Below are 60,948 nucleotides of genomic sequence, written 5' to 3'. Positions count from 1 at the left end.
TATCCCCATAAAATAAAAAATTACATCCATATCAATACCCATAAATGTTATCATTGGCAACCCCACACTGGTGCAGGCGTTACACGATCAGACAATAATCTCTTGCCTAAGAAATAAATAAAGAGGGACTGTTTTTATTGGTATCTTACATGTCAAACCAATAGTGGGTAACCAAATTTAGTGTGGAAAGATTCACATTATTAACGGCAGAGAGAGAGAGAGATACCCCGATTACATGATAATGAGACAGAGAGGTGGAGGCCGAAGCCAGAGCTACTGTTGCTTTTCCCCCATTGCTTGAACCTGTAGTCACACATAAAAAATGTGCTCCCTAGATACAGTACATCACGTTTATAAATTTGCCCACCGAACAGAATGAGCACGAAAAGCATGTAGTGACACACACACTGTGTGTGTGTGTGTGTGTGTGTGTGTGTGTGAGAGAGAGAGACAGAGATTTTACTTTTAAAAAGAATTGGCAGACACTACAAGCAAGCAAATACCCAATGGATTGTAAAAGAACTAGGGATATTGTAATCAAAGCTCCGCCCAACACTTACATCTACAAAACTCTTCCATTGACCCAACTTACTGGGAAAAACCCCAAGGGGGTTGCTTAGTTGGCAAGGACCAACGCCTCACAATTAAGAGGTCATGAGTTACTTTGGGGCTTACCGATGCCTAAACCAAAAAAAAAAAAAAGAAAAAAAAAAAACAACTTACTGGGGCAGCAGGAGGATCTTGTTCAAATCCCATGCCACTCTCATCACCCCACCATTCTTGGCTTCAGCCTCGTCAAATGTTGTTCCTGCAGCTTCTGACGGGTGTTGGAGCCTTGTCCACCTCTCAACCTTAAGGTCGAGAACATCCACAACACAGGTTCCTGCTTCCTCCAAACTCTTTCCATGCCACTTACCTTCCACCTGATATACCTTGCCTCTACCGACTTCCTCACCTTCATCCATCAGCGATACATACTGGCCTGGATCACGTCTAATATATCTCAAAGATGGATTCATTAGCATGTTTTGTTGGGCAGCAAAATCAACAAAATCTGTTGAGGCGATCTCAGATGTCTCACTGCCGCATGTTCTCAAAATGCCGCCACCAGATTTGGGTGTGCTTGTGCTACTTCCGCCTCTACCGGTTGATGGGGCATACAAGTCTTCACTAGGGCTCTCAGATGAATCATAAAAGTGAACCACTCCCATTCCTCCTGATTTTTCTGGGAAAGCAGTTTCCCCTTCTGATGGTGTGCGAGCTTCCCTAGCTGCACGAGCCAGCTTGGCTTTTCGGTTGTTCAGCCTGTTGATAATGCAACCCACAGGATTATCTATGTTTTATCGAAAGGCAACCCTGTTGAAATATATGTGAGAAAATGCCAGAGTGAGCTAATGTGCTATCGTGGTAATAAAGATATTTCTATTTCCTGAAAGTGAGAAAATGCCAGTGAGCTAATATGCTATCGTGGTAATAAAGATATTTCTATTTCCTGAAACCTGCGATGCTTCAGAGGCATAAAATAAAAACCAAAGCATTAAAACTAACAGCTAATATCATGCATCCAAACACCTATATATGAACTACAGTTCAATAGGTTAGAAAAACTAAAATGATTACTTATCACTTGGTCTAACAACATAAGGAAGATGAATGGAGACATCCTTAGCAGCCCAGCATATCTAATGTACTAGGTCATCCCCTACAAATTCAGGGTTATAATACCCCCCTGGCATGCAGAATGATGATATTTGTGTACAAGCTACACATACTGTTCTCTTTATGAGATGTCACTTCTAACTATCAGGTTGGTGTCACAAGGGAACACTTCCAATAGAAGTTGGGGTTGGAGTGTTAAAAGCAATTCCAATCTCACTCTGATCTGAGCATAAAAAGTACCAGATTTTTTAGTTACTACTAGAAAGGGGATAAATCGTCAATGAAAATATCTGATTAGAACCAGAGGGAAAATAAGGGACCATTTACCAGAATGTCAAAGAGCTTAAAAGTAGTTACTAAGAAAGGGGATGAAAATTGTCGATGAAAATGTCTGATCTGAACCACAGAGAAAATGAGGGATCCTCCCATCTGGTTTGCCACATGTAATGCTCTAGAAAAGCCAATTGAGCCATCCAGTGAAATGAGTAACAATCCATACAGAGTTAAGAATGAAGGTGAAATAAATGGTATGGTGATGTTCTCTTCAGAAGAATAAATCAAGAAATTATAATGAACCTGCTGCCCAGTCAATCCTTGCAAAATCATGGAACCCATCAGTACTCCCAGATTCCAATGCAAATATGCTACTTTCACCTAACCATCGACCCCCCACACAGTGATATAACAAAAAGAAACCAAACCATAAGACTACAAACAAATCCTCTTCACACAAAAATAATTTTTTAAATAATAATTGGCAATCAAAAGAAACAGAAAAAAGGAAGAAAATAAGAACATAAGAGGACCAGCTATCTACCAGTTTTTTAGTTGTGAAGATGTAAGCTCCGACCCCTGAAAAACAAACCCAGAACTTATCAGGAAAGAAAATGCATCCTACTTTTAAAATAAATTCACTCTTGAAAAATATGTGCATTTTTACTGTTTCACATACATGAACACTTAATCTATCAGCCCAAGTCTGCAACAAAGCCGCATTTCGCTGCATTTCAGGCTCATCCAAGAGGGCATGCTCAATTAAGGTGATCTGTCTCTCATTCATGATGTTTCGCTTCCGTTTCCTCCGTTGCCTGTCTTCACACTGCATGGTTTCAGTATAATTTTCTTGTAGTCCTGCTAAACTACTTTCTCTAGTATGCCTAGCCCCTTTAGAACAGTCACCATTCTCTGGCATATGACTAACAGAGTTCTTTCCTCTTGCAGAGTTCAACTCTGAGCCACCTGTTTCAACATTCCGAACATCTTTGTCAATCTCCCTAAAAGGTTCCAATGCACTCCCACTAGTTCCACCTTTATTAGTCCTCCTACTTCCATCTAAGTTCATGACATCATCAGGAAGTTCCAAACCCCTATCTGCGATATTGAACTGGTCCACCCCTTTGCAAGTCAAATTATCAGATAATCCCTCTCTGAGGCTGCATTTTTTGTCATTGAACTCTGAAGCTATCTCTGGAGCTTTGGGATCTCCTTTTGTTGCTAAAGGTGATGCACATCCCCCGGTACTTTGAGCTTCCTAATGGTAATCAGCCGTTCTCAGATTACTGTGTTAAAAACACAAAAGTTGGACCCTTACCAAAGCTGGTAAACACTAGGTCAAGCAGTGACTCAGCAAGGCATATTCCTCCACAAGAGTAAAACTTCTTACTTTTTAAGAGCAGCAACCATTTTAAAGCAAAATATTTAGCATTAAGTACTAAATTTTGAAATTCTTAAACATTTTCTATTCGTTCAAAAAAATTATAACTTTTTTTTCTGAGAAATACATGATTTATCTGAGTCACCGAATCAACTTGCCTAAGATTTAGACCCACAAGCTGATCTCATACCACAGATTTCCAACCTTGGTTCAAACCTTAAATAACCCCAATTAGAACCAAATAAGAATCAGTGTTGGCAGAGAACTGATCATCATAACTCGAGTGATTGTAAAAACCATGAAATGAACATCCAGCACTTACCTGCTGATGTTCACTGGCCCCATGGTTAGAAAGCTTTTCCCAGCAATAAGAAGCCTCAAATTTATTTTCCTGAACTTGCTCCTGCCAGCAGTATGAAGACAGTGGGTTAGCATTGGCTCCAATCCAGAGGGTTTTAAAGGATGAAAATCGAGAACCAAAATCAATTATGACATTTCAATAAGTGAAGGGCATTAAAGTTTACCTGCATTGGATTGCCTTCAGGTTTTGCAGATGTAACCAGCGACTCTAACTGCTTAGCAAAAACACTGTACCAGAAGATTGAAAAATACATCAAGATTTTTTTCTAATAGTAATTGAAAATGTTGCTGAGATCAGACAAGTCTCAGTGAAACCTTGTAATCACATAGATAGGTAATCTTCCTTGCTCCCAGACATCATACACACACACATGCCCTCGATTACTTGCTAGAAGGTACTCTCTATATATAAAGTATTAAACATTACATAACACTACATAAGATAATTACTTTCTAGTTGTAAATATAATGTCCCTTAATAAATTTTCTTAAGAAAATCAAATTCCTCGTTATTTCCTTGTGTGCAGCATGTACCATTTTTTTTGGGGGGAGGGGGTTGCAGGGGGGTACCCAGCAATAGCAATCCAGCCTGAAATGGTCAAATATTAAGTGCTTCTACTATCAACTTTAAACCATCAAACTCTTCGACTTAACTAGAGCTATTGCTTCAAAATTTCAACTAAAAGAAACCTAGAAAAGGCGACTTTCGTTTGCCATGCAGCAACAGGCTAGTAGGTTGGACTTACCACATCTGGTGACTTGCTGAGGCAAACACACAAAAGAAGGTCCCTCTATCATCAAAATCTCTTTCCAAACACACAACACAAAAAAAAGCTTCTAGATCAGTTTAACATTTGGTAAAAGATGGATGAGTTTTTCCCACTGCACCAGTGAAGCCATGAAATTTTGGCGTGCCTCTTAATTGCTGGTGGCTGTTCTGTAGGTGTTCCTCTAGTTAGATCAAGGGCTTAAAAAACAATAAAAACATAAATATTAGTGCTTTGTAAACTTGAACAATATTGTCACGTCTGTCACGTGATTATGGCCGTAGAACAATTATGGCCATTTTCTAAGCCCTCTTTCACTATAGAGATACTTTGATGATTAGTTTGTGATGCAGATTTATCACCAAACTGGGCTTCTTTCATTAGGAATAAGTCTAAGGTTGGGTTATATACATGTTGGGCCTTTGATCCCATGGGTTTTCTATGTAATAGGTCACTTTTATGAACCTAAAATATGGGTAATAGAGTTGCATACGAGATTAGTTGGTTTAGTTCCATAGTTTTATTTTTATGTTTTCCATGTTTTAGGTCACTTTTATGAACCCACAGTATGGGTGTAATAGAGTTGCATAGGGGATTAGTTGTTTTAGTTCTATAGTTTTATTTTGGTGTTTTTGTTCATAAGTTGAACCGGTTCAACCAAGGGTTTTATTTTGAGTCTATTTCAGTTTCTTAGTCAATTTAAGTTACCTAATAGGTTAATGATTGGGTTAGGTCTTTTTTTTAGTGTAGGAGTCTATTTTTGAATCTTTTATATAAGATTGTAAGGGGGGCCAAATATTGGACACGAATTTTGATATTAATGAAAAGCTTTTTGCTGCTCTTCTTCTCCATTGAAGATTGTCTTGTGTTTGATCAAGGCTGGTGGGGTTGGTGTTTGATTCAATTGGCACCTTGTAGTGTGAAGCCTGGGTGGTTCGTTCAAGTGCTCTTTGTTTTTTTGAAACCCTACTTTCAAGTTCAATTCAAGTTTTGATTTTTATTCAAGATCTAAAATCAAACAAGCTGCTGCCAAGGAAATTCTGAAACAACAGTGAGTTTGAATCATCCCCATTCCCAACAATTCTTCTTCTAATCCTCTCACAGCCCAAACCCTAAATTCCCCCTTTTTGTTTTCAATTTTTCGCAAGACCTAAATTCTGCCCAGATCTAACCAGCCATCCATATTTGGATCAAAATCTCCCCTCACCCATTGGAAAACTCGACCCAAGTCTGGTCCACTGTTGATCACTCTAAACCCTAGATCATCTTCCACCATTCAAAAACCCAAAACCCAAAACCTAAAACCTAACCTGCTGCCAATTCATTCCAACACACTTTCCACCATTAAAACTTAACGTAACCTTCACTGATAGACTCCCCTACATCAAGTCATCAACTTGACCTAACCATACCATCAAACCTTAGGTCCCACCAAACCCAAGGTTCAAGTACTTGGTTTCGGTACTGGTTTTTGCCAAGCCAAAAAACTGAGTTGGGCTGAGATTTCGGCGAGTTGGTGCATTTTTTTTTTTTTTTAACTCAAAGGCTGCTTTCAGTGGTTTTAGAACTAGTTTGGGCCTGAAACTTGGTAGTTAGCCTATTTTAGGTCATTTAAACACAATGACACTATCAGATTTTGCAAAAACAAAGTCCAAATAGGAGTATCACTTCGGACCCTAGGTTGGTAGACGACGACGTACTAATAGGCCCTATTCTACACATAATTTAGTAATTGAAAGCAATCAAAGTATACAATTAATAAAAAACAACTTAAATAAGCATTACAAATGTAAAAGTGTAAAATACATCAATCTTAATATATATCTCTATCATTCCAAGCCATGTTGCTGAAGCATGTAAACCTCTGATTGGAAAACTTAGGATTCCATGTCATAATGTTGTTGTAGAATTGCACGTAGTCTTCAACACAAGTCATATAAGTGTTGTCATCAGCTAACTGAAGGTACCCTATCGTAGGGTATGGGTATGGCTAGGTTGGGACTGTGAATATGTCCACAAAAGCTGACCCAATGCTTTGACTGTCGAACTCATGTCCAAAGTATATCGACTGTGGCTACCCAAACTGACCATAACCACCATATTCGAAACCGGTGCTCTCATGGCCATAATCATAGTCATACTGAGGCTAAGATGCATGCCACAATTGCCGCTCACTAGTAGTATCTATACTCGTGCTTCCAAAACTTTCAAGCATGGTCTTCATACTCATGTCCTCATCCTGAGCTTGTGACTATTTGCAGCGTGGGCATCTCTTGTACGTAGTGGAGGCAACATGGTCCTGATCGTGTGTGACATGAGTAAACTGACTCTCACCTTTGTAACGCACAGGCTCCGCCTCCGTCCCAGCTCTTATTGGTACTGCTCGCGTATCAACAAGATTAAACTTCTTTTTTTTCCAAAAAAAAAATAGATTTGGGGAAAATTTACCTTCAAAATTTCTTCAAACTTGAGATGATTTGTCACAGATCTTACAAGTTTTATACTAATTGATTTCTCCGGCAAGTTCTCCGTCGAAACCAAGGTGGAAAATCCTCAAAAATCAGTTTACAAGCACACTTCCCTCACTTCTCTGTCGAGTTCACCGAGACAGTCGAGTTCTGGCCTCGGTCGAGATATGTAAAATTTAAATTTAAGTTTGGTCCAAATCTCTGTCAAACTGAGATCTCAACTCGACTGAAATTTCGACTGAGTAAGGGTAATTTTTTATTTCACCTTCAGTCTCGTCTCCCCTTTCGAAATAAAACGAGATATTATCAAGATCTCGGCGAGTTCTGGAACTATGACCAAACCATAACCCTAATTTCATAATTTTCACCTGTTTTGACCTAGCCGAATTACCTAGTTCATAGCAGATCCTGGTTATTGGCTTCTAGTTGGTCTCCTAACAATCTAGAACTACATTAGTTTGGAAAGGAAATCAGCATGAACACAAACCCAGTTCAGAAGTAGACTTTTCTAAGTGTAGAAAACAGTAAGGGTAGGTTAATAATACATTGAAGGGGGAGAGAGAGAGAAACTAGGACATTATTGACATCACAACTTAATATGTTCTATAATATATAATATAACATAAATGTTCAACATGTAGGCTAATCATGTATATTATTTGGGCTATGGGCATTGTCAATCCAGCCCAAACTTCAAGCCTTTTAAAATAGTTCAGGTCCAACCCACCCTGCTGAAACATCGTGCCGGGCCTAGCAGTGCCAAAGTTCTAGCCACCCAGGCTCAGTGTACAGTCCTCCCACGTCCACATCAACATTACTCTTCAATCTATGAGTAGTAGAAATTCATCGGCTAGCAGCAACTACATGGACCCACATGCAATTTTCAACCAAAATGCATGAAGGTGTAAGCATTGTCATCACCATCACACTACACTTTTCATTCCACAAATAAGGTAATCAAAGCAACGTATGGCCAGAATAATATCGAATTGATTCACGATGGTTTTCCAAGAGAGAGGTGGGTCCCATAAACAAGTTATTAGGGTAAAAACTGTCCTTATGCAATTCAGTATGTTTCTCCTCATCAAGTCACAATTAACAACTACAGCCAGAACTGAAGTAAAGACTTCTTAACAACTATGAACTTCGCTCACTAATCCACAACTCATTCTGGAATTACATTCAGGCTGTGCTTCGGACAAAATGTGAAGAAAGCTGTACTTACATTCCCCGATCTGTAATTTACTTGGATGTTCAGGAATATAGTGAACCATTTGAGTCCCCTGCGCCACCCCCTCTTCATCCAACCTTCCAACTTTAGGATAAGGGCCAAAACTGACGGATCTAGTCAGATTATTATTTACCTTAAAAAAAAAGGAATCAGTAAGTTGGACAGGAGGAGCAAAAAGTCCAGGCCAACTAAACAGCACTTTCCAACAGCACTTTGGCAAAGTGCAGTTCATATTCCTTTACTTCACCTCACGTCATAATATAGTTTCTCTATTCCTTTCCCAGTATCTAATCAACTAAATAGACCTTCATGGTATCAATCCTAATACAAGCTACAGAGTATTAGAAACGGAGTGGATTACATTACAAAATGAGAGGGCATTAACAATATTAAACCTGCACTCAACAATTTTGGAAGGATAGTGCTGTAAGATAATAACTTTCGAAGCTCATAATCAATTAGATAATAGAAACATGGTTGCAGGACAATTCAGATATCCTGGCACAACCACGAAATCAGCATAGAAATGTCAATTTCATCAGCCCCGCCCCCACCCCAAAAAGGGAAAAGGGTAAACAGTGAGGTCTCAGAAGCTTCAATCACCTTAATAGTTGCACATCCTCCTCATTTAAGAAATTAGGAATTAAAGACCCAGCATGATCGACCAACGAACCTGCATATAGAAGTTCGCAAGCTTTCATGTTTAAAAACACATGCAAGTTAATCCTTTGAAGAATGTAGAAAACCAAATATTAAAGGATTAATTAATAAATAATTTACTATCCCAAACTAACAAATGAAATAGTTACCAAGGTTCTTGCAAACTCTGGCAGCTTTTCGTTTATCACAGGTCAATGAAAACCCAGGTGATGATTTGGGTAGCTCAATTTGTAAGCTTTCGAGAAATTTGTTAAAAAAAAGATTTCTCTCTTGCTCTGCGGACCGAAATAGATATGTAATTAGAATAACAATGAAATATCCACCAAAAATCAATATAATGCTCTAGAGGTAATCTGAAAGAGGAGTAACCTTCACAGATATTAGGAACAAAACAATGGAGATTCGCAATTATTTTGACTAAGAGTGATGTTCTCTGTTGTGTGTAAGAAGCCTGAGGTATGTTGTTGAGAATGAAAGGGGATTCATTCTTTGTCTCAATCATTAGGTCTGATGTAGAAAGAGAAGTCCCAAAACCAGTGGAAATGCGAACTGAAACCAGCCCAGCTGCCACAGATGGATCATACTCAAGTGTAGCATCTTCTTCCTTTACTGGCAGATCAGCAGAGCACCAACTAGTTATGAACTCTTCTTGAGGCAGTGAAAAGATTTCAGCCAGAACCTGAGTCTGAAATAAGAAACTGAAAAAAATCACAAGTTGCATCCTCACAAGTAATACCAGAAACTTCTTTTTCCCTAGGGATGGGTTGCATACAAGATGTTATACTGAAACAATATCATTCTTCATTTAAGCTATAGTAGTTAAACATTCATAAAAATACAGATACACTTGTAGTCTAATAAAAATAAAATGCAAAAGCCTTGATGTAATGATTACTTAATTCTTAACAATAACTTAAAGCATTCTTCGTCCTCCGAAAACTTAAAATTACAGAGGAAATTTCTTACTATCAGGGTTTATGAAGACAAATAAAGTCATAGACTAACAGATAAAGACCAAGCAGAAGTGATAAGATTAGAGTAGCTTACAATATTAACCATGATAAAAGATCGAAAATTTGAATCATCAGAAAATATATCAATCAGGCGCATAGAATTCAGAAGCACAACACCCCTGGGTAAGCTGCCACAAATGCTATCAAGCTGTTTGGGTACTCCATCAAACGCAGTCTTCAATAAATCAAGAATCTGCACCATAAAATTGAATAAACAGAAAGCAGCTCAGCAGTGAACAGATTTTTTTTTTTTTAAATGTCTAGGTTACCCATTGGGCAGATCATAAAGATGGTCTACAAACCCAGCTCTTGCAGCATACATGCAGTGTGAACCCACACTCAATGGTACCACCAAGAAGATCCCCATATAAAATTTGACCACCTTGGATAACAATAATCTTTCAATCTATTACATTGGTATGGACAGGGTGAGCATGGAACAGATGGTAACTACGACTTAATCATATCAATATGCAGCAGGAGATCATCCATGTGAAACCCAGTAAACTATTACAAATTTGCATGTACAGTGCTTGACACCAGTATACCCATAGTAGACCATCCATATGGTATATGAAGATGGTAATTTTTCTCCAACTCGAAGTCTGCCAACTACGTCTCTCAAGAACTAACCTCTAATGCAACAGTCTTTGCCAATTGCATGCTACTTGGAGAACTAGCAACCTCGTCCAGGTAGGAAATAGTTTCTGTTTCACAGAGCTGCAACAGCTGCATGAATGGGATAAGGAGTTGGTTAATTCAGTAGAGTTTTAATGGAGGTTCCATCAAATACAAAAAGGCATGTGGTTCATGTGCAGCTAATTGTTAGGGTAAAAGAAAAGGGCAGCTTGGAAACCCATGTTAACAACTTTGACTTACAATTGACAGGATTTTAGACTTCAGCCTAGATATAGCAGCAACAGCAGTAGAAGACTCCAAATGCAGGATGTCTAACTTCAAGACAGTTCGGGCCAGCAACAGAATGCCACCATTTTTACATAATTCCTGAAATTGCAATAAATCTGGATATTTCAGCAAAAGAGACAAAAAGCCAAGAAATATTAACATAGGAAAAATCTAACATACCCAAAACTACACAAGAAAATGTCTTATCAATGCATTCGGCAGAGGGGAGTGGGTGTTCTCGACTAGGGTGGGTGTTTTCAACTAAGTCTAGACAGGAACTCACCCAATATAACAATCCCAAGTAATTTCTGCAGACTTTTTCCTAGGTAGCTGACCATGACTGGTTTGTTCAATCAGACCATCCCCTAAATATCCACCAGCTAAACTAATAGGCCTGATGGTGACTCTAGATTCCAGACCATCCAGCCTGATCAGCTTTTAGCCAAAATGATTTGCACTTAGGTGCCATCAAATGCTGAAAAGCTGGAGGCGACCAAGCCCCCAAATATCCACCAGCTAGACTAGTAGACCTGATAGCGACTTAGATTTTCCATACTCTCACAATAAGCATGTAGACACAATCATATAAACAAGCTGATTTGGATTTCTCTGAATTATAAACTTCTTCCCAAAAGTATGAGATTCCTAAATGAAAAACCTTATTCCTAAGGAGGCGCTCTCGGAACAATTTTTGTTGGCACAACGACTGAAGAAACTGTAATGAAGCCTCGCATTGATGGCAGATATTGTGCAATGTTTGTTCAGCATCTGGAGGAATGGATTTCTTGCACGAAATATCAGGCTTCAGTACTGTGAGCTTGATTTGAAGGAGTCTAACATCCATACGAACAGCATCGAAAGCTACATCCATAAATACATCCACCTGTCACAGAATGACAGAAAGGTCAAAGATCAGCAATAAACATTAGTGGATGTACCTATTTGTCTAGCAAATATACAAGCACAAAATGGTATCCCAAAATAATAGGAGGTACCTATTTGTCAAGCAAATATACAAGCTTTCAAAGAACAAGCATAAATGTGAATGGGTCGTAAAACAAGAACTTGAGAATATACAGACTTGCATAATAAATCCACAGATTATGCAGCAAGTAGCTTTCAACTTGGATTCCCCAAATTTGTCTTGGCAATACCTATTTGTTAGTGAACTCAAGCTTTAAAAAGTGAGGTTACAGAAAGGAACCTGGGGGTGTGCAAGTAAAACTTGAACAAGATCTTGCCATTGTGAAGAAACACATCCTGTCAACAAATGAAGACTGCAAGCCACCAGTGCTGAATGCAAAAGAGGTAAGGAATTTGTTGTGTGATGATCCTATCAAAAAACCAGGAAGTAAGAAGTAAGAACTCAAAAACAGATCAGAAGGAAGAGGGGCATAAAGGAGAGGATAAAAAATAACCTGTTTATAACGTGCAAGAACAAGAAGCATATAAAATACCAAGTCCAATATCTGCTCTGTCACTTTCACCTCTTCAAGCAAAATCTGAAGAAAAAAAGAGACGAAAAACTCAATAGGATGGATATGTTGCTCTCTCATACAGTTTATGTGTATGCTGTTGTTTCTTTAAAATGCACCCACAAAAAAAAAAAACAAAAAGCCCTACAGTTCTGAGTTTTAGGAAATCTTTGAATCTCCCCCAAAAGAAAAGAACACCACACACACAACATCAAACTCCATGACTCCTAGCACAATCACTGATCAATAAAAGAAAGAGAACGAGAAACATCAAAATAATAATGTAACATGTACTGAACCATTTCAAGGAAAGCAATGGTTGATGCAAACTGCATTCCAACGACTAAGTTATTTGTTCAGTTATGACCTACTATGAAGTACGGACATTATGAGATACGTAAGAGGCTCAACCAATCCTTTTCTTGATCACCTGATCCAGATTGAGACTTGCCATACTTTCGACCCAAAACTAGTCAGAGTAAACTTCAGCCAAAGATTAGCAAGGTTTGGCTGTTCCACAGTTTGAAATGGGATCAGTAAGGATTTGATCCAGTCCCTCACAGCAACCCTTTGATCATTGATTACGTATACAAAAACGAATTTCCAGGAGCCATTATAAGTCAATAAAGCCTAGTGACAGATTAGCATAATAGCATTCAGTTCATTACAAGAGAGTGCCAATTAGTATGGTAATTTAGACTAAATCCAGTTCAAAAGCTTACGCATACTCATACACTCACTCACTCATCTTCCTCATCAATCAAATCTAATAAAACTGGTTATAAAAGCTCCAAATTTAAATTCAATTTTACAGAGATTAATTTCCTGGAGAAGAAATACAAATAATTTTAAAAAAGGTAGTTATCCATGGAACAAAGGAATGTGACAGTCCCAGAAATCACAAGACAAATCTGAATCCAATTTTATGATTTTTTTTAATCTAAACCATCTATTTCTACTCAAGAGTTGGGAGAGCACACAATATTGTCTAAAGTACTGGTAGACATGCATAGATATACAAAGGATGCATGCCAATACAAGGAGGATATTTAATTGAATTAGACTCTGAAATTTGACTAGTGAGTAATCTAGACCATGTCCTCTCAATCCAACAGTCGGAATGGACACATCATTTGTCCATGTGGAAGAATAAATGTCTTGTGACATTTGGGAAAATAACAGGCCCTTGTGAGAATTATAATTCTCCTTAAAAAAAAAATACAAAATGATTTTAATGATCCGGATTTCTAAAACAATGCCATTGAAGGAAATACTCAATATCCTTTTTTTTTCTATGATATATCCTCGGTAGACCCACCAGCGTAGTCTTCCCCACTCCACTACCCCTCTCCAACCCAAAAAAAAAAATAAAAATGAAAGAAAAAGCCTGAAATCAGGGAAGAAATGCCCATCATAGATGAGGTTTATTTTACCCAATCCTGTCCTAAGCATGGAACTAAAAAATTGCGAGATCTCGACATGATCTCGCAAAAATCTCGCTTTTTCAAGACCTCGAGATGAGATGAAGGGTGAAACATCTTTCTACCCCATCTCGACCCGACCGAGATCTCGACCCAAACATGTATATAAGAGTGTCAAATCTCGACCTACAGGCGAGATCGAGGCGAGAGCTCGGCAAGATCTCAGTGGTTTTGGTCATCTTGGTATACAGACACCTATTTATGCAAACCTTGGTATACAAACACTTATTTATGCAAGAAACCAGGACAGACACTAATTTATGCCTAATATCATTTGTATTTCATTTACTTAAGATATTATTCATAAATAAGCAAATACCCCCCTATTTGAATCCAATAAAAATTGTCAAAAAAATCAAATTCCAAAAGGAAAAAATCAACCACCCAATTCAAAAACAAAAACTAGATTTTCGGCGGTAGGTACAATTTTCAACTTTTTAATGATGGGGTTTTTCTCCAATCTAAAAATTCCATCAATCTTAATATGGTAAAACATTGCTAAAAACCAAAAGTGCGGTAAAATATTCAATTGTTTTGATGTCCAAAAAAATATTTTCATTCAGAGCGATTTTGACAGCATTCACGCATGCCAAATTAAGTTTGACCGGTACATAACTCCTTCAATATAAATCAGATATAAGCAATCTTGGACTTGTTGGAAAGCTTTCAAAATACAAATGATATTAGGCATAAATAAGTATTTGTCCTGGTCTCCTACTAAGAGAAACTCCTATTTGGACTTTGATTTTTCAAAATCTGATAGTGACATTGTGTTTAAATGGCCCAAAATGGGCTGTATATCAACTTTCATGACCAAACTAGATCTAAAACCCACCGAAACCAGCTATTAAGTTAAAAAAATATACCCCAACTCGTCGACAACCCAACTCGCTATTTGGCCAGCTCGAAACCTGTACTCGAGACGAGTTCATGATCTATGGTCCTAAGTAGTCATAAGAAAGTACATGAAAAAGAAGATTGTCATGTGCAGTCAATTTCTCAAGATATATCTTTTTTTTTTATGAAATTACAAAATGTTTAGGCAGTGGCCTCAAAAAAACAAAGGTGTATAGCTGTACATGAAAAATGTTTCTCTTCCTCACTGCCCCCATTCAACCGCTTTATAGGAAGGGGCTATATACAACAGATAAGCAAAAACCAGAAGTGTGCCCACTTCATACAATTGGATAAGGCCCTACATATACATCCTGTCTATCCACCCCCACCCTTGTCTAGTGAATCTGCTAAGGAATTGGCATACCTTGGTTTCCATGAGAATGAGATGTTCCTCTGGTTACAAGGCATACTAGCCCTCCTAATGAGATGGGTCTGACTCCATATAACTTGTTCTTATTCTGAGAGCCATTTGACCACTAATACCGAATCTCCCTCGATCAAAAGATGGGTCCATGTATGGTAGGAAAAGATCTCAAGTCCCTGGATGACTGCTCTCTGACTCGTTAGAATCTGCTCTACCAATAGGACCTGAGAATAACAACAGGATGTTTCCGACATGATATCTAAATGTACCCTCAATACCTGCTGGTCCTAGGTTTCCAAGGCTATTTCTATCAAAATTAAAAATTTAACGTTTATCGATGATGTATGAGGTGCTGTCCACTCAATGATCATTCTTTCTTTCACAGGGAAAGACCTCACCATATTTCCCCAGTCCCTAATGATGTAAGAAAGAATGTTTCGAAAACTCTCTTGACTATTGGCTCAATAAGCTGCCCTGATCATGATGATCTCACAACTCCAAATGTTAAACAAAAGATACTTGAGACATAACTGGTTTAAGAGTGCATTGGGTAACAATATGATCAGCAGGTAGAGTGAAGTAACATGGCACTCATTACAAATAGGCCCCTTAAATGTACAGCTATATTTCCATTTACCATCATGATGCAGAGAGAAAAATCAAGTGGAATTACAACAAAATTTCCCCTTCACTGGACAGTCATGTCAGACGTACACACATGGGAACTGTTTGGCAAAATTCCCCATGGTCCATCGAATGTCCCTAGTTTATTCCACACTGATCAGATCTCTATTCTGTCCCTTTCATTTTTTTGACAACTATGTGGTTTGCACTTTGCATGGAACCACTTGAGGACTGGAGACAACCCTAAAAGGGTAGAACTGAGATTAATCTTGGATTCTTTAATCTTTGAATGATTTTGCAGCATCTTGGTTGAGCTCCGGAGTTGTGTTTTTCCAAAATCATTAGTTATTGTTTCTCTTTTCTTTTTCCTTTTTCTCTGACTATCTATACGGTTGTAAACCGACTTAACTTGGTGTTCCAAGGAACACAAAGTGATTATGGAACTCATTAGATTGATTATGTAAAGCATTTTCATTTATATTCCCATCCAGATTTAATTATCAATTATTTCTGTACAAACTACTGATTTATGAGCTGACTTGCTGAATTCAGTGATCAATTTGATTTGCCACGATTTCCAGATATTTGCAAGCTAAAACCACTGGTTACCTTGCATAAATGGTTTTCAACAACATACAGTTCCCAAAAAGGGATGACCTTTGCCAGAATTGTAAAACTCACCTGCTCAAACTTAGATTGCCGAGATGCAAGGTCACACAGCGAATGCAAAAGCCGAAAACCACGTAGCAAGTATATCAACTGAGTGTCATCTCTGCCAGGTGAGACAAGCACCGCAATAAGGTGCAAAGGAAGACACAACGCAAGCTTTTCCACATCGATCTGAGAAGAAATATATTTTACATAAGATCACTTTGAGGAAGACCAACTGAAACATGGAAAAGAAAACAGGAAAGATATTACCTGAATCAATGAACCGTTTTCAGTGAAATGTTGTATAATAAAATTTTCAGAGTCCTTTAATAGCTTGTTGATCTCCTGGGAGCTTAATTGATGTAACTCTTCTATTGCTGAATTTAAGTCAATAGCCTAGATAAAAAATAAAAAATAAAAAGCAGTAAAACATATTAATATGGTTCTCCCAAGGGAACAAAATTAAGTGAAAATGAACCAAAGAAAAGAAAATTAGAGCTGGTTTAAAGAATTAAAGCTTCCGCAAAAAAAAAAAAAATCAAATCAAATCAAATAAAAATTGGGTGTGGGGGATAGGACCATAGTTATATGGCATTTTTTCTGTTTTTGGAAAATACACAAATTTGGATACATCACCTAAGTATCATTTACAATGTATCTCACAAGGGAGTCTGGTCTACCTGCCCTCCTTCTGAGGGCTGTATCACTATCTTTTCGTGGCTGTCTCTAATAAAATTTATTCATTCATTTTAAGGGGTGAAAAAAGGTCCTCACACAGACTCCAGAAATCAGGTCAATCTGACATGGTTTTCTAGATATTTCTAAGCTTTGTTGTTGAGCGCTGGCACATACTTATCCTAATGTAAAGCTAGGTATGGAATAACCTAACCCCCCGATAGGATTACAAATACAACCCCAATAAGGGTACTGATTGCAGACACAATAACAGTATATGTATTTGAACTCAACAGTAGATAACAGCAGGTTATAACAACCTTTAGAACTCCCAACAGTACCCAATATAGTGAATACCCCAGCGAATAGAACTTATTAAACATCACATAATAACACCTATCGCAGGACAGCATTAGACCCCCCAAACCCTAAGAATTTACTGTTTCAAGAAGAACAGCAATAGTGAATAAAAGGGCCGCTGGTGGATGGCATACCTTTCTCGCCTCTGACATCTTGTTTAGTCGGGGGAGAACTCTCATTTTGCTAGGTTTTGGTTCTTCGCAAAAGCCTCTCAAGGATGTGTCCGCAAGTACTTCCCCTTTGATCCCTCCTTCTGACTTCTGATCTCGGTGACAGTCAACGTATATAAACCTCTCGCTAGTGGGAGGAAAATTACCATCGAACAACGGTCTTGGTGTGTGGGTTAAGCCCTCAAAATCTCAGGGCAAAGTGATGGCTGAATCCTGAGTTCTCACACTTTCTTGATTTAGGACTTGACGGAGAGATTTCTGGTATCTCACAAACCAGATCTCAGAACACCACCAAAGTCCAGTCGAGTGGTGCTCCTTGGATGGTGGTTTGATCCCCAAAAGATGGGCAGTAACAGGTAAGTGACTTGAGAACAGAGGTCTTCAAGGTTTCAGCAGAGAACTGTCCAAAACTAGAACCGCAGGTGGTGCTTGGGCATCTCCAATCAATCTCGATCTCAGCAGCTACTGAGGATTTATTTCATGGACTTGTAGGAGTCTTCAATACCAATATTTACTCCCAGTTGAACTCAGACTTGCAGGGAAATAAAACTCAGATTAGGTAACCAGAAATAGGTATCGGTTGGGAAGAAGAAGGGGACACGAAAGATAGAAGGGTCTCTCACTCATGGCCTCTCAAGTCTCAACCATAGCTCTCTCTCAGAGCAAGTGACTCTCTTGGCAAACTGAATCTCACAGCCAAGCATAAAGCTTCTTCTTTCCTTCAAATCTTTGGGGATAGTCCTTTTATCGTCCATCTCTCCCATTCATGGAGAAAAAGTGACCAAGCAGCGATCTCTTGCCCATGAAATGACGCCCTTGCCCCCTGGGTGGATACCCAGACACGCTTCCCCATTGGCCCAGTCGCTCGTGTAGAGGCCACGCGACCAAGCAGCAATCTCTCCATGCGTGGGAGAGATGGACAATAAAAGAAATTCCTTATATTGCTATTACATTGATAAGAAATCGACTTTCTAAAAAAGAGGAAACTAAAATAGAAACTACCTACTAAGTAGCTACAAAGGAATGGAAAGTTATCAAAATAGGAAGCAAATGATGATGTTAAACAGCTTCTATTCTTCTTCCCATGCAAGCTGGCTCCATGGGCCCACCCAGATCTTTGAAAATCTTCTCAAAGCAAGGAAATAATCACCCTAAATCTCTCCAGGTAACATCTAGCTGGGACCCACGAAATCTGTCAAATCTTCCACATATTAACCTCCACACAAGGTTGCAATTATACCCTGAATCATCTCCATGCTATGACCAGAACGGGGCCTACAAGATTCTGGAAAATGTCTCCCAAAAATACTGGTTTGATGGACAGGTTCTTGCTGATTCCTCTCAACCACCATCGATCGACGTCATATCCTTTCCTAAATCGGGTCACCATGCATAGTTGTCAAGGCGTCCAGGCGCTTTGGTCGACTTGGGCGCCTTGGTCGCCTAGGAGGATGCCTTAGTCACCTACTTGGTATCCCCTTGATTTTTTACCCTCTCCAACGCCTTGGGTCGCCGAACCGCCGTGACAACTATGTCACCATGGTGCAGGCACCATTGCTCATACTCACTCTCATAGGTGCCACAGAATATTATCTCTTCCATATTTTAGTAATGGATCATCAATTTCCTTTTCCAAAGAACACAATTAATTTGAATCATACGTTTTGCTTTATATTTACAACTTCAAAGTTTGTTTATCTCTTAGTTCGTCAACAAAGAATCCAAGATTCTGATTCGAAATAACTAGAATGGAATGAAATGGTATTTTTCCTGGTTGTACATAGCAGAAAATCCAAAAACTGGACACCTGCCATCCCATTTGCCGTCCATTTGACAAAGTAATGAGAAAAGTATGTCCCCTTGTAAGAAAAGTGAAGAAGAAGAAAGAAGAAGAGAGGAGGAGGAAGAAGAGATTCTGCAGAATAGGGGCTGCAACCGTTTGTTTGACTGCCCCCAAAACATATTATTAAATAGGGTAAAAATAAATAACACCCATAGACAAAAATACGCCCAATAGGGGAATCGTGAATAGGGGCTGACGCTAGCCTATTCACGACTCCCCCTTACTTCTAACACTCCCCCTCAAGCTGGAGCATAAATGTTAATCATGCCCAGCTTGGTACAAATGTAATTCACTCTCATACTTCCCAAAGACTTGGTGAACAAATCAGCAAGCTGCTCCCGAGTGCGAAGATGGCGAGGGGAAATAATCCCTTGCTGCAGCTTCTCACGAACAAAATGACAATCGACCTTAATGTGTTTCGCTCTCTCATGAAACACCAGATTCTCAGAAATATGAATAGCAGCCTAACTGTCACACCACAACAGCATAGGAAAATCATCACCAAATCCAAGTTCCGTCATCAACTGTTTAATCCACATTAGTTCACAAGTGTCATGAGCCATAGCCCGATACTCCGACTCTGCACTAGACCGAGCTACTACAGTCTGTTTCTTGCTCTTCCATAAAACTAGGTTCCCTCCAACAAAGACACAATAGCCCGAAGTAGACTTTCTATCAATAGGAGATCCTGCCCAATCCGCATCAATAAATCCTTCAATCCTTCTATGACCATGATTAGAATACAAAAGACCACGCCCTAGATCCTTCTTAATATATCTCAACACCATTATAACTGCCTCCCAATGAGTTGTCCTAGGGGCGGACATAAATTGACTCAATACATTGACAGGAAAAGAGATGTCAGGTCTAGTCATAGTCAAATAGTTGAGTTTCCCTACAAGCCTTTGATACTTCTCTGGATCATCCAGAACATCCCCATCCTCTGCCATGAGTTTCACATTTGGATCCATAGGAGTATCCAAAGGCCTAGAGCCCAGTAATCATGCCTCTGAAAGTAAATCAAGCACATATTTTCGCTGTGAGAGCGAAATCCCTTCCTTGATTGAGCTACCTCAATACCCAAGAAGTACTTCAGTCGTCCCAGGTCCTTAGTCTGGAATTGCTGTCCCAAATATGTCTTCAAGCTCTCAATACCTGAAGAGTCATCCCCTGTAATAACAATATCATCTATATAAACTACCAAAAATATCTTCCCTGCATCTGACTGCCTGAAAAACACTGAGTAATCACTCTCAAACCGAGTCAAACCAAACTCCAGCACAACATCTGTAAAGCGGCCAAACCAAGCTCGCGGTGACTGCTTCAGGCCATACAAAGATTTCCTTAGCTTACACACCTTACCAGACTCCCCCTGAACAACAAAACCAGGAGGTTGCTCCATATATACCTCCTCAAGGAGGTCCCTATGCAAGAACGCATTCTTGACATCTAGCTAAAATAATGGCCAGTGATGTATAGCAGCCAAGGAAATTAAAATGCGGATAGAAGTAAGCTTTGCAACCGGAGAGAAAGTATCCAGATAGTCCACACCATACACCTGGGCATAGCCCTTAGCAACAAGACGGGCCTTCAACCGAGCCACAGACCCATCAGGATTAACCTTCACCACAAATATCCAGCGACAACCGATAGCAGACTTACCAGAGGGTAAAGAAACAAGATCCCATGTCTGATTGTCTTTTAAAGCAGAAAACTCCTCAGTCATGGCAGCCCTCCACCCAGGGTGAGCCAATGCCTCTACCACCGACTTAGGAATAGGATAACTGTCAATAGTAGACAAACAAGCAACAAAAGAAGAGGACAAACGAGCATAGGACACAAAACGATCAATAGGGTGTTGGGTACAGCTGCGAACCCCCTTACGGGTAGCAATAGGAACATCAAGATCAGAAATAGGAGGTACAGTAACAGAGGAGGAAGTACCTGAAGTGGGATCTGAAGGCAAGGATAACGTGGTAGATGGTGCTGCCTGGGTACTGTATCTCTCCATAGGTGTCATGCGATGTGTCGGTGCATCAGGTGGGCGACGACGAAAAACATCCAGTGGTTTTGTGGGAGGTGTGGCATCGGAGGCAAAGGATCCTGCACAGGAGAAGAAGTATCGACAGCATAAAGAGGGAGATCATCGTCCATCTTCGAAGCAGGCAACGAGGATGCAACAAATGGAGTAGATTCAAACAAGGAGACATCAGCGGTAACAAAGTACTTTCGCAAATCAAAAGAATAACACCGGTAACCCTTTTGGGTTTTAGAATACCCCACGAAAAGACATTTAAGAGCTCTAGGATCCAACTTAGAGCAACCAGGACAATGATCCCGAATAAAACAAATACACCCAAAAACATGTGGTGGTAAGACAAACAACGGATGGGAAGGGAACAACAAAGAAAATGGAATGCCACCACCCAAAACAGAAGAAGGCATGCAGTTAATAAGATAACACGCAGTCAAAACAGCATCAGCCCAAAAAACTTTAGCCACTTTCATCTCAAATAAAAGAGATCGAGTAACTTCCATCAAATGTATGTTCTTCCTCTCAGCTACACCATTTTGTTGAGGTGTATCCGCACAAGAGGATTGATGAATGATCCCATGTTGAACCATAAACTCATTAAAGGGAGCAGAAAAATATTCTTTTGCATTGTCACTTCGAAGAACTTTCAAAGAAGTAGTAAATTGATTCTGAATTTCATGCACAAAAGTACAGAAAATGGAAAATAATTCAGAACGATCCTTTATTAAATAAATCCAGGTAACTCTGGAAAAGTCATCTACAAAAGTGACAAAGTAACGAAAACCCAACACAGACGAAACAGGACACGGACCCCACACATCAGAATGAACTAAAGAAAAGGGTTGGACAGCCCTGCTACTGACTCGAGGGGGATATCTTACACGGTGAAGTTTCCTAAACTGACAAGACTCACACTGCAAACTAGACAAGGACTAAAACCGACTATCTAAAACCTTCAAACTCTGCAATGAAGGATGACCCAAACGACAGTGAACCTGATGAGGAAGTGCCACACTCGAACATGCCACAGTGGATGCGTTGTTAAGAAGATACAGTTCCCCAAATACGCGACCTCTACCAATCGTCTTCCTCGACTGGAGATCCTGAAACTCACAATAATCAGGAAAAAAGGTAATCGAACAATTGTTAGCTTTGGTAAATTTTCGAACAGATAATAAATTGAAAGGAAATTTGGGCAAGTAAGAAACGGAAGACAACGACAAAGAGGGGGTAATATGCACAGTGCCTGTACCCCGAACTTTAGCAAAAGACCCATCGACTAACACAACATCAGAAGAAGATTCACGAAATGAAAAAAAAATACCTAATGCTCCAGTCAGATGGTCCGAAGCACTTGAATCAATGATCCAGGGACGAGAAGTAGATGATAAGCATGCAATAGCATTACCTGGCTGAACTAGGGTAGCAGTGGAGAACTGAGATGACTGAGAATTCTGAAATTGCGTAAACCGCTCATAGTCTTCATCAGACATAGTCACTGTTTTACCCTCAGGCTTAGAAGGAGGGGTAACCACCAGATCACTGCTGGCTGAATTTGCAAACTGAGGTGGTTTACCATGAAGCTTCCAACAAAAGCGCTGGATGTGACCAGCTCTAGCACAATGATGACAAGTGCGCACCTGTCCTGAAGTCTCTGAAGTACCGGATGTGGGTGCTTTACTGTTCCCTGACCCACGACCACGGCTACCACCACTACTGCCCGTACCTGTCCCACCACTGGACCCACGGTTGGGAAAGGCTGCAAAGGCTGAATTCTCATTACCATGAGAGTAATCTTGGCTGTTCTCACGAGAATCCCGTAAAAGTCTTGAAAAAGCTTCTGAGAGTGTGGTGACTCTATCCCCACCAAGAATTTGAGACCATACTGGCTCAAATTCTTTTCGAAGTCCACCCAAAAATACCATAACAGCCAGCTGCTCTCGCTGTTGCTGCATCTCTTTCACATCAGACGTGATAGGAAGAATGGAATTCAGCTCCTCATATAGTTGCTTGAATTCTGCAAAATATTGGGTTACAGGCAGAGTCTTCTGATCCACCTTATAAAAAGTTTGGGACAGGTCATAAATCCGAGACAAATTGTCCTTCCCAAAATAGAGGACATTCAAATAGTCCCATAAGTCCTTTATTGTGTCAATGTGAGTAACCAGGTCTGCAATCTGATTATCCATTGAGTTCAACATCTAACTCAATATTCTTGCATCCACCGTATCCCATGTCGTGTCTCCTTCAGGCTTTGGCTAGGTGAGATGATCCTGTTGATCACACCCCGTCAAGGCCAATCGAACCACCTTCTTCCATTGCTGAAAATTAGAAATCCTTTCAAGTTTCCTTTCAGTAATGCGATGAGAAGAGGACAATTCAGTCACAGTAGTCTTTGCATCACCCATGCTGAACTAAACCAAATTAAATCTTCACAGAGAAGTCATGGACAGAGTGAAACTAATGGACAGCAACCACGTCTGAACTTGCAAACTGATGGACAGCACCGACTTCTTACTTTCAAATACCTCTGAAATTACAAACGGTTCTGAAACTGTAGGACAGCAAGGTGATACAACCTTCTACGACCTCCAATCAATCACAACCAACACACGCCAGCCAATAACTCGATCCAAATCCAAAACATAAACCACCGAGACCTAGTTCTTTTATATAGTCATGAACTAGTCTCAAATAAAACCATAAAACTGCAGCAAAGGGTGCTGCATCCCCTTTAAGATGAGACCACGAGAGTTCCAAAACCTGGAGTCTTCAAATCCGCAAGCTTATGCAAATCAAAACGCAGGAACACAGAGAGGATTAAGGATGAATAATCGACCTCTACAGTCCTAGCTCTGATACCATGTAAGAAAAGTGAAGAAGAAGAAGAAAGAAGAAGAGAGGAGGAGGAAGAAGAGATTCTGCAAAATAGGGGCTGCAACCGTTTGTTTGACTGTCCCCAAAACATAATATTAAATAGGGTAAAAATAAATAACACCCATAGACAAAAATACCCCCAATAGGGGAATCGTGAATAGGGGCTGACGCTAGCCTATTCACGACTCCCCCTTACTTCTAACACCCCTAAACCTTGCTAGAGGCCTAGAGACCCAGAGGCTGACGTATCACCAAAAGATGCCTTTTGTGCCTTGGTCATTAGGAGGGTGTTCAATAGGTCTCATTCATTGCCCAACAAGCACATGAAATTTGGGGGAACTACCTGATAGCAGAAGTGTAGAACAATTAGGATTGTAATGCTTGAATGATCTACGTGATCAGTCATGCACTTTATTTATAATAATTTAATGGAATTACACAGGACAAAATAGCCCCTACTCTAGCCGACTCTACTAAGAGAGTCGGCAGTACATAAAAATAAACCCAAAAAATCCAAAATACCCCCCCCGGTATTCTGGTATACATAATTCAACACTCCCCCTCAAGTTGGAGCATAGATGTCAAACATGCCCAACTTAACTAAAGCAGGATGAAACAATTTTTCAGACAGTCCCTTAGTGAAAATATCGGCTAGCTAATCAGCCAACTTCACAAAAGGAACACAAATCAGTCCTTCCAACTTCTCCTTAATAAAATGCTTATCAACCTCAACATGCTTGGTACGATCATGTTGTACTGGATTATGTGCAATGCTGATTGCAGCCTTCTTGTCACAATACAACATCATAGGGAGACGAACAAGAACACCAAGGTCTTGTAGTAAACCCTTGAGCCATAACAACTCATAGATACCTTGTGCCATAGCACGAAATTCCACTTTAGCACTAGAACGACCTACCACATTCTGCTTCTTGTTGCGTCAAGTGACAAGATTCCCTCCTACAAATGTGCAGTGCCCAAAGATAGAGTTTCGGTCAAGAGAACCAGCCCAATCAGCATTGGTATAAGCCTCTATCCGTAGGTGATCATAAGGAGACAAGAGAATGTCTTTACATAGAGCTGACTTCAAGTAGTGAAGAATACAAAAAACATCCTCCAAATGAGAAGAGCAAGGATCATGCATGAACTGACTTACAATGCTCACTGCTATAGCAATGTCTGGACAAATATATGAGAGATAAATTAACTTCCCTACCAACCTTTGATACCGACCCTTTAACAGGTTCACCCTCCTTTTCTTTAAGACGAACATTAGCATCCATGTCCGTAGGAGAAGTGGTGAGGAAGGACATGCGTAGTCTAGATCTGGTCCCAAGTATGACCTCGGACAGAGCTTTTTTGAGGGTAAAGATCCATGTCGCAGACCCCACTTAGCTAAGATTATCCTGATGTGTTGTGTTGTGCCTTTTGCCTCTTACTATCTTTCATCTTTATATTTATTTGCAATCTTCCATTTGTCCTTTCCCTTTGTCTTTTCTCATCTCTTTCCCCATCCTTCTCCAATCTTTTCTTCCCTTTTTTCTTTTGAGTATATCTATGTTTTCTCTAGTCTGTTTGTTTGGATCCATGAAGCCAACCCCATTAAGTTGGGATAAAGCTGTGTTTGTTGTTGTTATTGTTGTTGTTGTTGTTGTTGGACATTAGCATCCATAGAAGTATCTGAAGGATGACACCCTAACAAACCAGTTTCGAACAATAAATCCAAGATATACTTCCTTTAAGAGAAAAAGATGCCCTTTGAAGACCTAGCAACTTCAATTCCAAAGAAGTACCTTAATTTTCCCAAATCCTTAATTTAAAACTCCTATCCAAGAAAATTCTTCAGACGACTTATTTCATCACCATCATTTCCGGTTACCACAATAACATCAACATAGACTATGAGAACAGTGATTTTTTCACCAACCTTTTTTATAAACATAGTGTGATCAACATTACTCTGTCCATAGCCTATAGAAGTCATAGCCTTGTGAAACCTACCAAACCATGCTCGAGGTGACTGCTTCAGCCCAGCCCATAAAGTGCACGCTTCAATTTGCAAACTTTGCCTTAGATTTTGTATATGAGAACCTTGGTGGAATATCTATACATACCTCCTCATCAAGTTCTCCATTGAAAAATGCATTCTTCACATCCAACTGTTGTAGATCCCATCCCAGATCACGGCACAAAACAACAAACTCTGACAATGTTCAATTTTGCAACTGGTGCAAAAGTCTCATGATAATCAATCCCATATGTTTGAGTGAACTCCTTTGCCACAAGTCGTGCCTTATATCTATCCACAGTGCCATCCACCTTCTGTTTTACCACAAACACCCACTTACATCGAACTAGTCTTTTCCCTGGTGGAAGAACCACAAGCTCCCATGTATCATTTTTCTTTAAGGCTTTCATTTCTTCCATCATTGTTGCTTTCCACTTTCCATCTACTAAAGCTTCCTGCCAATTCTGAGGAATACGAACAAAAGAAAGAGAGGAAACAAATGCATGAAATGATGGAGAAAGAGAGTATAAAAGAGAGAACATGAGATATGGGGTGCTGAATATATGCCATAGTACCTTTGCGAACAGCAATAACTCAAGAGAAGGGGTCTTACCAGATGGAGAAGTAGGCTCTAGATCCAGGGTTGGCAACTGGATGGGTATTGTTATAGTGGATTGAAGCTGCTTATTTCTGGTACGGCTTTTTGCATAGACCTTCATAGTAGAATCATCAATCCTCCTCTGAAATTCACTAATGGTTTTCTGAACTATAGTGAGCTCCCCTGAATTGGAATTTCATCATTACTATTATCTGTAGTCTCCCCTGTATAGGATCCCCTTCACCTGAGGTAGAGGGAGGAACATGAGCAGACTCATTATGAACATACTGAAGGGGAGCCTCTATGGTCAGCATATCTTCACTAAAACTCTCCCCCCCTGAACTGCCTAAAGGGGTGGGGACAAATAATAGGAAAGATGTTCATGAAAAACATCCATACTCACCAATCAACATAGTACGTCATGTAAGAAGATAATAACACTTATATACATAGTTGTCATGGCGTCATAGCGCTGAAGAAGTGTGCATATCAACTGCCGATATGGTTGAGGCACGAATATCAACTGATATAGCCCCCATGGCGCCGCCATGGACGTCTTACCACGATATATGGCCATATCGATCGATATTTATGTTTCAATGTATAAAACTTAGGTTTTTAAAATTTTAACCATTAAAGAACTAAAATGCTTTTTCCTTAATGTGCATTGGAGGTGACATGAAAAGCCTTAATGTGCATTAGAGGTGTAACATTTCAAGTTACACTTGCAATACACATTAACATTAAAACATTAAACAACTATACCCTAACTCGAAAATTAGAAATCGAAAGTTACAGAATACAGACTTCTTTGAACAATTGAACCAGACTTCTTTGACTCGAGTGCTCGACACTTCGACAGCGACGCAATTGAAGTTCTTCACTTCTTCGAAGTTCGAACCCCTCCTTCCTCGGCTCCGGCGACTACTCAAGCAGGTAAGTAAAGTGTTTTTTGTTTATTTGGTTCTTTTTCTTCTTCTCTTCCCAGTCCTCCGATGACTTTTTTTTTTTTTTTTTTTTTTTTTTTTTTTTGGTATGTGTGTTCTTCACTTCTGGCGACCCACTCTCACAGTCGAGACCACACACACGCAGAGAGAGACAGAGAAGGAGAGACTGAGAGAGTCGTGAGATAGAGAGAGACAGTCGACAAAGAGGGTTTTTTTTTTCTTCTTCTTGCCTTGTAGGCTTGCACACAGTCACAAAGAGGGGGTTTTTCTTTTTCTTTTTTCTTCTTCTTACCTTACCTTACCTTGTAAATATCTTCTCTTACTATTGGAATTTGTAGTTCTTTCTTGCATTAAAGATTATTAATCTCAGCTAGATTCCTCCACTCTATTCATTTAATAGTTTTTTATTTTTCTTTCTTCTTCCCTTGCACACAGCCACACACACACACACAGAGACAGATTACAGCCAGGGGCCTAGTAGTCCACCACCACTCACACACACACACACACACGCAGAGAGAGAGACAGAGAGGGAGAGAACAATTTTTTTTGTTTGGTAAAGCAACACCAACAACAGCAAGCACCACCATGGCACCACCACACAATCACATATTCACATCAGCAATTTTTTTATGTTAAAGGGTATATTGTTAATTGTATATATTATAGCATACTAAATGACATTACAAATAGAGAAAATAAAAAAGAAAACATGGTCGGCATGATCGCCATGGCGGGCGATGTGTCGACATATTGATTAGACACCCCTCTATCGACTTGGATCACCGTGACGACGTGACAACTATGCTTGTATAGTTGTACCCCTTCTGGGTGGCAGAGTAACCCAAAAAATGCAACAGAGCCCACGGGACTCAAGCTTACCAGGGGATCTAGCATCCCGAGCATAACAAACACAGCCAAAAACCTTAGGGAGAATTATAGAAGAGGAGCCATGTAAGAGCTTAGCTAGGGACGAGTAGGCATCCTATTAATTAGGTAGGCTGTAGTGAGGACAACATCACCCCAATAGTGGGAGGGAACATGGCGAGCAAACATTAATGCTCTAGCCACCACCTCCAGGAGATGGCGATTTTTCCTTTCAGCCACTCTATTTTGGGTCGGGGTATCAACACAACTGGTCTGGTGTATAATCCCATAGGCAGCCAAGTATTTTTAGCACTGACCTTCCAAATATTCTTTGTCATTGTCACTCCTCAATACTTTGAGCATGGCATTGAACTAGGTCTGAACCATTTTATGAAAGTCCTGAAAACAGGTAAAAAAACTTCACTTTTAGGGTGCATCAGGTATGCCTAGGTGTTCCTAGAGTGACAATCTATAAAGGAAATGAACCAACGATGGCCTAAAAGAGAAACTTTACAACTAGGACCCCACACATCAGTATGAACCATAGGAAAAGAGGAAGAACTTCTTTTATTTGAACGTGAATAAGTTGAATGTGTTCATTTAGCCAGAACACAAAGCCTCACCAAAAAATTCTTCCTTATTACATTGTTTAACTAATGCTGGAAATAAATGAGATAAAGTTCCTAAAGGGGGATGACCTAATCTAAAATGTCATTGACGTAATTCAGAGGAGAACGAGGAATTTGATATAATTGAGAAGGTAATGCAGTTGGAGAGTCGGCATTACATAAAAATAAACTCAAAAAGTTCAGAATACCCCCACGATATTCTGGTATACATAATTCAACATTTCCAATTAGGGAGCTCATATGATGGCAGCAATGCATGGATCTCTCAAAGATCTTTTCTGCTGGGAAAACCCTAAAATCAGCAAGGTGCATAGAATTCTTTGCAACATGATTCCTTAGTTATCTAAGCTCAATCATAAATAAAGAAGTTGAAATAGAGGATGCAATTTCACAAAGAATTAAAATAGGATGGATGAAGTGGAGAGGTGCGTCCGGAGTGTTGTGTGATTGGCGTATTCCTTTAAAACAAAGGAAAAATTTATAAGACAGTCAATCATACAATGTATGGTGTAGAATGTTGGCCAGTTAAGAAGCATTATATAGATAAACTCAGTGTAGCGGAGATGAGGATGTTTAGATGGATGAGTGGCAAACTAGGAGGGATAAAGTAAGAAATAATCATATTAGAGCTGATTTGGGAGTAGCTCTGATACATGATAAGTTACGAGAAAGTCGCTTGAGGTGGCATGGCCATGTTCAACAAAGGCCTTTGGATGCCCCAGTATGGATGAGTGACTTGATTCAGATTGAAGGAACTAAAAGAGCCAAGGGCAGACCTAAAATGACCTAGGAGAAGCGGTGAGAAAAGACATGCATAGATTAGTCTTGTATCAAGTATGACCTCGAATAGAGCTGATTGGAGGACAAGGATCCATGTAGCCAACCCCATTTTGTTGGGATAAGGCTGAGTTGTAGTTGTTGTATGATTCCCTAGTTATTAGTTGGATCCTTTCAGATGAACAAAACCCAAGATTGTTTGAAGAAATATGTATTTCTGTGAATCGGGTTAAAAACCCATAATCTTTTATTTGATAAAAACTCATCAGGCCTATCCAGGCCAAGGTCTCTACCAAGTACGCTCTCCTTGAAGTAGGTCTTTCGCTTTGGCCTTCCCTTTGACTCTGATCTCCTCTGTCCTGCTCTACACAGATCAGGTTTGGAGGGCGAAGTCAGCTTTCTCATCCACCGGGCAAGCAGGTTCCACGAGATAGGAGGCTGTCGTTGGGCCCTCATTTCATGTAACACAAAGGAAAGCAACGGCCATTTTTTGAGCATATATGTTTTACAAAAAAAAAAAAACATATGACAAAACGATACTCTCTGCTGCAGTATCTAGGCACCAATAGCAATGCCAGGAGAAGAAGAATAGCTTGCAGTTTCAGGAATTTCAGAATTTCTAGCTTCTCTAGGAATCTTAGTCCCACTGGAAGTCTTATTCCTAGCCTACTATGGAGTTCTATTTAAGTAGAGCTTTGTTTTCAGTTTCTTTTCCTATTATGCTTATTTTTATGTGTCCTAATTCAGGCTGGAATTCTCGGAGGAATCCAATCTCCCTCTAGAACTGTGGCGGATCACACGTGAGGATGCAATGGGCATTCCGGTGTTAAGGAAATTGTTGGAATATGCAACCCAGAATACCGTGGGGGTATTCTGGTCCTTTTGGGGTTAGTTTATTTATTTTGTTATTAGGTACAGTCGGCTATGTGGGTTTTAGTCCCACATCTCCTAGTTTAGTCTCTTTGTAATTTCCCCTCTATTATAAATAGAGGGGCTTACCTATCAATTAAATAATTCAAGCATTACAATCAATTCTTCTTCCATCTTCTCTTCGCTCTCAAGTTACTGGTTACAAGTCCTAGGTTTTCTACATGGTATCAGAGTTGTTGTAACCAGTGATTGATTCTCTCCAAGATTTGCAGTTTTGAGAGTCGTTTCAAGGTTCTCCGATTTATAGAGAAACCCTAGTTCATAGAAAGAAAAGAAGAATTAGGGTTTCCTGCTTGTTTCATCCTTTTAATTTTATTTATTTGGAAATCGTGTCGTTATACATTGAAGGCTTGCGGTTTCCAGTTCTGGAAAATTTTCTACAGTTATGTTTCTGTTTTTTCCTTTCAATGACGGTTGGAGATAGACAGTTGCTGCCTTAGGGTTTCTTTGATTTGATGTCGCTAGTAGAATGGGTTCCACCTGATTTCCACCTGCATGTTGAAGTATTTCTGTTGTACGACTGCCGGAGGAAGAAGACTATATACTACTTCACCGTGCCTTTTTTGTCTTCCTGTCTCTCGATTATGAGAAGAGGGTTTCTGCTTTTGCTATTGATGGATGTTGAATCGAGTGCCCCAGTTGAATTGTCTCCTGGTTTTCTTGGTTTGTCTCTTGATTCCTTTCCGCTGGTTCCACCTCTGTCTGCCGCTGCTACGGTTTATGGTGTTTTCTAGTTCGAAGGATTGGTTGATGGCTACTACTGCTGATCTGAGTATCAATTAGCTGTTGTTGATTGCACCTGTTATGCAATCTCTTGGTTAAGTGTCGCAAGCTTCTTTTTGCCTCTGCTAATGTCATCACTGGCCACTGATTTTGCTACTGATTTGAAGTAGATAGAAAGATCCTTCTTCGGTTTGCTATTGTTGGTGAGATCCCTTCTTCTCTGGTTTTCTCTCCCATGTTTATCGCCATGGTGTTACAAGGTTACCGCCCTGCCCCACCATTGGTTCTGGTTTCCAGGGTTAATTATTGCTATGGGAAATTTTATTTGGATCGATTCAATGATTGTCGCTGCTGTTGTTTACTTCAATTGCTGTCGAAGGTTTGTTTGTGGAATTAAATTCTGGACTTTTTCTACTGCTGAGACACCCCTACTGCAACTATTTGATTTCTGGGATTTACTCCTCTGCTGGCTTTATTTTATCTTTGCTGCAACTATTTGATTGAAGACGAAGACATGCAGTTCCACCATATTGCTGATTTTATTGCTGTTTTCGTACATGGAACCATCTTGACTGCTATTTTAGTTACCGCTGCCTGGCTTTTCCCCTGAATTTCATGGTGTCGAATGCTGTATTCTCCGCTTCATCCTTGCACTTTGCCACTGCCTTTCTCTGGTTTGTGCCTCAAAAATTCCTTTCTCAACTGCCACTGTTTGCACCCTCTGGTTGCGTTTCAAGGAAGGAACTGATGGAGTCATCTTTTTACCCTCTACCATTCTCAACTCCTTTACTGCTAAGAATCGTGGTTGAAGATGATGGTATTGAGGTATGCTCATGCTTTTCTGCTTTATTCTATTTCCTGGTTTCCATATATGCCCCTGCCTTTATGTCTAATTCAATTAATATTCTCTTGAATTCCAAGGTTGCGTAACTCACAAGTCCTCCTCACTACTTTTCAAATCAGCCTTCCTTTTTACCATTCTTTTTTTCTTTATTTTATTACCCATATCACGTTTCCTTTTCTTTTTCCTTTCAAGTTTTAACTTATTAGGTAATTAATACCCTACCCTTTAATTATTACCCATCCTTCTCATGATTATTTACATCTTGCCATTAAGAGTTTGCTCCTTCCAAGTATGTCCCCCATCTTATATCTAATTCCCTACATGACCCTTCTCATGATTATTTACATCTTGCCATTAAGAGTTTGCTCCTTCCAAATATGTCCCCCATCTATATATCTAATTCCCTACATGACCCATTACTTTCTTATTTACCAAGGCCCCCTTGCAAAATTCTGGTTATTTATGGAACTGCCATTACTTTTTCATACATTCCCCCATTTGACTACCCAATTGGCCCTTGAAAATTTTGGTTTATTATCAGTTTGCCCTTTGGCTTGAATTGTATTTAAAAGTGGATTTCCACCAAATTACAGCCATGCCATCCTTTTTAATTCTAATTCCCTTCATATCCCATACCTTTGGTATTTACCCATAACACCTTTGGAAACTTCTAGTAAATTACAATTTTGCCATTCCTCCCTTTTTAATTACCCATAGCACTTTTAGAAAATTCTGGAATATTATGTTTTTGCCCTATCTTTTACATTATCTCTATTATGTCCACGTGTACAGTACACCTGCAGACATTGTAGAGGCAGAACTTGCAAGAACACTTGGTGCAAAGCATAGAAGATCAGAGTTTTCACCATTGCCAATGGGTATCTACTTTGTTATTGGGTTGAGTTTGCCGTAAGGGGGAGATTGAAGTATTGAAGATATTTGGTTGTTGCCTATTTGAGGACTTTCAGTTGAGTACAGTTTTTTTCCGCTGCCTAATTCAGTTTGTTTTCGCTGCTTGCTGCTCCAGTTATTTCACTTCAAGATTCTGTGTCACTATGACAATCTGAGATTCATTACTGGATAACTATTGAAGATCGTTGAAAGCTGCCGTTTTTTGGAAGACATTCCAGTCCCGGTTTGCTGATCATGCCTGTCCAAGTTTTGAAGATCTATATTTTCAAGTTCTTAATGGTTTATTCGGGAGTTGCATTCATATGTCAAGCTGGATTCTGCTGCACCTTAGTTTTTTCCCATTTTGTTCAAGTTGGGCATTAGTACATTGTATGCGCCAACTTGAGGGGGAGTGTTAGCATTATTAGAAGTTCTTTTTTCTTTAGTTCAAGATGGATCTTCTTTCTTTACTTATTTGTATAATCCAGCTTGAGGGGGAGTGTTGGAATATGCAACCCAGAATACCGTGGGGGTATTTCTGGTCCTTTTGGGGTTAGTTTATTTATTTTGTTATTAGGTACAGTCGGCTATGTGGGTTTTAGTCCCACATCGCCTAGTTTAGTCTCTTTGTAATTTCCCCTCTATTATAAATAGAGGGGCTTACCTATCAATTAAATATTCAAGCATTACAATCAATTCTTCTTCCATCTTCTCTTCTCTCTCAAGTTACTGGTTATAGGTCCTAGGTTTTCTACAGAAATAAATGAAATATTTGTAAGGGTTGGGTTTAGAGGTCGTCCTGAGTGGAGTGATGGTTCTATTTGTTCCCTTCGGGCTTGGGGTTAGGCGGGCATGTCCCCACCTTTGTAATTATTATTCTTTGGAATTAATTAATAAAATTTTAGGGGCTGGCCCGGATCCCAAAGAATATTCGGGTTAAAAAAAATATAAAAACAATATTCAGGCTAGATTAGGAATTTATAAGTCCGGTACTGTTATGAATTCATTTCCTTTCATTATGTCAAATCCTAGTTGATTTCGAAAACCTAAACACAGCTGGAGGTTTTGAGTCAGTTTTGGAATTATTTTAAGTCTTTTATTGGTCAATTAAAGTAGCTAGTTTGATTACTAGTTAGTTTAGGCTATTTTTAGTCATGTTAGGAGTCATATTTTGAGAATATATATATATATATATATATATGTAACCAGCCATTAAGGCACACGAATTTGATAAATGAAAATTGGCTTTTGCCCTTTTCAAAACTTCCTTTGGCAATGTAACTTCGAGTTCAGCCTTCCTCGGAACATTGGTGGTTTTAAACTGCCAATTTCACAACTTCCTTTGGCAATGTAACTTTCGGTTCAACCTTCATCAGAACATTGGTGCTTTTAAACTGCCAATATTCTCTCACTGGTGAACTGAACTTCACATATGGCCGCTGGAAATTCTCTTCAGCTTTAAATGTTTTGTGGTGGTAATCTTGTTGAGGGGTGAGATCTTGTTTGAAACGTTCTGGTAGATACTTGGCTTCCAACTCACGTTTCAGGTCTTTACAAGTACTAGACTTGCATCTTCGAACTGTAAGTCTGTGTTCAATGTATCTCCACCAATCTAGAGCCTCACCGGCCAGTTGTAAGTACTCAAATTGAAGCTTTTGTGCCTCTTTCAAGCCACTCCAGTCAAAATAGTCCTCCCCAGAATTTAACCAATCAAGGAGTCCCTAATCGCTATGAGTCCCTTTGTCCAGCAAAGTAAGGAACTTCAGGCTTCAACTTCTGAGGTGCATAATAAGAACTGCCAAACATAACCGAGCTGAAGGATTGACATTGCTCAATGGCCAACACTTGTTTAGTCAAGACCTTTAATGAATCAACAATCAGCTGTAATATAACAGAATTATTCCCACTTCCAGCCATGCTGTGATACCAAAATGATGCAAACCCGAATGGGTAAGCAATCCAAGATCAAATTTGGAAGAGGGTTCTGATCTGAATATGGTTTGAGTGGGTTATGGGTAGGTATGATCGAGCTTGATGGAGGGTGACTGCATGGAATGGATGATGCAGATGATGAGGCTGATGATAATTGAAGATGAAGACATATAGGTGGCAGCCTTGTAAGGCCCCGCAGTATTATTTACTTTATATTATTCCTGTGCTAACAGGTGCAGTGTAGGAATTACCAATGGAAGCTAGTTTGGGATGAAGACTGTTGTTTGGTGAGTGTTTTGGACACTGTACTGTGACTATGAAGTGGTATGGGACACTACATAGTTGTTTTACATTGTTTGGAACTTTGGAATATTATTAATACTAATGTGAGTTGTTGAAATAGAAGATTCCAAATGAAATGATATGATTGGCTGAATGGATGGATATATATATATATATATATAAAATAATATATATGGTTTGGTTTGGTTTGGTGTGGTTCGGTCCTCTTCCAGTTTGGTTCACTTGGTAACGTGTGTTGTAACTAGGTACATTGGAGTGTCTAGATTCATTATGCTCATGTTTAATGTGTTAATTGTGTGATTGTATGATTGTGCAATCGTAACATATTTGTAATATTCTCAAGATTATAAATAAAGTGGTGGCCTCTATCTCATCGACAAGCTAAATCATTCTCTCTTTTCTATCTTTCCCTCAACTATTCTATTGTTTTTGTAACTGTAAGATATGGAAATCAGTTCTAGAAGCTACCTTTGATGCAATAATCATAACCCCATACGATTGTTCCAAGAGTTAATTAGCATTTTCTGAGTTAGGAAGTATTTGTGTGCTGTGTTTGCATTAGGTCTGAAATTCTATGAGAAAGCCATGAAGTCTTTAGTTATGTCACACATTTCAAGGTGAACACTTTATTACTTCTATGTGAAATCTCAGTTGGTTTATTAGATCATATATTGTGTCCTCAGGGCAACAGCCCTTTTAAGAACTCAATTCAGGGGTCTACCGGTTGACCTCCAAGGTCTGTTGGTCAGCCTCTCAAGTCTGCCGGTCAACCTCCATATCAGCCGGCAAAACAGAACATACTTGTCATGGCGTCGCCATGGCGTCAAAAACAGAACATAGTTGTCATGGCGTCCTGGCGCTGGAGAGGGTTGCATGGCGACCTACGCCATGGCGTCCCTCTTCGATTTCTTCTTCCTGTCTTCGATTTCTTCTTCCTGTCTTCGATTTCTTCTTCCCTCTTCGATTTCTTCTTTCCCTCTTCAATTTCTTTCGATTTCTTCTTTCCCTCTTCGATTTCTGAATTTTCTTCTTAAAACTTGAGAAATAATAGAGAAAAAATAAAACATGGCTTGAGTATACATCTATTAACACATTAAAAATAGAGAAAATAAAAAATAAAACATGGTCGACATGCTCACCATGGCGGGCGACATGTCGGTATATCAACGTGACACCCCTCCACCAACTTGGATCGCCGTGACAACTATGAAACAGAATATTTCTTTGTTCATTAGACCCTGTTCTATTGGGTTTCAACTGGGGATTTTATTCCCTCTTATTCATGCATGAAAGTACTGTTAAATTATGTACACCAGAATACCATGGGGGTATTCTGGTCTTTTGGGTGTTTTATTTATTTTTTATTTATGTATTTATGAGCAAGGGTAGAAATGTAATTAGGGCTGTGACACTGTTCATGTGAACAGTGTCGTGAACAGTGTTTCCCCTTGTAATCTCTTTTATTATTATTATAAATAGAGAGCTTGACTGATCTAATTGATCATTCAAGCATTATTCCACAAACCTGTTTTGTTAACATGGCATCAGAGCCAAAATTTCTCTGATCTAAGTTTTCAAAACCCACCCCCTTCCTATCGTTTTTTCTTTCCTCCCCTTCTCTCGATTTCTTTTCTCTCCTTTTTTCCCCTTTGCTTCTCCTCCCTTCCTAAGGGCAGCACTACAGAGGTGATCATATGATCTAGTTGCTGCCCTATTCCCACCTCTGTTTTTCCCCTTTGAGATAATTTATTTGGTTCGATTGCTGCTGGTTCCTGTCTGCGATTTTTTGGAGTTTCCAGAATTTTGAAGCCCTAGCCACTACCATTGATCAAGGCTGGTTTTCTGCATATTGGACACTCATCTACGATCGGGACCAGCTGCCCTCAAGCCTTTTTTGGTTGTTGAAGACCCCTTCTCCCAATCGATTCCTCTTTTTTAGGGTTTTCTAAAACCCTGATCATTATCGATTTTTGGGAATTGGGCTGTTTGCTGCTGTTTTTTTATTGGAGCTTCTTCTCTTCATCAAGGACATCCTCTACAGGTTCCTGGACAGATTCGATCAAGCTTCTTCGTCAATTTTTTTTAGATCCCCATCACCACATCGATCTCCAATTTCGGGTTCTCTTCCAAAACCCTGACATTGTCGATCTCTGTAGAAGGGATCTCTCTGCTACTGCTATTTTTTGGGAGCTGTTTTGCCCTTCATATTGGCCCACTCGACCTTGATTTCAGCTCTTGGTTTGGTGTAATTGCTGGTTTTTCATTCTCCACAGCCTTGTTGCAACTATGGGTGACTCTGCTGATTCCACTGCAACTTCTAATCAACCTGGACATGAAAAATCAGATTATCATACTTTTCAGCCCAATCCCATCAAACTTGATGGCAGCAACTACCTATTGTGGTCTCGGTCAGCCTCTTTTGCTATTGCTGGCCGTGGTCTCACTGGCCACATTGATGGCACTGTTCCCATGCCTGCTGCCCCAGGTGCTGCCCTGACTCGCTGGCTTGCCAACAATGGTGTTCTCGTGTCTTATTTGATTGGTTCTATGACTTCAGACATTGCACATGGGTTCCTCCTTTTTGATACAGCTTCTCAGGTTTGGTCAGCCAGTAAGGAAACGTACGGACAGCTTGGTAATGATGCACAGGTCTATGAACTCAGGAAGAAGGTTCTTCATACTACTCAGGGGGACTTAACAGTCTCTAAATATTATGCTACTCTGCGCAACCTTTGGCAACAGTTGGACCACTTCTCTGATTACCAACCTGATAATGCTACTAATCTGGCTACCTATAAGAAACATGTGGATAAAATCAGGGTCTATGACTTCTTGGTTGGGTTGAATGTTGAGTATGACCCAATTCGTGTTCAAGTGTTGGGCCATTCCCCTTTTCCCAAACTTGAGCAGTCTTATGCCTTGGTCTCCTCTGAAGAAAATCGCCGAGCTGCTATGTTGCACCCTGCTGTCCCTGACAGATCAGCCCTTCAGACTACTGTACCAGCTCCTTCTACACCAGTTGGCACTCTCTCTGTGGGTGGTACTACTATCGACACTATAACTTGTGAGCATTGTCATAAGCCTTATCACACCAAGGACAAATGTTGGAAACTTCATGGGAAGCCTGCTGACTTTGAGGCTAAACGGGCTGCCAAGCGAAAACCAAAAACCAAGGCCAATCACTCTGAGTCTGTCACTGCAGCCCCTACTACTGACACTGGCCTATCTCAGGAGGATTTACAGGCATTCCTATGTGTGCTAAAGTCTTCCACTGCTGCTGCCTCTACTACACCAGCTACTGCCACTTCGTTTACTCCTTCAGGTTCACACTTTGTTCGGTCAGGTATTTCGTTTGGTGGTCATTATGCCTCTGTAGCTTCCCATCCTTGGATCATTGATTCTGGAGCTACAGATCACATGACCAGGTCCTCTAGCCTCTTCCATCGTTATTCTCCTACCTCTGGGAAAGACAAAGTCAAGGTGGTTGATGGTTCCCTTTCCTCCATTTTTGGAAAAGGAATCATTAACTGCACTCCTTCCCTTCCTTTGTCCAATGTTTTACATATTCCAAATTTTACTACTAACCTTCTTTCTACTAGTAGTATAACTCATGATCTTAACTGCAAAGTAACCTTTTTTCCTTCCCATTGTGTTTTTCAGGATCTAGACTCTGGGAAGACGATTGGATTGGGTAAAGTGCATGATGGCCTATACCTACTTGACGATGGATGTCTCACTCCACCTCCATTACTACCACTACATCAAAATTCCTTAGTATCTTTTGAAATTTATCAATGGCACTCTAGATTAGGTCACCCCCCCTTAAGCATCTTAACATCTTTATTTCCTACTTTGGTCAAACATTGTGATAAGACCGATTTCTTTTGTGAGGCTTGTGTTCTGGCCAAACAGACACATTCAACTTATTCTATTTCTAATAAAAGGAGTTCTTCACTTTTTCACTTAGTACATTCTGATGTTTGGGGCCCCAGTCGTAAGACTTCGGTTTCTGGTCACCATTGGTTTGTCTCTTTTATTGATTGTCATTCTAGACACATATGGGTTTATCTTTTACACACCAAAAGTCAAGTTTTTTCTTGTTTTCAGAATTTCCATAACATGGTCAAAACTCAGTTCAATGCTACTCTCAAAGTCTTGAGAAGTAATAATGGTACTGAGTATACAGAGACTCAATTTCAGAAATACCTTGCTGATAATGGGATTGTTCATCAGACAAGTTGTGTTGATACCCCAGCCCAAAATGGTATGGCTGAAAGGAAGAACCGACACTTGTTGGAAGTGGCCAGGGCGTTGATGTTTTCGCGCCATGTTCCCTCCCAATATTGGAGGGATGCTATTCTTACTGCAACCTATCTTATAAATCGGTTACCTTCCCATGTTCTTGACTCCCGCAGTCCGGCCGATATTTTACATGGGAATTCCACCTTTGTGGCTCCTCCCAAAGTTTTCGGTTGTGTGTGTTATGCCAGAGACACTAAACCTCATGGCAAATTTGATCCTCGTGGGTTAAGGTGTATTTTTTTGGGTTATTCTCCAACCCAGAAAGGTTATAAGTGTTACCACCCTCCTTCTCGTCATACTTTGGTCAGTATGGATGTGGTCTTTCATGAAAGTCTTGCCTATTATCAGTCTACACATCTTCAAGGGGAGAATTCTAGTTCCAGTGAAGATGTGCTTGTGTTTCCTCCCCTTGAAATTCCTCCTTTAGTTGCTGCCCAGCCTCCTACCGCTGCTGTCCAGCCTCCTTTGGCTGTTGTCCCTTTATCTGTAGGGACTCCTTTACAGGGGGAGTATGTAGGAAATAATGGCAGTAATGATCATTGTCAGGGGGAGTTGACTCCAGTCCAGAGAACCATCAGTGAATTTCAAAAGAAAATTGACAACTCTAATATCATCACCTACAAGAGACACTCCAACAGAGGGCAGCATCAATCCACTGTGGCACCAATACCTATCCAATTGCCAACCCAGGAGTTAGATCCTCCACCTCCTTGTGGTGAGACCTCTCCTTCCGATCTACCTATTGCTCATCGAAAAGGTACTAGAACTTGCACCCTACATCCCATTTCTCGCTTTGTTTCTTATAGTTCTCTTTCTCCATCTTTTCGTGCATTTGTGTCCTCTCTTTCTTCTGTTCCTATTCCTAAAAACTGGCAGGAAGCATATACAGATGGAAAGTGGAAGGCAACTATGTTGGAAGAAATGAGAGCTTTAGAAAAAAACAACACTTGGGATCTTGTAACCCTCTCTCCAGGAAAAAAACCAGTGGGATGTAAGTGGGTGTTTGTGGTCAAACAAAAGATTGATGGGTCTGTGGATCAGTATAAGGCACGTTTGGTTGCAAAGGACTTCACCCAAACATATGGGATTGACTATCAAGAGACTTTTGCCCCTGTTGCAAAATTGAATACAGTTCGGGTTTTACTGTCGTGTGCAGTTAATCTTGGATGGGATCTCCAACAGTTGGATGTGAAGAATGCCTTCCTAAATGGGGAACTTTGTGAGGAGGTATACATGGATATTCCACCAGGTTTTTCTTTTGACAATAATGATGGCAAGGTGTGCAAATTGAAGCGAGCATTGTATGGGCTGAAGCAGTCACCTCGAGCATGGTTTGGTCGGTTCCACAAGGCAATGACATCTGTTGGCTACAAACAAAGTAATGTTGATCATACTCTCTTTATAAAGAGGGCTGACGAGAAGCTCACTGTTCTTATAGTGTATGTGGATGACATTGTGGTTACAGGCAATGATGGGGATGAGATCAGCCGGTTGAAGAGGTTTCTTGGGCAGGAATTCGAGATTAAAGATTTAGGGCCGCTACGGTACTTTCTTGGGATTGAGGTTGCCAGATCTTCTAAAAGCATCTTTCTCTCCCAAAGGAAGTATGTCCTAGGCTTGTTGGCTGAAACTGGTCTGTTAGGATGTCACCCTTCAGATACTCCTATGGAGGCTACTGTTCGTCTCAAAGAAAAGGAGGGTGAACATGTTGATAAAGGCCGGTACCAACGCCTAGTGGGAAAGCTGATTTATCTCTCACACACTCATCCAGATATTGTTGTTGCTATGAGTACTGTGAGTCAGTTCATGCATGATCCCTATTCTTCTCACATGGAGGCTGTTATTCGGATTCTTCACTACTTGAAGTCAGCTCCTGGAAAAGGCATTCTTCTGTCTCCTAATGGTAACCTACAGGTAGAGGTGTATACCGATCTTGACCGGGCTGGTTCGCAGATCGGAAGTCTATCTCTGGGTCTTGTTCTTTTGCGGTGGCAATTTGGTCACTTGGCGTAGCAAGAAGCAGAATGTGGTGGCTCGTTCTAGTGCTGAAGCCGAGTTTCGGGCTATGGCACAAGGCATTTGTGAGTTACTTTGGTTGAAAGGCTTGCTACAAGATCTTGATGTTCCTGTTCATCTTCCCATGATGTTGTACTGTGATAACAAAGCTGTAATCAGCATTGCACACAACCCGGTACAGCATGATCGCACTAAACATGTTGAAGTGGACAGACATTTCATCAAGGAAAAGCTGGAAGAAGGGTTGATTTGTGTTCCCTTTGTGAAGTCTGCTGATCAGGTTGCTGATATCTTCACTAAGGGATTATCTGGGAAATTGTTCCATCCCATTCTAGTCAAGTTGGGCATGATTGATATATTTACACCAACTTGAGGGGGAGTGTTTTGTTAACAAGTACATACACAAACATGTTTACTTTGCTCTCTATAGAACCTTGAAAATTCTATTAAGAGTCTATACAAATACTTCATAAGTATGGAAACATGAAATACTTCATGTATATTGGACAACTTTGGTGGTAATGCAGGTCTGTATGCTACCTGTCCAATCCTCTCAGGTACTTCAAATGTTCCTATATACCTTGGATTTAATTTACCTTTCATTTCCAAATTTCATTATACCTTTCTTTGGTGCAACACGTAGGAAACTTTGTCATCCACTCCAAATTCCAATGGTTTCCTTCTGACATCTGCATAACTTTTCTGACTACTTTGGGCTGTTTGCATTCTTTTCTATTACTACTAAGAACCAAGCTGGACCAAACCAAACCAAACCAAACCAAACTGGACCGAACCAAACTAAACCATATATTATTTTAGTAATATATATCTATATGTATGTATACATGTACATATATATGTACATTTAGCCAATAATACCATTTCATTAGGAATCTTCTATTTCAACAACTCACATTAGTATTAATAATATTCCAGACAATGTAAAACAACTATATAGTGTCCCATACCATTAAATAGTCACAGTACAGTATCCAGAACACTCACCAAACAACAGTCTTATCCCAAACTAGCTTCTATTGGCAATTCCTACACTGCACCAATCAGCACAGGAATAAAATAAGGTAAATAATACTGCAGTGCCTTACATCATCCCCTCCTAATAAGAATTTCGTCCTCGGAATTAAACATACCTTGATCAATAAGTAGGTGAGGATGTATAGTTGCATTTCATCTTCTAGTTCCTATGATGTTTCTGGATTTGCATGATTCCTCCATAGCACTTTCACTATTGAAACTGTACAGTTCCAGATTACTTTCTCTTTACGGTCCAATATTTCCAAAGGTTTTTCTTCATATGAAAGATCCTCCTTCAATTGTAATGGCTTACAACGTAAAACATGAGATGGATCAACAACATACTTCTTAAGTATGGAAACATAAAATACATCATGTATATTGGACAACTTGGTGGTAATGCAAGTTTGTATGCTACCTGTCCAATCGTCTCAAGTACTTCAAATGGTCCTATATACCTTGGACTTAATTTACCTTTCATTCCAAATTTCATTATACCTTTCTTTGGTGCAACACGTAGGAAAACTTTGTCGTCTACTCCAAATTCCAATGGTTTCCTTCTGACATCTTCAACACTTTAACACTCCCCCTGAAGTTGGTGCATAGATATCACGCATGCCCAACTTGGAAACAATAGGTGGAAGGTTTTAAGCCTTTAGTGAACACATCGGCCAGTTGATTCTCAGTAGTAACAGAAAAGAATGCAAACAGCCCAACGTAGTTTGGTTCGGTCCAGCTTGGTTTGGATTTGTTTGGTTCGATTTGACTTGCCTTGGTATGGCTCATATGAACCATTGGTCCAACCATGGGTTCGATTGAACCCAAGGGATGAAGACGGATTGAGTTAGCCTTGGGCTGCTGCCAAGTAACAAGGAGGAGGTGTATTAGTAGAAGTAGGAGGTGGCTGATAGAGAAGCAATAAGCTGGTGGTGGCTTCCAGTAGGAGGTGGCTGTTGAAGCTGTATGATGAGAAGGAGGAAGTGGTAGTAGAAATTTGACCAAGGAAAGAGGTCACTGGAAAAGTTAGAAGCTGGAGGTGGCTGATAAGGCTGCCTAAGTTAAGCTGGTGGTGGCTAGGAGCTTTGATTAAGAGGCTGTCTAAATGAAGCTAGTGGTGGAAAAGTTACAAGCTAGAGGTGGCTAGTTGATTGACTAAGGAAAGAATAGGGAAGAGGGAGTCCTACGTTAGATCTAGGGGAGTTGTTTTGAGCTGCCTATGTTGCTGTGGAGCTAAGGAAAAGAAGAAAAAGAGAAGAGTTGGAGATTGAAAATAGTTGCTGGAATTCTCCAGCTAAGGAGAAGAGGAAAAGAAGATTGATTAAGGAAAGAAAGAAGAAGAAGAGAAGAAGGGAAATAGGAGCAGCTTTTGAAGAATTGCTGCTGGAAATGTGGAGCTGGTTATGTTGTTGTGGAGCTAAAGAAGAAAGGAGGGAAAAGGTGTGTTGTGTTGCAGAGATTTCGAAGTTGAGTTGTTGCTGGAGGTGATAGTAGAAGAAAGATTTGAAAGAGGAAGATAGAGAAGAATTGTTGAATCTACAATTTAAGCGAAGGAAGAATATTGCTGGTTCAGAAGTTGAAAGAGGAAAACAGAGAAAGAGAAAGGAAATTGAAAGAATAGAATTCCTAAGGCACACCTTATAGGAACTCTACTTGAAGCCTGTGATTGGCAAATAAGGTATAGGTGAGTTGATATACATAATCGACGGATATTGTATATTGTGATGCAAGAATGGAATGTATGTGATGGCATGTTATCAATAGCAGATTGAATAGTACATTTATGTATCGAGTTGTGAATACTCATATGAATGAACTGTTATTGTATGAATAAATGTTGTACATTGTGGTAATGCATGAATTGGATATGTTGTATGATGTATGTTACCATGCAAGTTATTAATTATAGTTAACAACTATGAGTGCATGTTAAATGAATGAAAGAATGCCTCTTGAAATGCTTGTTTTGCAATAAGAGGTAACTATTGAATTGCATGTTCATGCATTAAACCTCACTTAGCAGGGGGAGAAGTGAAATGTATACTGAGTTGTTATCTCATTTAGCAGGGGGGAGGAACAAGGTACTAAAACTTGGAACTCGACCCCAACTCGACCCAAGGAAAAACCGAGATCTCGGTTGAGTTAGTGCATTTTTTTTTTCAACTCGATGGGTTTTAGACCTAGTTTGGGTCTGAAACTTGGTATTCAGCCTATTTTAGACTATTAAACACAATGGCATTATCAGATTTTGCAAAAACAAAGTCCAAATAGGAGTTTAACTTCGGACCCTAAATTGGTAGGCGACGACGTACTAAAATACCCTACTCTACACATACTTTAGTAATAGAAAGCATTAAAGCAAGCAAAACATTCAATTAATAGCTAAACAACTTAAATAAGCATTAGACATTTTAAAGTGTACAATACATCAATCTATTTAACAATGTTACATTACATAAAATGTGATTGAGTAATGAACTCAGTCCCAAAACTATCCACATAGAATTCCCATGTCACAGTGTTGTTGTAGTATTGCACATAGTTTGATACAACATTCATATAAGTGTTGTCATCAAAATATGCCAAATCTCCTATCAAATGTGCAGCTGAATCAACTCTCCCGCAGGTTACAACTTCAAATCCAGAGTCAAAATGACTCACAACCTTCAAATGAAGAAGAAAACAGCCTTTGGACAAAACTCGATCGAGTTCTGTCGAGTTAGGTGAATTTTAAAGAGGTAGGTAGATGGATTGAGATCTGGGTCGACCCGAGATCTCGACCGAGAAAGTGTACTTTTTTAACTCGTATAGCAACTCGACTCGACTTCTCAAAAAAACTGGTCGAGATCTCGCGAGATCTTCTTAGAGAAATTATGAAGTGGAAGTGATGGAAGTCATGCATTATGCACATGATGCAATGTTTTTATAAATAAAACATTGTGACATTGAAATTGTATCAATGAGTATGCATATGAAGATATGCTCTTGAATTGAATAGCATGATTATGTGTTGTCACTCACTGGGCTGTTAGCTCATCCTATATGTTGTATATATTATATGCAGGCCAAAAGTATGCGGACAAGGGCAAGGGAATTACCAAGGAAGAACCATAGAAGTTTTATTTGCTTTACTTTTTGGGATCAAATGTATGTATGTATATATGTATGTGTGTGTATATATATATATATATATATATATATATATATATATATATAGAATGTCAATGTAAAGAACCAGACAAAATATGTACTTACTTTGTTAAGTAAGTTTTTAGTTTGTTACCATCAAATCTTACTCAGTTTTGTATGGACTATACATAACCCTAATATAAACAGTAAGTCTTCCGCTTGTATTACATTCTGCTGTGTTATAGGTATAGATGTTAGATTCCTTTGCTTGTGTATGGTATGGTTTTACCCTGTGCAGTCCCAGCTATGTCTGGTTAGTTGGGATCGTTACAAGCCTAGAGTCCCACTAGTTGCCCAACCGTCGGAGTCCCACCTGATCCCAGTTGAGTCTCACAAGCAAAAGTTCTCCAAGAGAGCAATTTGTTTTCAATTCATGCTTGCCAAGAGAGGCTCCCATGGTTTCTCTTTATATAACCCAACTGTGGAGCTAAATACCTCTTGCAACCACAAATTACATTAAAGGGACTTTTGGGATTTCAAGACAAGTATTTCCCAAGAAGTCAAATTGAAAAGTCCTATGCCACAATCAAAACTTAGCACTAGACTCTAGACTACTACTTTGGAAACTGAAAAAGACTAAGTAATAGTTCTAGGAATAAGGACGGCCCATAATCATACCTTGGAATTAATGTCGTCCTAGCCAGATGTTAGATCTACTAGGAACCAGGTCAAACAAAATTCTGTTAAGCTACTGGATTTGGGGGCAGATTTTGAGGAACTTGGTCAAGGCAAGGGTTAGACTTGGGGTATTGGGTTTGAATTTTATAGGATAAAGCAGGGCAGGCTTAGGGGAGTCTAAAGAACCTGGTTTGATGAGTTTTGATTGAGAATTTCAAAAACCAGAAATTAGGGTTTCGGGTTTTGAAATCTGGAAAAAAGGGGATTGCTGAAATCTAGGACTTAGAATGAGAATTCAGGGCAGGGGTTCAGGTTGAGTTTCCCAAAGGCTGAGAAGAACACTCGGCCAAGGTTTGGTGAAATTTGGGTGGTTGGAAATGATTCAGGTAGAATTTAGGTTTCTTGGTTTTTAATGGAGGTGAGGGGATTTGAGGTTTAGGTGCTAGGAAGGGGCTGAGATTGCTGTCGAGTGTAAGTGAGGTGGTAGGGGAGCTGTGGTTGAAATATTAAAGGGGTTTAATGGTGAAAATGGTTCAGCTGAGGTTCTTAAGTTTTAGGGTTTAAGGGGAGATGAAGGGAGTTAGGGTTTCAGAAATTGGATGGGGCTGGAATTGGGATCGAGTGAGGGGAATGGTCTAGGGATGCTGTGACTGAAAGTTTGATGGATTCTAATGGAGGAATAAGCTAGAAAGTAATTGCAGCAATTAGAACACTTACTGGATTTGTAGAACAGCAACTAGAAGCTGTAGAAGAGAACCCCCCGATCTGAACAAATGCTGGAGTCTTACCAATCCCTCCCTTGAATCCACAAGGCAAGCTCACAAGGGAGCTGGGCAGCAGCAACTATGGCAGCAAACTTTGAAACAAACTTTAGCAAAATGAGTAGTGGGGAGCCTCCCACGATTTACTTAGTTATATAAGGCTGAAAGCCGAAAACCTAATACAAGATCCTCTAGGGACCAATAGGAATACAAGGTCCTCTAAGGACCAATAGAAATAGGTTAACTCCTAGCCAATAGGAGTGAATCACTTAAATTGAACCAAAGGTTGAACCTGGTTCAAATTAAGTTTACAAAATAAACCTGGTTCAAATTAAGTTTTACAAAAGAAGCTAAGCATAGAATAAAAACTAAGGCTCCTCAATCGGCCCTACGCTCCTTAGGGCTGTCTCTTCTTCTTGCGGCTGCTTGGACCTGCATCAGAAATACAAAAAGACAAGTACTAAAAACTAGGAGATACACTAGTGGCTACTAGACTTCTACCTAGAAACATGAAAGGACTCTTAAATAAACCTAGGAAATACGAGAAAACTCTTTGAACTTCATAAGTCATAACTACTTAACAGAATTTGTTGAAGCTGTTGCCATGTGGACCCCACTTCCAAAGACCATGCAAGGGCTAGGCCTTGGGCTGGGCCAGCAGTACGATAATGCCCTGCATCAGGTAGTTTTGAAACAAGGGACAAAATGAAAGATAACGAATCAAGGAGGGGGGGAGTGTTATCGTCTTCAACCTCCAGCCTAAGCAAGGAGGTGGAAAACAGGAACCTACGAAGGAGAAAATCCTCCTCAAGATAGAATGGACCAATGTGGAATTTCAGGACCTGAATCACAACTCATAACCCTATGAAATCCAAGTGATAACCCAGCGAAACAGCCCTCGAATCATCAAAGAAAGCTATCTGCAATTGTTCCTGGCAGTAGAGCAGGAAGGAACCCAACCTGAAACTTGATCTTAGAACCCCCAAATGAGGCAACCTTCTAACCTCCGTTTACAATTTGAATCGCTCCAGGGTAAGAAGTAATGTAGTCCTAGAATAGGAAATAATCCTACTAGGAGCCAGGTGAAATCAGATTCTGATCGAGTCTGCTGTTTGGGGCAGATTTGGGGCTGTTTAGGGCTAACCTAGGGTTTAGGCTAGGGTTAGGGGTGAATGTGATATATGGTAATGATCAGCAGGTCTAGGGGACTATTTTGATATAAAAAATAAGATTTGGATCAATTTAGAATTCCTGCAGAATTGGGGTTAGGGTTTCGGGTTTTAGAAATTAAGAAAAATTACCAAAACTAGGGTTTTGAGTGGGATCTAAGGGCTAGGACTGAGGTCGAGTTTTCTAAACAGTAAGGGGAAGGTTCGACTGTAATATGGGCTGAATTGAATGGCTAATTAGGCCAGAACAGGTTTTTTGACTATTTTGGGTTTAGTGGAGATGAAGGGGAATTAGGGTTTAGCTATGGAAGATGAGGCAGCAGGCTAGGTCGAATGGAGGGGTTGATGTAGTGATGCTGTGTCTGAAGTTTGAAGGGATTTGGCTGATAGAATATGGCTGGACTGAATTTAGAACACTAGGGTTTATGAAATTAAAATAGAAAATAAAGGGATCGAATGGGGAAGGAGAAGGAATGATAAAAAACAGAAATTAAACTCAAACTCACCACTGGAATCCACCTGCAGCAGCTTGAATGATGAAGGATGAAACCACCTTCAGAGAGAGATCCTCCCAGCCGTCACGGTGTAAGGAGTCGCAGGAATCCACCCACCCTTTCCACCTTGAAATCCACAAGGATGCACACTCAAAGGAGCAGAACAACAACAGCAGTCGGCCAGCAGCAGGAAAACAGTCTTTTTTTCAAATTTCAATGTGTGGGAGCCTCCCACGATTTAATATATTTATAATATGGCTTTATGCCAAGTCCTAATACAAATTAAAGTCTTCTCCTTCAAAAATCGTGGAAGAAGGGAGAGATTTAATCTAACTTAACTAATTTAAAACAGTAAATTGGCAAAGATACCCCTACTAACTTAAAAATAAAAGAATCTAACTTAAAACAACTAATTTAAAAGAAGATTCCATACTAGCCAATAGGATATAAGGACCTATTAACCAATAGGAACACTTCACTTAAATTAGACCAAATGAACCAATTGGGTGCAACCAATTCTAAACCGGTTCAATCTAAAAACAGGAAAATAAACTAAGTATTGGGTTAATCCCTTATGCAACCTATATACCCCTACTTTAAGCTCATTAAAGTGGCCTAATACATAAAAAAAAAAACCCTTGGAAACAAAGGCCCAACATGTATATAACCCAACCCTAGGCCTATTTCTAATGAAATAAGCCCTATTTGGTGATGATTCTGCATCAAGTAGACAAATACCCAAATTTCAGCCCAAACTGATAGAACCCCAACAAGTTCAAACCCAAAGTTCAGGACTGCCCGTATCATTGAACAGAACAGGGGAAGAAAGTAAAGGAGGAGGAGAGAGGGTCTCTCTAGAAAGGGAAGAGAAAGAAGAAGAGAGGAGGGGGGGGAAGGGATCGCAAGCCAACAGGCTTCAACCAAACAACTCACTATTTCATTTCAATCAACTACTCCAATCTTTGGGTTACATATATATTTATAAAAACCAAAAAACAAAGACTCATAATTACTTCATAAAACATAGACTAACAAAATAGAAACAAAATAAAACTCGAACTCAAAATTTCCCTACATGTCTAATAGCTATCCCAAAATAAAAGATTATATACAATATCTTTCCCAAATAAAATAAATTCTAAATATCCTACTGAACAAGAACAAGGTTGGTCAGGGTTCCGGGGTACGAGTCGGTTCAACCACGAATCTGCATCACTCCATCAATCATACAGGTCAGATTTATCTTGCGCATCTCAAGTTCTTTCTATTCTGTTATTACACTTCCGTTAGTATCTTAACTTCTGTTGTTTAGCTCTAATCGCCATTCTGATTTCAAAAATCTAATCTTTTCAATCAATGCTTGAAATTCTACAACAACTAGGATTTTAAAATTCTCATTCTGAATCTGTTTTCTACCGTAAGTTTTCAGTTTGAATTCTACTGCAATTGTTGATTCTAGATCTGCATTCAAAATCAGATTTTGCTGTTGAATCTTTGGAATCCTACTACTACCCTGGTTTCTTAAACCTTCAGTTTCAGTAACTGATTTCAACTTCTGGTTCCAGAACAGCATTCTGTTGTTATCTCTGGTTTCCTATTGCTATTATGTCAATAATCAGATATTCAGATTACCATTAGCTGTTGTTTTGAATCTTCAACTTGACTTTTATGGTTTTCAGATTTCCTACCTCCCTACCTTACCGAACACTTGACCAGATTACCAGGCAGATCAGACCTCCCTACCATGAAAGTGGGTTCATAAAATGTTATTCACAACATATTCAAAATATTGACCCAGTTCACCTTTATGATAAAAGATTTCCTACCCGGCACAGACCCTGTAACCTTACTGGATCAACACACTTAGTTGTGCCATGTGGTATGGTGATGTGGCAATTTTAACTGTTGGATATTTAGGGAATTATCTAGATTTGACAAAGATCAAATTTCATCTGCAAATTCAATCATTTAACCCCATGTGTGTCCGTGAACCCTATTGGTAGTCCAGAATTCTTTTAATACTCTATTTTGCCATGTATTGAACTGTGTTTGGACTGAAACTTAGATATGTGGACATTGGACCTTGGGGTCGACCTGTCCACCAAATTTCAGCCTCCTTGCACCTGCCGCGTGGCAATAAATGTGTGCACACTAGCTAAGGTTAAATGCTCCATGCAGATCAGGAAACACTTGCCCCACCTTTATATCACCGTTTCACGATGTCAAATTTTATAACAATTTTTGAGGAACGTCAACAAAACAACATTGTAATGAAGAATTGCAACAAAAAATCTAATGAAGAATTTTTGGGAAAACCTTGCCCCACCTTTATATTCAAAATTTCAACGATATAATATCAATTATCAAGTTCTTACTAATGTAAGGAGAAAAATCCCCTCCTTTTTTCGATTTCACCCATCCAAAATAAAGAGATTTCACCAACGCTTATCGAAATTTTGTTGAATTTTGAGCTTCACTTGTCATAATTCCCCCCCCCATCAACATTCCTACATAGTTTTTTAGTTATTTCTATGGATCCATGTTGCATCTTAGCAAATAATAAACTCTACTAAACTTTATAATATGTGCAGTACAATCTTAGCCTCCAACTAGACAATTTATGGAAGGTTCACAGATTAAGAAAATAAGGAACTCACTTGTTCAATGATGCATACTGATTCTTCCTTTACATGCCTCATCTTGGGGAATCTAAAGATGCCAATAAAAAGTTTAGAATGTCATTAAAAGAAAAGAAAATTGTAAGAAAACAAAGAATGTATCATTTTATTGGACTCGAGCGTAACATACAAATTTCTATGTATTTCAAGTTCAGGAAGACCACGATCTTTGCATTAAGAATAACCAACCCTTTTAACTAGACACTATTTGTGGAATACCAAAGGTTAGAGCAAAAGACCTAAACAAATCTGCACCTTCTAATTGACAAGTAATGGTCCAGTGACGAGTCTGGATCAACCTACTCACTGTAAAAAGCACCACTCTCTATGAACTGGCAGTAAGCTGGACCCACTTGCTTTAATGGATGCTCCATCCACCAACAACAGAGCAGTGCAGCCTCATCCTTAATACAATTTATATCGTACTACAGTTGAAATCTTTGCACAACACAAGTGTGAAATTAAAATGAAAAGGAGAAAAAGAGAAATGACTATTATGTTAAGAATACCAGGCCGTGGTCATGACTCATCATCCACATTGTAAAACCCAATGCCAAAACCAGCCAGGCCATTCAATCAGATTTTTGCTATTAGATGGTATGTTCGGCCTCCCCCAGCTGGGATTCCGTGACTTATTGAAGCGGCTGGAACGTGCCAACCAAAAGGATGCCTTAACATTTGAAAATCCAAGATGACCCACAAGATTGCAGTTTTGCCTACTGATTTTGGACCATTACATCGTGCGGCTCGTGCATGCTCTAAACCCAAACGGATAGATAGACAGAATAGTGTCTATTTTGTCACCAACAATCCAATGGGTGGTGGCCCAACACTTGAAAAGGAAATCATTTCGCGACTGCATGCGCCACATTCAAAACATTCACGTTGCGATATATAGAACTGAGAAGAGTTCTCTAATAGTGGTTTTCCCACAGACAAATTTCTTCATAAAACAAAATATCAAGACTAAAACTCGACGGGTGGGAAATTTTTTACAGTAAAATTCAAACCAGAAAATACACCATAACACCCTCCAGCTCCCGATAAAACTCAAATACCCTTAAATCCTCAAAACTCATTCAAAAGAAACCCTAGAATCAGAACTTGTTAAGAGAACCAAATATTAAAACCTTATACATATTGACAGTTCCAGATATCATTACAAGGAAAAGAGAGCACCAGGAACACCCCCCTCCCCAAACAAAGAGAAAAACCAGCACAAACCCAATAATTTTAAAACAAATAGAGCTCACCCTCGATGTGTAACAATGAATAAAACGAGAAAGACGATGAGACGAGCTCCCTGGTTCTGGAATTTCGAACGGAAGTGGAAGAAATCGTTCGCGGCCTTCTTTTACAGCTTTAACGTGTTAATTACATAGACACGTTGAGCAGAAATGATTTGAGAAAAAAAAAAAAAAGGAGGAACTGAAGGAAGATAGGTTAGTAGTACAACGTTACTACAATATTATTACTTACGCTTCGTTGCTTTTCAACACTGCTGATGATAGTGACAGGGATGCTAACTTGCGCGGGTATAAACCTTGCTCAGTTGCTATTTTAACCTAAGCCAACCCTTTCAAGTCTCCTGTAACCCGTTTGGCTCTTTTGGCTTGCCTCATATGCTTTCAATTTGGCCGAAAGATACTGCTTCTAAGCCTGGAACAAAGGGCCAGGTTGGGTCGGGTTTTTTAAAACCCCACCCCTGATCTAAGCCTAACTCGGCCCCAAGGACAGACTGAGATATCTCAATGAGGGCCAACTCTGTCGGGCCCAACCCAGCTCTGATTGGCCCTGATTTTTTTGAGGGTTGGGCTAGCCTTGATTGACTCAACTAGCCCTTTTTTTTTTTTTTGGTAAGAGATAAATTTATTGATCAAATGGACAAGAGGAGCTCAAGGCATCCTAAGTACAAAGGTCAAGAAGCCAAGGATTGGAAACAGGCCAACTTGTCTTACTTGTCGAAGACAAGGCCTTTTTGCATCTCTAGAGTTACAAGAAAATATGCAGTCAGGAATCTCAAAAGTTAAGGAGAAAATATCCTCCATAATTCTTGTGATCTCCAACGAAGGGCGCCCAGAGGTATTCTGCAGCATAGTGATTAAGCTTAGACAATCTGATTCAATTGTGACCTAATCAAGACCCGTCTCCTACACAAGTAAGAGCCCATTCATGATAGCGATAGCCTCTCCCATAAGCACGGTGGAAAAGGCAACAAGCTCGAATATTGCTACTAGTGGATTACCCTGGTCGTCACGAATAATCACTCCAATGCCTCTAGAACCGCTACTAAGAGGTAGGGCAACGTCACAGCTCATTTTCCATCAGCCATTAGTGGGAGGGTTCCATCGATGTGGGGGATCAGAACTTGGAGGATCAGGAGAGGAATTGAAGTGCAGCTCTTTGAATTCTTGGAAAGCAGCCTGAGCTCTAGTAAGCACCTCTGCAGAAGTGCTCTCCTTACGACCAAACACCTTGTCGTTCCTGGCGAGCCACAAATGCCAACACATAAAGAAGAAGAGGCTCAAAACTTCGGTTGCAACCTTCTTGAGAATTTGTCCTGATTCCAAATCTGAAGAAGATGGGATATGCTTGGAGTGGTATTTGTTGGAGTGATGAAGGATAGGACACTACCGAACCAAGCAGTTTTTGAGAAAAGACAATTCAGCAGGATATGGTCTATCGTCTCCACCTGGTGACCACACCATTTACAACTTGGATCCAACGGCAAGTTGAGCTTGAGAAGGTTTTCTCCAGTAGTTAAGCCTTGGGCACATACTTTCCATAGAAAAGTTTTAATTTTGGGGGGAACTTTGCTATGCCAAATTCGCTTCAAAACTATTGAGTCTATATTGTCCCAACTATGCCGAGAAGAAGAAGAGGTTGTGAGAGTGGCCCGGTAATCTCTTTGATTTGCAAGTAAGTGGTAAGCAGTCTTGATAGAGAACATGTCATTGCGAGATCCTCCCCATACCAAGCGACCCCCCTAGGGATAAGACTCAGATTAATCTTAAGAATTGCTTCTCTGTCGACTCTCAAGAAGAATTGATTAAGGAGATCTAAGCGCCAAGTTCAATTGGCATCATCAATAAGGTCCGCAACTATCTCGATTTCACAAAGAGGAGGTTTAATACCTTGGAGCTTAAAGGTTGGAGGGAAGGAAGCCAGCAATCATTCCAGATATCAACATTTTCACCAGTTCCAATCTGCCAAAGCAAGTCGGATTTTAAGACTTTTCTCCCTTCAATAACACTACGCCATGCCCAAGAAGGTTTGTTACCAGGCTTTGCATCAAAAAACTCGCAGTTTGGAAAATAAATTGCCTTCATGAAGCTGGCCCAGAGTGAGTCTTTGTTCTCCCATAATCTCCAAGCAATCTTAGAGAGAAGGGCTCTGTTTTGAAGAGAAGGATCCCGAAAGCCTAGTCCTCTTTTTTCCTTAGAGCGGCATAACCGAGTCCGAGATATCCAATGCATTTTTTTTTTCATCTCCTTTTTTACACCAAAAGAATGTGATGGCAGTCTTGATGGTGTCATGATGGGAGGCAGGAAGTAAAAAGTGGGAAGCCGCATAGCTAGACATAGAAAAGGCCACTAATTTAATAAGAACCTCCTTACTGGCCTGAGATAATAATTGGTTTTTCCATTTCTGGATCCTCCTGCAGGTTCTGGAGCTTATGTCTTTGAAAATCTCAGCCTTTGAAACACCAAACTCATATGGGAGTCCTAAAATATTTGGCAGGAGCATCTCCGTAGGAAACCTTCAAGACTCAGGAAAACCAACGCTTGAATCTTGCAGGGGTGTTGGGACTGAAGGTGAAAGAGGACTTTTTCAAATTTATTTCCTGATCACTGGTCTTGCAATAGATCTCCAAACAAACTTTCAAGTGAACTTGTTGGGGAAAAGCATCATTTCTCCACCCCATTAATAAGCAACCCTTTTTTTTTGTCATTTTGTTTGTCATTTGTGTCCACATGCGCACTAAAAAAAAGGAGAGATCATGTTACAACTTGGCATATTTTCGACGCGAACCCTAGCCCGAATCCAAATGTAGGTCTGAAACCCGAGGTTATAGCACCGTGTACGTTGTGGAATGTTGTTTGGGTGTTCGAACGAGTAAACGAAGAAGATGGAACCCTTGTGTCAATATGTCACCTACCGATAAAACGTCGGATACTTGCCTCGTGTTGTTGTGCAATCCACAAACAAATGTATATCTCTTGGTAAGCGACCCTAACATGACCCCATTCTGATTTAATACTATTTTTATTATTTTATTTAAAAAAATAAAATATTATATTATAATAATGCAACATCTATTATTATTATTATTAGTATTTTTTTTTAATATAAGTCTTTCATATTATAAGAATCTATTTGATTATAATACCTTAGGGTTATATTAATATACTATGATATGTATATATATAGTTATATACTAGGTAAATAGTGTTATGTATATAATATTGTTTTTTTGTATTCTTATTTTAGTTTACTTAGCATAGGAAGTGGATTACAACGTGTGGCAGTAGAGGGATTAGGTTGGGGCTTAATGGCTTCCTTAGAAATAAACACCTAGCAAAGTGCTTAGGTGTCAAAGTAAGGGCTAAATGGATAGGAAATCCTTAGTGGGATTAGGAGGGGCAAAATAATAATTTCATAAATCAGGTTTTGTTATAATAAAAAAAGACCTATTTGCTACTGTTCAAAACGTTGGGTAGCAGAGAGGGAAAAGAAGAAGAAGGAAGAGGAAGAGAAGAAGAAGAGAAGAAAAGAAGGGGATTTTGGACATTGGCTCTTAAAGCAGACCCAAGGTAGGTCTCCCCACGAATTTCCCCCCTTTCCTTGAACCCCCATTAACCTCTGATTCTATTATGGTATGTCCCTTTCCAGCCTTCCTTGACCTCTCATGCTAAATTCACCACATACATGAGCTTAAGGACCTAAATCCATAAGCATGCATCACACTTTCATGCTGTAATTTCTCTTTAAAAATTCCAGAACATGAAACCTTCATATGTAATATGGTTCTTATAGGAATTTATGATCAAATGCTTAATTCTCTTAAATCCCATAGGAATTCTTCACATGAGTGCGCCTAGGTACCCAAATCCGTAGTCATGCAGCCCATATACTTGCTGTAATGTTTTCTTTAGAATTTCAGAATATGAAACTCTCATACGAGTTCTGATTCTCAGTAGTCCATGGTCAATTGGTTGAATCCCTTCAAAACCCATGACAATTCCCCATGTGTAAGCTTAGGAGCCAAAATCCTTGAGCATACAACCTAAATTAGCTTCTGATTTGTTTCTTTAAAGCTTTAGAGCATGAACCACTCTAATTCTCAGATGTTAATGGTGTTAATGTGACCAGAGATGTTGTCCGCTCTGTTCTGGCTGAAAGACCTTCAAGTAATCCAGAAATGATATCTCCCTCTTTTTAATCGAAATTGAATGATTCTAGTTTTGTTAGAAAATAGACTCATAAGGCTTTTATTTGTATAGAAACATAATTTTCTCAATTCTATCTCTAAATGGCCTGAAATTTCACTTCAAGTTGGAGAACATGTTCTATTCTGGCAGATTGACCACTGTGTAGTAAAAATGCTATAACTCCATCATCCGAACTTCGTTTGCTCTGATTTTGGATTTGTTAGAAACTAGACTCACCGGGATTCATTTTGTTAGAAGAAACCATTGCCCAATTCGTCCCCTAAATGATCCAAATTGTCCATACAAAAGCCCCTATTTTTCCTTTAAATTTCTGTAACTACTATTAAACCTGAATTTGATTATAAACCTATTCTAACCTAAGGCTACCCTAGGATCCCACCAACACTCAAGCATATTCTAATACTTGTGTATGACTTAATAATCATAGGGAATGTTCGTCAAAATCTATCGGCAACCGTCTCGAGCACTATTTCAATATCGCAAACGCAAACATAACAAAGTAAGTGGGGGTAGGCTTTAATTCTTTTGGGAATGTTTAATTCGTTATTTGATTTATACGTTAGAAATCATACGCATGTTTAAATTTTTGTTTTATTTATAATAAATTGTGGATTCTATTAATTATGATTTGAGGTTGTAAATGATATGATGTGGAATGATTTGTAGATGTGAATTCTTGTGTTTGATTAGATGTCGTAGTTGGCTTAGAAACGAGAGGTATAGTGTGCCGTAGTATGGGATGCGGGAGCACTGTACATCTCGTATTATGCCACTTAGCTTGCATATGGCTAGGAATGTCATTCCTTGGTGCTACAACCCTTACCAGCAGGGGTTCAGGTGTTAGGTGATCATAGTGCTCTGTCACTAAGGAGTGTGGAGTATGCCGGGATGGGGTCCAGACTATGATTATCAGGGTCTACCCACAGAGGAGATTTGGAGGATTACGACCGGTGTGGGCCCCGTACAATAATTGAGGATACGTCTCGGAGAAGTGGGAAGGAACCGAGAATGTTTCCCGAGTTGTTGGCGTAGCACAAAATGAGTGACTTAGGCATTTCTACTAGGTGGAATTAAGAATAAAATCGAATATATACACATAGGGCATTGCTTGCTTATGATTGTGTGTGTGGTCTATCCTTTACTTGCTGGGCTCAGTGGGGCTCACCCCTATGGAATTCTTTTTTTTAGATGATCCTGCAGGTGGATAATATGGTGGCGGAGAGGATCATTTCGAGGCAAAGGATAATGATAATGGTGTGTATGCTGGTATGGACCGAGAGGGGTGTGACCCCTATTATTTGGACAATCAGGGTGTCCCAGGAGAATAGGGATTGATGGTGAAGATTTTCCTTTCTGTTTCTTTTTGAAAATTCCCTACATTTTTTTTTATTGATGAAAATCCACTGTGAATATTAGATATGTTACATTTTCTTTTTTGGGGAAATTGTTTATAAAATGTAATCTAAATGTAGGGGTTAGAATGAAGACAATGTAACTGGAATTGTATGCAAATATTAACTTTGAGCGCACTCTGTCAATGAAACCTTAGTTATATTATAAAATTTTATGCTTCTAACATGTATTTACTGCATCTGGATCCTAAAGGTGTTTAAATACCTCGGGTATTCGGGTCAACCATCGGATCCTCCCGGGGGTGGTTCCGAGGTGTGACACATCATCAACATCAATCATTCTTAAAAGTAATCATAAAAACTTAAAACTTTCAATGTAATATGCAATAATTAATATATATTTGGAAAAAGAACGATGCTTGATCGCACACCACTACTCCAGACAAAGGGGTGCAAAATGACCACCCCACGCCCCCATGTTGGATGCCTAGTGCACACTCTCATTGACCTCCGTGCTGATGCAAGGGCTACGCAACCAAGCAATGTTCCCTCTCCCTATATAATTATATAAAATCAGGGTCGAGCTGGGCCAGGTCAGGCTTTGCCTAAGGTTTCAGCCCAAGTCCGGCCTCGGGCCTCAAAATCCCAACCCAAGCTTGCCCTAAGAGCTGAAAAGCCCAATCCAAGTCTTGTTCGAGCTCAAGATGGGACCGGGCAGGCTCAGGTTCATGTGGCCAAACTTATAGCCCTAGTTGCATCTTTCAACCCCTAAAACAAAGGCCACATTAAGTGGTTGGTTCCCTATTTTTAGATGTAATGCCTCCATAATGCCTTTGATTTCCATTTCTAATGCAATGGTTCAAGGAATCAAAATCAAATTGGTTGAATCAGTCAAGCCCGATCCTGATATTGATTCTAACCAATTTCTACAATTTTCTTTTGAATTTCCAATTATTTATGTTTAATCTTAATTTTTTGTTATCATTCCCTTTTTTTAGTGAGTAAAACAACAGAAAATCAATGAAACTTACCTCTTGTAGCAAGATACCTAAGTTTATTGATTTAAAAACTCAAAAAATCACAAATTCTGAAAACTCTTTGCTTCCTCCTTATCCCAATCTCCAGGGTTTTGACGAATCCCTATCCAATTAGAGGCCAATCCCATGTCCAATTCTAGGTTCTTAAACCTTGTCTAATGGTGATTGGCACAATTATGCTTCAATTGTGGTGATGCTCTAATCTACTAAGCACACTAACTTTCCTACCTTGTCCTTATCTATGATGGGAGTTATCTTCTTCTATTTTAATAGGCAATCATTGCTTCACTACTGCTTCTATGGACGATGGCTTTATAAGGGGTGCCGAATAAGCAGGGGCTCAAGAAATGCTCCAAGGATTGTGCAAAACACACTGCTTGACTGTCGATGGTACAACATCTGGACTGACTATGAACTGTTGGTGGGATGGTTCTCACAAAACAAACCATCTTGACCTTGGGAACTTTTTTTCCATTTTGTTAGATATCAGGGCACTGTTAAAATATTTTTCCATTGTGTGTATCTATAAAAAAGGTGTTTACGTTTTTCCAACACATGAAATTGTAGTTCAAACTGGAAGATCTAGACTTTGTATGGATGTAATGAACAATGTAGTAGACTTTATTTTAGTTAATATATTTTGTGGTTATCCTCAAAAAAAATAAAAAATAAAAACCTTGGGGCCTATCCTGGTAATATAATATATAAGCTCCTGTTAAAAAATAATAAAAAAATAAAAACCTTACCTTATCTCCTCATTAAAGCAACCATCGGTTATATAAATCGTCTTGAAGTATGAACTCATGTCACATGCTAAATTCTTTTAAGGAGATGTTTTCCTTAAGCTATGGTGAAAGAGGAATTCCCTTATTGAGAGCCATCATCTGCCTTGGATGGTGGCTAAAATCTTTTTTTTCTTTTTCTTGTGCAAGCACCCCGCAAATAAGGGGAATATATTAAGTCTCAATGGGCAAGAACCAAAATACAAGAACAAGGAAGTACTCAGGGAAACCAGACTCTCAATAAACCCAATGGGGGCAACTAACAACCAATGTAGAGATAGAGTGGGCCATGGCATTTTTTAGTTCTATGAACATGAACAAAAGCACAAATCAAAACAAGTTTAGAAAAGAAAGACATTAGAGACAATGGTACATATCTCTAATAGAAATCTTGGTACAGGATCTGACTGACAATGGATCAAAACCTGGCAATCCAAATGAATTGT

At 39.6% G+C, this 60,948-nt stretch overlaps 1 protein-coding gene across 3 annotated transcripts; it reads right to left on the bottom strand.

The window, feature by feature from the left end:
* Nucleotides 1-573: 573 nt before the first annotated feature.
* On the bottom strand, nucleotides 574-53,217 carry LOC122667816 (nodulin homeobox). Of its 3 annotated transcripts, none has more exons than XM_043864259.1 (18): nucleotides 53,132-53,217; nucleotides 51,858-51,909; nucleotides 16,481-16,606; nucleotides 16,241-16,399; nucleotides 12,137-12,220; nucleotides 11,923-12,051; nucleotides 11,377-11,601; nucleotides 10,692-10,817; nucleotides 10,446-10,541; nucleotides 9,847-10,005; nucleotides 9,169-9,484; nucleotides 8,949-9,074; nucleotides 8,743-8,812; nucleotides 3,838-3,901; nucleotides 3,636-3,716; nucleotides 2,612-3,190; nucleotides 2,477-2,511; nucleotides 574-1,305 (listed from the first exon to the last, which is right to left on the bottom strand). In XM_043864259.1, exons 2-18 carry the CDS (start codon nucleotides 51,897-51,899, stop codon nucleotides 720-722), a joined length of 3,003 nt encoding a protein of 1,000 aa, XP_043720194.1. In that variant the 5' UTR covers nucleotides 51,900-51,909; nucleotides 53,132-53,217; the 3' UTR covers nucleotides 574-719. The 3 variants fall into 3 exon arrangements, with proteins under 3 accessions (XP_043720194.1, XP_043720193.1, XP_043720195.1); XM_043864258.1 differs by lacking the exon at nucleotides 53,132-53,217 and adding an exon at nucleotides 52,178-52,300; XM_043864260.1 differs by lacking the exon at nucleotides 53,132-53,217 and adding an exon at nucleotides 52,178-52,301 and having other exon boundaries at nucleotides 1,290-1,356.
* Nucleotides 53,218-60,948: the final 7,731 nt, after the last annotated feature.

This window comes from Telopea speciosissima, chromosome 7, assembly GCF_018873765.1.
Source record: "Telopea speciosissima isolate NSW1024214 ecotype Mountain lineage chromosome 7, Tspe_v1, whole genome shotgun sequence".
Classification (NCBI taxonomy): Eukaryota; Viridiplantae; Streptophyta; class Magnoliopsida; order Proteales; family Proteaceae; genus Telopea; species Telopea speciosissima.
Note: the sequence above shows the minus strand (reverse complement) of the source record. Positions and strands in the feature narration are given on the sequence as shown.

Bases quoted from the DNA above. Each gene is read 5' to 3' on its own strand.
- LOC122667816 (XM_043864259.1), bottom strand. From the start codon at position 51,899: ATGAGGCATGTAAAGGAAGAATCAGTATGCATCATTGAACAA. The intron at 10,542-10,691 runs GTAAGTCAAAGT...CCATTCATGCAG, and splicing joins AGTCTAAAATCCTGTCAATT to CTGTTGCAGCTCTGTGAAAC. The intron at 9,485-9,846 runs GTAAGCTACTCT...TTCTTATTTCAG, and splicing joins CTTTTATCATGGTTAATATT to ACTCAGGTTCTGGCTGAAAT.